The 61,664-nt window shown below is 33.4% G+C and overlaps 9 protein-coding genes across 11 annotated transcripts; 4 read left to right on the forward strand and 5 right to left on the reverse strand.

Moving 5' to 3' along the window:
• Positions 1 to 2,547: 2,547 nt before the first annotated feature.
• LOC114173249 (AT-hook motif nuclear-localized protein 26) lies at positions 2,548 to 4,162 on the forward strand. Its single transcript, XM_028057518.1, has one exon. It carries the CDS (start codon positions 2,913 to 2,915, stop codon positions 3,804 to 3,806), a length of 894 nt encoding a protein of 297 aa, XP_027913319.1. The 5' UTR covers positions 2,548 to 2,912; the 3' UTR covers positions 3,807 to 4,162.
• A 3,638-nt stretch (positions 4,163 to 7,800) lies between these two features.
• On the reverse strand, positions 7,801 to 17,572 carry LOC114173248 (kinesin-like protein KIN-UA). 2 transcript variants are annotated; one of them, XM_028057516.1, is made up of 19 exons: positions 17,028 to 17,572; positions 16,585 to 16,685; positions 16,331 to 16,453; positions 15,739 to 15,924; positions 15,428 to 15,649; positions 15,170 to 15,326; positions 14,577 to 14,726; positions 13,976 to 14,064; positions 13,549 to 13,752; positions 13,209 to 13,322; positions 12,661 to 12,792; positions 12,426 to 12,557; positions 11,410 to 11,554; positions 11,205 to 11,297; positions 10,569 to 10,694; positions 10,339 to 10,464; positions 9,428 to 9,580; positions 8,498 to 8,626; positions 7,801 to 8,409 (listed from the first exon to the last, which is right to left on the reverse strand). In XM_028057516.1, the coding sequence occupies exons 1-19, from the start codon at positions 17,152 to 17,154 to the stop codon at positions 8,252 to 8,254; spliced, it is 2,667 nt and encodes an 888-aa protein (XP_027913317.1). In that variant the 5' UTR covers positions 17,155 to 17,572; the 3' UTR covers positions 7,801 to 8,251. The 2 variants fall into 2 exon arrangements, with proteins under 2 accessions (XP_027913317.1, XP_027913318.1); XM_028057517.1 differs by having other exon boundaries at positions 9,437 to 9,580; positions 17,028 to 17,571.
• Positions 17,573 to 25,458: 7,886 nt separating this feature from the next.
• On the reverse strand, positions 25,459 to 27,603 carry LOC114174094 (ycf49-like protein). Its single transcript, XM_028058846.1, has 4 exons — positions 27,231 to 27,603; positions 27,026 to 27,104; positions 26,861 to 26,929; positions 25,459 to 25,812 (listed from the first exon to the last, which is right to left on the reverse strand). The coding sequence occupies exons 1-4, from the start codon at positions 27,485 to 27,487 to the stop codon at positions 25,717 to 25,719; spliced, it is 501 nt and encodes a 166-aa protein (XP_027914647.1). The 5' UTR covers positions 27,488 to 27,603; the 3' UTR covers positions 25,459 to 25,716.
• Positions 27,604 to 29,675: 2,072 nt separating this feature from the next.
• On the reverse strand, positions 29,676 to 34,105 carry LOC114174093 (probable sodium/metabolite cotransporter BASS5, chloroplastic). The gene is made up of 8 exons (XM_028058845.1): positions 33,820 to 34,105; positions 33,599 to 33,699; positions 32,006 to 32,133; positions 31,639 to 31,832; positions 31,314 to 31,566; positions 30,978 to 31,231; positions 30,815 to 30,897; positions 29,676 to 30,083 (listed from the first exon to the last, which is right to left on the reverse strand). Exons 1-8 carry the CDS (start codon positions 33,980 to 33,982, stop codon positions 30,000 to 30,002), a joined length of 1,260 nt encoding a protein of 419 aa, XP_027914646.1. The 5' UTR covers positions 33,983 to 34,105; the 3' UTR covers positions 29,676 to 29,999.
• Positions 34,106 to 36,156: 2,051 nt separating this feature from the next.
• Positions 36,157 to 38,986, forward strand: LOC114169130. The gene is made up of 4 exons (XM_028054172.1): positions 36,157 to 36,581; positions 36,949 to 37,185; positions 37,287 to 37,504; positions 38,355 to 38,986. The coding sequence occupies exons 1-4, from the start codon at positions 36,339 to 36,341 to the stop codon at positions 38,533 to 38,535; spliced, it is 879 nt and encodes a 292-aa protein (XP_027909973.1). The 5' UTR covers positions 36,157 to 36,338; the 3' UTR covers positions 38,536 to 38,986.
• Positions 38,987 to 44,162: 5,176 nt separating this feature from the next.
• On the forward strand, positions 44,163 to 44,926 carry LOC114174634. Its single transcript, XM_028059461.1, has 3 exons — positions 44,163 to 44,393; positions 44,500 to 44,691; positions 44,762 to 44,926. Exons 1-3 carry the CDS (start codon positions 44,163 to 44,165, stop codon positions 44,924 to 44,926), a joined length of 588 nt encoding a protein of 195 aa, XP_027915262.1.
• Positions 44,927 to 45,685: 759 nt separating this feature from the next.
• On the reverse strand, positions 45,686 to 47,089 carry LOC114174635 (protein MAIN-LIKE 1-like). Its single transcript, XM_028059462.1, has 3 exons — positions 46,802 to 47,089; positions 46,111 to 46,725; positions 45,686 to 45,982 (listed from the first exon to the last, which is right to left on the reverse strand). Exons 1-3 carry the CDS (start codon positions 47,087 to 47,089, stop codon positions 45,686 to 45,688), a joined length of 1,200 nt encoding a protein of 399 aa, XP_027915263.1.
• A 4,769-nt stretch (positions 47,090 to 51,858) lies between these two features.
• On the forward strand, positions 51,859 to 55,867 carry LOC114172822 (probable LRR receptor-like serine/threonine-protein kinase At1g12460). Its single transcript, XM_028057076.1, has 2 exons — positions 51,859 to 53,950; positions 54,037 to 55,867. Exons 1-2 carry the CDS (start codon positions 52,788 to 52,790, stop codon positions 55,529 to 55,531), a joined length of 2,658 nt encoding a protein of 885 aa, XP_027912877.1. The 5' UTR covers positions 51,859 to 52,787; the 3' UTR covers positions 55,532 to 55,867.
• Positions 55,868 to 56,372: 505 nt separating this feature from the next.
• Positions 56,373 to 59,887, reverse strand: LOC114172829 (probable aminotransferase ACS10). Of its 2 annotated transcripts, none has more exons than XM_028057083.1 (4): positions 58,974 to 59,327; positions 58,774 to 58,899; positions 58,521 to 58,681; positions 56,373 to 57,735 (listed from the first exon to the last, which is right to left on the reverse strand). In XM_028057083.1, exons 1-4 carry the CDS (start codon positions 59,325 to 59,327, stop codon positions 56,889 to 56,891), a joined length of 1,488 nt encoding a protein of 495 aa, XP_027912884.1. In that variant the 3' UTR covers positions 56,373 to 56,888. The 2 variants fall into 2 exon arrangements, with proteins under 2 accessions (XP_027912884.1, XP_027912885.1); XM_028057084.1 differs by having other exon boundaries at positions 56,868 to 57,675; positions 58,974 to 59,887.
• Between the last annotated feature and the right edge of the window lie 1,777 nt (positions 59,888 to 61,664).

The raw sequence follows: 61,664 nt of genomic DNA on the forward strand, positions 1-61,664 counted from the left end.
TCATAAAATAAAGAAAGTGAATAAAATATGCCATTGTCAAGAACATGATTTGTTAATTTATTGAATTGATTTGACATATATTACTAAAAAAATTAACTCTGTTACTTAACGTAGTTAACCTACATGTCTGTATTTTTTGTCCATACTCAATCCCTGTCTTTAAATAGAGATTAATTTTACACATGTGGGAGCAGCTATAGTATTATTTAAAGAAGTAAAAACCGTGGAGATTCTGCACAATTTCCTTCTCAAAGTTACTGATAGAAATTAGAGTAGTACTGCATAGTATAGTTAGATTATGCAGAAACCTTCGTGATAGTTGTGATTTGTAACGATGGAAGATTTCGACCAAAAATAATAAGACGATTTCGTATATAACTAATTAGATATAAATGTCAGAGGTTGAATTAGACTTTAATACATAGTAATGTAAACAGAAATAGTTAGTGGATTAAACTTGAATTTGCACTAAGAATCTGACAGGGAAGAAGGTAGGGGTCCAGCATCATGAGTTTGGTTAAAGAAAGGGTTTGGAGCCGACAAAGAGCATCTTTGGATGCATGGAATGAGTTTTTATTTACGCAGAATGACACCATATATACCTGTGACAACTTCTCAATTAATTCTCACCAGCTACCTCTTCTCTTTCATTCAGTTTTGTGTTTATTAATTCCTTTCAGTTTCAGATCACCAAATTCTCCGCCGCTTTTCACTGTTGTCTTCTCTATAATCCCGTGCCCTCCACCAACCTTACAACCTGTACAGTACCACCTTAAACCCTTCTGTTCAAATGTGTTTAGTTATAACATTTATGTTTTTTTTGTTTGTGTGAAGGTACGTAGGCATTAGTGGCTGCATGATTAAAAAGTGAAAGGAGAGAGTTATTATGTACATTATCTTTGTTTTGGTAAGACTCATGATTTGCTGGTAGTGGCAGTGCACCCAATGTTTCATGTCATGCATGTTAATCTCAGTTTTCAAGTAATAATTTAATGAAATACATTGCTTCCACTCTCCTTAAAGGTTTCAACTTAAGCCGCCGATTGTCCCAAAGTGTGGTGCATGTGGGTCACTACCTGTGCCCTCTTCCATTCTCAATCTCATCGCATTTTCAACAACATGCAACTCTTTCCCATCTCCTAAATCAATTTCCCAACTGCATCTATTCAATCATGTTACAACCAATACAAGTTAAGCATAAAAGTTCTTCGCTTAATATTTTAATCTAGTTCTGTTCTCTGCATCCTTAATAATTAACCCTTGTTATGTTTAGAAGTGGACAAGAAACATGATAGATTATATTATATAATTAATGACAGCAATTAAGGTAAAACACTGGAGTGATGACATGATTGAAATAAGAGTAAAAATAAAGTAGGAAGAGGCCACAGAGTAGACCCGAGAAAAACGGGGGAAGAGACACGCGTCATGCATGGAGGAGGTGGACCTAATGAACTACCTCAACCTTGATGTTGGACTTGGTTAAGATATATTCGATAAAGATGGGATTTTGCAGAAGAACCAAGTGGTGCATGTGGTGATTCATAGAAAATTGAAACACAAACAAACACCCTCAGACTCTGTGTGTGTGTGCATGACACTAGTCCAGTTAAGTTTTAATTGTGCCAGCTATGCTTTCATTAAAAAACTCAAATCTCCCACATATGACCGTAGTTCCCGTTTCTGATGTGGATGTTCTGCACAAACGACAAAGAAAACCTACTCAAACTTAATCACATCAATTTATTATTAATTCTTCTGTATTTTCATATCATCACCAAAACTAACACGAGGATATATATCTTAATCTTTTGATTTCCATTACTAGGACTTTTTGTATTAGTATAGTTGATTTTATATTAGGGTTTGTTTTTCTTCGACTCTCGTTTTATAATTTGATACGTTTAGTGATGCATAGAAAATTTACACATAATTGAATGATGTATGAAAACTTTTATACTAGCTAATTTGGGGATAATCTTTTCATAAATTTAGTAAAAGTTCAATCATAAAATAAGATAAAATGGTCTCGATTTGCACATGAAGAATTCTTCTATTGGTTGATGGGCTTCTAACTAATTGAGCATTATTTATGGTGTGTGCATGTCTTCACCAGATATATCTTCTTTTTAGATACGATAGAGTGTTTGATGTTGATTTAGTTGAGTTAGAAAAAGTGCCCTTAATAATTTAATTTGATATTACATATATTTTTTTAAAAATCCAAATTTTAGCCTGACAGATTACATGATATATATAATAAAAGGAGAGATGCCGAAAAAATATAGATATTAACTTATATCGAAGAATTTAGATATCATTCTTAAAGATAGTTTATATATATATATATATATATATATATATATATATATATATATATATGCTTTCTAATAAATATTTACATAATGTAATTCATATTTTACAATTTTAAAAATAAATATCGTTTAATTGTGTATGATAAATAAAGGTGATTGTAGAATAAGATGATTATAAAATAAAAACATTAAACATAAGTGTTGTGCATAGGTGGGGACCAGTCACCGCCCATAAGCTCAAACTCTAACCCAAACCTTTCATCTATCTTCTGAATCTAACCCTAACCCAACACAGCACAGCATTTGCTTCTTTTTTTCTTTCTTTTTCCTCCTCATTCTTTCAGACCAACTTCAATTTTCACGCTCTCCAATTTCACTCTCTCTTCCTTCCATAATACCTAACTAGTACTGTTTGGATAATTTCAAAACAAGCTCATCAAATTGAAGATTATTGTAACCTCGCTGCTTCAAATTTCATATCAGAATTCACCAATTCAATTCACCTTCTTCTCCTCATACATACCCACTCATCAGGTTCAGATATTCATCGCTACATATATATACAAATATAGAAATAGTTAGCAGAAAGGAGAAACAATGGATCACGCCCATTCTCTTCCAACTCCTTTCCACGCAGGAAGAGATCTGCACCTGCACCACCAACACCAGTTTCATTCCTTACAACAAAACAACGAAGACGAGCAAAGCGGAAGCAGCGGAGGCCTAAACCTCGCTCACAAAAGAGAACGCGAAGAAAACAACACCACCAACAGCAATAACAGTGAAGGAAAGGAAGGAGGAGGTGCCGGCTCCGGCGAAACCGAGATTTCAAGAAGACCACGCGGAAGACCCGCCGGATCCAAGAACAAGCCCAAACCCCCCATCATCATCACTCGCGACAGCGCCAACGCCCTCAAAACGCACGTCATGGAAGTCGCCGACGGCTGCGACATCGTCGACAGCGTCTCCACCTTCGCCCGCCGCCGCCAGAGAGGCGTTTGCATCATGAGCGGCACCGGAACCGTCACCAATGTTACTCTACGCCAACCTGCTTCTTCCGGCGCCGTCGTCACGCTCCACGGAAGGTTCGAGATCTTGTCCCTCGCCGGATCCTTCCTCCCGCCTCCGGCGCCTCCCGCCGCTACCGGCTTGACGATATACCTGGCTGGAGGACAAGGGCAGGTAGTAGGAGGTAGCGTGGTCGGCGCACTCATTGCTTCGGGGCCTGTGGTTATCATGTCAGCTTCGTTCAGCAACGCTGCGTATGAGAGACTTCCGTTGGAAGATGAAGACCCTTCGATGCCGCTTCAGGGAGGTTCGATTGGGTCACCCGGCGGTGGCGGCGGCGTGGGACAAGCGCAAACGCCTCAGCAGCTTCTGGGGGATTCTACTGCTCCTCTCTTTCACGGTTTGAATCCGAATCTTCTGAATTCCGTTCAGATACCTACGGAAACGTTCTGGGCAACGGGTCCGGGTCGCTCTCCTTACTGACATGTAACAGTAACAGTAACAGTGTGGATGGTTGGTGTAAGTGAAACGCTATCTATCAATCGCTGTTGCCTGGTTGATTTCCTTGATTAATGCCTTTTGTTTTTAGCTTTTTTGGTGGGTCGGGTACGTACGTAGCAAGAGATTCACCAAACTGTCGTGTTACCAAAAGCTAGGGAATAGTGATCCTAAGTTGAACCAACGTGCCATTCAGGTTCCATTCGATCGCTTCTTTCGCAGTATTTGTTTGTCGTTTCGATTATTACTTAGGTATATGTTCACGTGTATTTCAGACTGTAATTAAATTCATGGATGGATATGCATCATCATTGCCTACTTTTATTCTATTTATGGAAAAACAAAATGGGTGAATCAATTTACTTCCATATCTATCATCGCCTTCAACCTGAAAAAGTAGTACAAGTGTTAGTGTTACTTAAGCTTACTCACTAGGAAGTGGTACTGTAGTACGATGAACGAACACAAATCACAATAAAGTAGAACATGAAGACATATCTGGACCGATTATCGAGTTCTAGTTCTACTACATGTCGTGTCTTGAATCGAACACTTAGTGTTTGAAGACTCGCATTTACAGTTGTTATTCATTGAACCATTGCAATATTCCTCCTTCTCGTTTTTCTGTGGTGGTTATTATATCAGCGCAGCATGAAGCAGGTTTAGCAACCAAAGAACAATGGTTTTGGGTATCTCGCATTTCTCAACTCAAGGTAACGGTCCTTCTTTTGTTTTCAGTTTGATGTTTTGGTTAATATGTTAATATATATGTATATATATATATATTATACTGTGGTGGATTTAGTGAACAGTGATAGTGGATTCTTGAGGAAGCACGAGCATATGCATATGATCTTATAGTTAAGTTATTCAAATTCTAATTAATAGTCGGACTTTAATATCCTTTAAAAACTAAAGAAAATGTTGTAATTGTCTTGTTTGAATATAAATGTAGTAGTCTTCTTCGAATGAAAACAAAAAAAACAAAAACAAAGATTTAATATAAGATAATAAGTGCTAGTTAACTAAACCATTCTTATCTCTCATTCATATACTATTCTAGGAAATTTTAAAATTATTTAAAAGGTGAATTTCTTATAGCGATTTCGAGCATGATGGTTTCATATATCATAAATATCTTTTCATAGTAAATTTGCTTCTAAGAAAAACACTTCTTTAGGTTGTTATAATGCTCATTCGCATATAGAAAGAGAAAAGATTATTATATTGATGTTTTTTTATGTTAGAGACTACTATGGTACATAGGATAGTTAGTAGAAGATAAAGATGAAAGTTTGGCAACTGGATTGACACATGCAGTGTCTGATGAGAGCTGTTTTTCGAGGCATATTTTCATTAACCAAGACAACAACCTTTTATATATATATATATATATATATATATATATATATATATATATATATATATATATATATATATATATATATATATATATATAACATGTCTTCTCCCTCACACTCTCTATAAACAATAATACACATACATAGTAATTTTATGTATATTTATTTTACACTTTTTATTTTTTATCTCTTTTTTTTATCACATTATACATCCTATCAATATATCAATTTTATTCTCTTTCTCTCTCCTATATATATATATATATATATATATATATATATATATATATATATATATATATAGTAAGTGTTAGATGAATTTTTTTAATGTAAAAAAATGATTTTTGAAATTTGATGCACCTAAAGTGGCTTCTCTACTTTAGAAGAGGCTGGGCGGTCTAATCTAAACCAATTATTTGTCCTTGTTGAGTTGTGTTGCTCCTCTTGAAGTCTACATCCAAATCATACCCATCCTTCATCTTTCTACTCCTCTTAAAAGACCTTTTTCTCTTTAAGGAAAGAAACACACAAACTTTTTTTCTTTTTTGGCTGTTTTCTTAGTTGTTTTAGGACATTGTTTCAATTTTTTGTTGAGAAGTGACTTACCCTCTCTTTATTTCTGCATAAATAGAAAAAAGATAAACAAAATGGAAATATTATTTTTTTAAGCATTTGTTGAAAAAGTATAGGAGAAGGAACTTACGACAACATATTTCTTTTTTAAGTTGACCCGGATGAACATTCATTTTTTATATTTTAATTTCTTAAAAAGATAATAAGTAATTTATTCAAAGAAAAAAAATTACAAGAGTAAAAGTAATCGTGCGTTTTAAAATGACTTAATAAAATTACTTTATATAATCCATTCTAAATATAAGTGCATGCATGTGTTTTTGTACAGTAAAAATTTATTACAATATAAATGATTTGTACTGAATATGATTTTTATTATATAATTTTTTTTGTTATAAATAATTATTTAATTCAAAAAATAGTTATTAAAAAGATAAAATTAAAAATATTTTTTTATTATATGTAGTTATTTGAATTAATAAAAGTGATACTAATGGATAAAATTAAAAAAGAAAATGTAAACACTAAAAAATAATCTCTTTATATAATATTATGTATAGATAATAATAATAATAATAACAATAATAAATATAATTAAAATTTTACCATTTTATTACAGATAATTTTTTGTATTTTGTAGATAGTTTTTTTATTATAGATAGTTTTATTCTAATTTTTAAAGATGATTAAATTAAAAAAAAAAACAATCATTTAAAGAGTTAAATCGGTAAAATTAATTTAAAGAGAAACGTTAGTTAAAAAGTAAATAGAAAACAAAATGTGGAGTATGGATAGTATAGATAACTTTATTTGTAAAAATGATATCATATTCAAACAAAATAAATTAATTATTAGAAATAAAATAAGTAAAAGTTAATGTAAATAATACAGAAGTATTAATTTAACAGTGCCTGGGTGTCAGAATTCATCTATAGGGATCTATTAATTATTGCATCCCTAACTACTAATAGATGGTAACCCCGTAGAAGGACCAATCAACTAGTTGTTCTTAATGGGGACAAGAAAGAAAAGAAACTGCCTCTGACTTTGATTTTCTTTTTTTCCTTCTTCTATAGTTAACCATTTTAAAACTTGTAATAACCTCACAGGAAAATAAATTAATAAAAAATAATAATAACTACGTGAAATCTGGCTCACTTTCCGCATTAGATTGATAAAATTTATCACGGGCCTTCAGTTTTTTTTTTTTTTTTCTGATCCGTTTTTCAATGCATAGGGATGCACATACATGCCTGCATAAAATAAGCCTGTTTTTCACGTAAAATATCATGTAAAGACAAAATAATGTGCACGAACCAAGTTCTGCATATCATAGGTTATATAGCAAGCAATTAATTTGAAAAGGATGTTTCTTTACAAAGGGTTGCATTTTGGTCTGATTGATAATTTTTCTCCCAACATTGACAGTAACATTATAATTATTATAACTTATACTAAGGTTAAGTACCAGCTGTCATACTAGACATGCTATTGTTGCACCTCACAGTACCTGTTAAGACATTAGTCTATCATTACTAATTAAAAGTTTTAATCTTTGTGCATGCATTTTATTTCAATCATAATATTATGCCTGCATAATTAAATTTTAAATTTTGGCAGGACCAATCAAATTCAGATGCAAACGCTTATATAGAGTGAATAAATATGGTGTCCAGATAAGAATCTGATGAAATGCAGGCACAATCCAAGTCAGGCAACATTATCCAATAACATGCCAAATTATACTCATTTCTGCAGGAACGAACTTTATCCACTTGAGTTTTTTTTACTTATTTCAGAAACATTATATCAGACAGATTCTATTAATGAAAGGGATATACAACATTTTATTGCAGTATAAAGTTTTGGGAAAATGTCAGATTATAAAAGAAAGAGTATTAAATGAAAATTTATTAAATGTCAAAGCATGGGGTGTAATTTCCCATAATAGTATTGTCTAAAAGACTACTTTTTCATTATCTTTATAGTTCCAGATATGTGAGTGAGGCGCACATGCCTTTATGTCATACCAACCCAAGTCGATCTAAATTATTAAAGGCAATAACTATATAATACATTGAATTTCACAGCTTGGTAGGGACTATCGTTATGAAAAAATAAATGTTCACGGGTCTACTCTCTCTTAACAAACAGAACTATGTTAAAACAATTCAAATCATCACACTAATAAACTAATGTTCCTATGAATGACAACGAGCTATTGCATGAAAGAAATTCAAAACTGTCACTACCCTCACCTCTATTTATTTATTTAATATACAAATCAATTTACATCCCCGTGCTGGACCCGAAAACCACACATTGTCTTGATTAAATTATGGCCATTCATTGATGGATCAATCACAAACAAGAACTTACGCTTGTTAAGAATTTCAGCTAGAACACTGAACAAAGCCTTCCTGCCTGAATACTTACAGAGTATTGTTTGTCTTCGGATCTTTCAGCCCACTTTGGATTACTCTGCAGAATTCTACATTAATTCACCCGCAAACGCCTCATTTCAGCTTGGAAAGTGGGGCTGGAGAGTAGAGTTCGATGTGCAAGAGTCTTTATGTCTTCTCTTGAACAGTCACGGGAGATACGAACCAGTTCCCACAATGCACCCCCACTAATCATGTCTCTCGCATTTATTTCTGGAATGCATCAATCAGAGGCTTTTACGGCCGTACCCTAGAGAAAGTTTAGTTTCTAGTTGAGAGATAGAGTTTACTTAGTACTTACCATGTTGTGCTAAGTGACAGAGTGCAAGCTCAATATGACGCCTAACTGATGAGGCTTCGTTGTTTGCATTTTGCACTATCCATGGAAGGGCACCATCCTCGATGAGGAAAGATCTTCCGCTCTTTGTCCCTATACAATGTGGCAAAACTTTAAATCAGGCAATAATAGAAACTCGATGGAGACATCTGTATCATTTTAGTTTGCTGCATGTTATTATTTACTCTCTTTCCACTTTTTATGTATAGATTCTGTTAGAGGATTATTTTTAATTTAGTTCTATTAAATGATCTAGAGTCAAATTGTTGTTTTTTTTTTAAGTCGGGGTGAATTGGATTCAAAACGCTTATAAAGATACCTACATTATTTACCAAAAAATTCTCACCGCAGTGATATTCAAATTCACATCCTTATTAGATAAGAAATTGATACTTACCAAATTACCAACTAGACCAACCTTTGTTGGTGGAGTCAAATGTTTTAAATATCTACTGTTAGTTATTTTTCATTTGCTGTTCAGTTTGTGATTGTGGAATATTTTTAGGACCGTCATTTTAGTGGGTTGTTATTAGGCTTTACAGCTGTTTTGTCTGTGAAGGTTGAAAAAGGTTGTAGTGGTGTTCTCAGTGAATAGATGCAGTCCAACTTTCGTTTTTCTTTTCATTTTACAGAGAGCAAAAACTCTTTCCTTTCTTGTTCAATTTAACAATTTCCTTATTTTTAGAATTTTTCAAATTTCCTCATTTCTCTTGTAATAACTCCCTAACATGCATATATTGCGATCAGCATTGTAAAAGTTTGATCGTCTGAGATAATACTGTTTTAATATTTCTAGATGGTATCAGAACACCTAATGTAGGAATATCTGCTACCATTTCAATGAACATATTGATGTTATTACAATAAAAATACGTGACTTAGCAAGCTGCTTACATAGGTTACCTTGACTAGATGCTCTTGACTCGCACTTCGCAAAATTTGCTATTCCACGAGCAACTTGAGCATGCACATCAGGATGTCTGCATCTGACCATTCCCAGCAGTGCCTTGATACCGCCTTCGCTCCTTAGTTTTGTTTGTAGTTTATCTAGGTGCAGGGACACCAAAAATATTAGTGACGGCAGGTTATTTTGTTTCAAGAGAATTAATTTGACACATGATGCCTAGGACTAGAATTACTACCAGTCTCCACAGATAAACTATCTTTAGTAACTCCAGAACAGCCTCATGAAATCCCCCATAAAGTGATTTTGTAACATTTTCAAAAAAGGCCAGATATATATTTTCTATCTTTTCTTCACTCTTCAGCATGAAATTTTTCAGGGCATTCACTAGGCATAACCAGAGCAAAAATATTATAGACGACAAGCAACTTGATTTTAAAAACAGATGAACTTAACACCATGATCAGTATCTAGACAAAGATGACACCAAACACCTTATTCACGCAGCTTAACTTTCAAAGGTTTAGTTTGACAGAGATTCTAATTATTGAAATACATTTGTTCAACAGATGGCTTCATACATTCATACTCCATTCAAAACCAGGATTATTAACTAAGGAAAGGAAAACTTTTACTAGAAGTTACCAACAATGAAGTATGGTTGTATATATAGGTAGAATAAACAAATGATTCACTCCATATTTTGTTTTATTACTCATCCAAAAGAGAAAAGATGGAAACATGGAGTAAAGCAGGAGGCTAAACAAATTTGATGTCCGAGATTCCTATCCTAAACCTCACCAGAGCAGAAGGATCTTTCGTAAGTAATGAGTATGTGAGATTGAATGCAATCACAGACAATTAAAAACAAATTAAAAATAGAATAAGATCAGAAGTTTACCATTGCCACAAAGATTAGCAATGGCTCCAGCAACCATTCGAAGGGTTTGAGGATCTTCAGCATTGGCTGCAGTCATTGAGAGCAAACTAATGCCCCCTTGGACCATAATGAGTTCTTGGTTGGCTTCTGTTGAGACAGAATAAATGAGCAGAGACCGGGAAAAAGATAGTTAATAAATAAAATTATTTCATAAAAATGCTATATGAAAAGAAAAGGAAACTCAAGTTTACCATTCATTGCCAAATTTGCAATTGCACCTGCAGCAACTCTATGAATGGTCTCATCTTGTGAGCTCTTGAGCAGGTTAAGTAAGGATGTGAGTCCTCCTGCTTCCACAATCTTCCCTTGATTTGTTTCTGCAATATCAAGTTGGATAGATGTTAGGGCCAATGGGCCTTACAGTTTGTTCAGAAAGACCTCATAAACATTTACACTAAAAGAAAAGAAGAAAGAAAAAAACTTTTCAGTTAGCTAAAATTAGATTATGCAGAAATTACTTACATTCTAAAATCTGATTCTTAATTTATGCACAAATTAATTTTAATATATGAAAAAAAAATCGTTTTCTTATTTTCTTCAGTTGTAAGGAGTTGCTTTCGTCACTTAAATCAGTTCATTAATAAACCAAGCCAAATTTAAGATATGTATCAAAGTAGGAATAAGGAAAATAAGATTTAATATGATTTTGCAGTGATATTTGTTTTTAACAAATATTTCAAAATACAAAACTTTAACTTTCTCCACAGATTCATTGACTCCAAAAGCAAATAATTTACAAGTCATACCGATTATTTTTTCCTTCTCTTTTCATTCATTTGCATGAGGAGGAAATTAAAAAGAAAAAAAGAAAAAGCTGGTAAAACAACCTTCAGCAGCTAGATTTGCTACAACTTTCACAGCATGGATTCGCACATCAGCATCTTCAGCTTCAAGCAAAGACAAAATTTTCTGCAATCCCACTGTAAAAATATTTATTTTATCAGGAAGAAATAAATCCAAAATTGATACAACAATCTATTACGGAATGTAAGTCAAGTCATCAAAATAAGCATATATTCTAATTATTACTACCTTGCTCAAACAGCTTGGCTATTGAGGGCTTCTCTCCATTTCCTGAAGCTTGTTGTTGTTGCTGTTGCTGCTTAACTTGAGCAGTGAGAGAATTAGGACCACCTGTTTCTTTTTCAAACCCACCTCTGTCAAAGTGTCGTCTTGTCTGTAGGTTAAATGCCAATTAGATCAACCAAATGCGATTCCATCACAGGATCATATATGAAGATTCATGGGCAGTGACATAATGATAAAAAAAGGGCAATGAACAAGAAGGTTGGTTTACTTATATTTGCACCTAATGTTTTTCACCTAGTTACATTCATATTTTAGTATCAACTTTTGAAATATCAATGCAAATGTTTCCAGTACATAGCTATCGAAAAGACACAAACAGTTTGTTCATGGCTTCTTTAATTGTCCATAAATCAAATTAATAGTCTTCCAAAAGTCGAAAATGGACATAAATCATGACTAGTGACATATAAGGAAACTAACTATTTTAGCTTTCACTATAGCCGTAAGCTGAGTGCCTGAAGATGCCATTGCATCCCCTCGGCAAAAGTATGATTTCCAAGAAAAACATTGACATAGAAAAAGGCAATAAACACTCGATTGAAATAGTCATATCAAGATCAAGCTGAACTGAAGATATTAAACAGTACCGTAATTTAATAATTTCTCTTTGTGCTAACCAAATGAAATTGGCATATTTTAGATCATAGTAGTTGTGCTTCAGTAGCTGGATTTCAAATAAAATCCTGTGAACTAATTTCTTCCTCTTTAAATTTAGGTTTTTTCAGTACAGAAGAAAAAAATATTTGGGAATGATATCAGATATTTCTTTGTGAATCAAAATGAATAACCATGGAAAATAACTGCAAATTGAATAATTAGTTAAATTCAAGAAAATCTTCACATTGAAAACAATTAGAGGGAAGCACATATACTGTAAAAATGGTTTTCATTTTATGAGACACCTGGGCTAGGCAAAAGCCAAATAACTGAGGCTTTTTTACACTTTTGATATAGCTTACCTCATCAGCTTCAAGTCTTAACTGCAACAAATGACTTTGTAATATTGCTATTTCTCCTTCAAGTTTCTTTGTTTGATGTTCCTTATCTTCTAACATGTTGTGAAGTTTTAAGATCTCAGACTTTCCTGATGCCTATTTCAATTAACATTTTTGTGTAAAATTAATCCAGATACCAACAAGGGGAAAAAAAGACATGCAAATGAAAAATATAAATATTGGAGGCACAAAAGCAAACCTCTGACTTCTTTAGTTCCGCCACTTGACTTTTAATATTATTTAATTCCCCTTCAGCAGCTTTTCTTAGATGAGTCTCTTTCTGAAGCATTTTTTTCAAATCAGCCAGTTCCTCAAGAGACACTCTGGGAATCTAGGAAAAGATAATTCTAGTGAGCCCCAAAGGTATTGAAGAAAATCCCCCATTTGCTAAGTGGGCAAACTATTTCTTATGGAGCTATTATCAGTTGTTTTCAAATACACAAATTGCAATTTATTTTTGGATCCATAGGAATCTTTCAAGTCCTTAAATCTAAGAGAAAAAAATGCCCCAAGTATCACTTAAGTAAAATATTCATATCATAAAATCGCAGGGAAAAATCATTAAATTAACAAGTTTGGCTACAGAAGTTCTTATCCAGCTTTTACTTTACATGATACTTTTCCTCCTAGCATATTTGTCCTACTTTTATGTTTTCTAGAGAAGTTGTCCTCTACTATGCAGATCTTAGTAATTTTATCTATTGCGTAATAAGCTTAAGACAAATATAGTATAATAAAAACCACTACCTCTCCACTAGATTTCATATGAAGTTCCTCATTCTTTCGCTGATTCATAACTAACTGTTCTTCAAGCTTCTTAATTGATTCCATATAGTCCTTCTGATATTTTGATCTTTCCTTCTGAAAAAGGAAAACGAGTATCAGTACATTTAACCAGGAAGTCATCAACATCAAATCAACCATATATTTTCCCAATATGGGCATATAATCTCAAAGGACTGGTTATCTGATACTAGGGGTTCACTGTACCAGAAACTCCGTAATTCGTTAAACCATGTTTGAGAAAATGTTTCATACAAACTGCAATACGAGTAACAGAGATATATAAAGATGATATGGAACCAACCTCCATTAAATCCACATAGTTTCTTTCAGCATCAGATATTCGTTGTTGTGCTTCAGTGGCTAACCTTTCAACCTCATCTTCAAATGCCTTCTGCTGCCTTTCGTGTTCCACAATGAGTTTATCTAATTCGATGTCTAACCTCCTAGATAAGCTTTTGTAATCAAATTCCTCCTTCAACTTTACCATGTTTTCCACCTTCATAGCCTACAAGAGGCACAAATGTCAGCATTTTCATAGTACTTACAAGACACCCACTCATGCCTATTCTATGCAATATTCTCAAATATAACTCAGGAGAGCTTAAAAATTTTCACAGAACAGGAGGTCAAGACAGCCAACAAAAAGAGCACATGGCATTTCAGCAGCTATAATAATCTTAAAAGTAAGAGACGAAAAAAGAAAGTACACTACTGAATTTGGAACCCACCCTCTGTCCAAACATTATAGTACTGGAAGTCTCTCCCCTATGTCGTGGAGATGGACCAATAGTAATAACTAGTGAAGTTCTTGCTGTACCTGTTAAACTTTTAGATGTCAGGAAAATACAGATGTGGTTCAAAAATATTAAATATGATTGACAACTTTAACAAAATATGGATCACATAATATCTGTAATCTAGAATGGAACAATTTATCTATGAAATTTTTGGACCCGAGATTTCCCTCTAATATCCATGGTGCTTCAAAAGAGGTGACTTCTGAGAAATGATACACAAACTCATTTTAAAGATTTATCTACAGTGTACACATACAAGCATTAACAGTTTAATTGTCAGACTACTACAACCCCCAAATTGTCCCAAGCTTCACCACATGTTCTCTACATGAAAATTGAATATATATACCAGAATAATTCTTTAATTATTGGGCCTCATTTTCATTCCCACATGCAGAAACATGTGACAGATCCAGGATACCAGTGTGTTTTTACCAGTCACCATCAACTACACAGCATGACATAATTGAGAACTTGCTGCTATATAGTAATAGTAATAAAGAAAATAAACAAAATACTCGCTGCATCTTACCTCCAAATGAATCACGTAATAATCTAGTAAGCTTTGAGTCACGAAATGGCACATGTGCACTATTCTCTGCAAGTGCGTTAATACACTTCCCCAATGCACTCAAGGACAGATTGATAGATTTAGCTTCTTCTAATGTATGTCCTTCACTTCCTATTAAGTCAACAAAAAACGAAACGATCTAATTAAAAGTAGCATGCATAGATGTTGTACCACGAAAAACAATCCTGATTGCATGAATAATAGGTCTCTAACATCTAGTGATTTGAGCAGGCGTAGTTCTTAAATATGTCGTTGTTTTACTTTTGACTACTTGTCATATTTTCTCTCTAAATTCCAAGCAGAAACAGAACAGAAAATCTTTTCATCTTGGATAATCAATATTTACCTTGAGTGTGAATTACATCCATCAGCACTTTGAACAATTTCAGATTGTTTCAAAGCATTTGTGTATATCAACATGTATACAATGTAAAGGAAAAAAACGGGAGACAAATATGGATTGTTTCCTGAAAGTAAAGCCTTGATAATTTGAAGCCACTAAAAGCAGATGAATTTGGAGACATCACAAAATCCACTTTATTAAATGTACAAACCTGACTTGTCAATTCGCTCTGAACCAGCAAGATCAACAACGACCAATTTGCCTTTCCGAACAAGAGATGGCTTTATTGATTTAACCATGTGTTGATGATTGCCATTTTCACTTGAAAGAGCACCATCTCTTCCTTTCACGGATCTCTTTACATGAACCTATAGGATTAAAGTTATATTCAACCCTCCAACAAAATTAAAAATACAAATATTGAAAAGTGAACACGAGCACCATCAACAAGATATGCAAATTGATTTACCATCAAAATAGCATGACTTCTAGAAGATTCTGTATTCAATTTTGTATTTGCAGCAAAGCGGTGAGCCTCTCCTAACCTTAATAGTTCTACAAAACTCTGCTGGTCTCGAATGTCAACAAGGCTAGCACCAGGTAATGAAACATCACCGGTTTTGGGATCCTCTACGATGGCTATGTTATCATTAGCCGGGTCAAGCAGATCTTGTATGGTCTCCATATAAAGCTGAACAATGAAATTAAGAAACATCATACATCAAAGACATTGACACTAAACTAGAAAGTTATACCAAAATCCTTTTCACTGCAAAGTACCTGTAAATAAGAGACTGAGACTGAATCAGTTTCTAGAGAAATATCTGCAAGAATATCCTCCATGGCCCGCACCATTATTCCACGTGCAGCATTGTCTTCCTCTCCAAGCCGTCCAAGTGTATAAGTCTTACCAGTACCAGTTTGCCCATACGCCATAATTGTCCCATTGTAGCCATCCAGTACACTCTGCCAAAAGGTCAAAGTTAGGCATGTAATACAAGGAAGTTCCAGAAAGTTGCTCAAATTCATATTTGTTATGATAAACACTCTTCCCCATTTCCCTGTGACAAGACACATGCACCAAAATAAATGTAAAGATTGATTCTTGAGGAAATCAATAATGAGGAGCCCAAGAAAGTAGGAAAATCCTAAGCAAGAAGTTGCATGGTTAACTCAAAAAACTTCACTCAAACCAGTTTTTAATTGCAGAATACGAAAATGTACATATTCCGATCAGTTATACACAAAGCAAAGCAATTAAATTTCTACCATAGACACTGAAACGACTTGTTCTTGCACCCTCACACATCAATGGACCTGATCATCAAATGACTAGAGTTTGAACGCAAACCACTGTTGCATGAATACCCACCTCCACAACAGGCCTGGCCACAACTTCATAAACACGTTTTTGTGAGGAAAATTCGGTTAGCACCTCATCAAACTCATAGGTATCTGCATCCCAATTGTTTTTCCGAAGTTTCAACCTCTTGAGCTGCAAATAAACCAGACAAAGAAGTACGATTTAAAATGCAACAGCCGCACAAGGAGACGAACAGCAACGACAAGATAGTTCTCAAACAAACAACAAGATTTCAACTAAGTCACGGAAAATATTTACCATACCTCCGGCTGCAGTTCCACACAATCAGCGAAGTCAGCATCCGCCACCGATTCCTCTGCGTTCCGTGGCCGCAACCTAACAGCCACTCTAACTCTTCCAGGAACTTCACAACAAGCATAATTTGCACGTTGATGTCAGGACCAAACCAAAGTGCGAACAACAACGACAACATTACTTGTAATTAAGCTTCAGTAAACTGTATCCCGTATGTTCACAAAGTTGTTTATGCATTTCTCTAACCAAATTAACGGATCGGAAAGAATTGTCCTCCAGAAGCAGAAAAACATTCACTCCTAACTAAGAATCGGAACATGTCATGCAATCACGGAATAAAAGCATAACTGACAATCATCGATCACAAATAGAAAATGCACAGAGAATACAAGAAAAAGGGAAAAACACGAAAGGAAAATCTCAAAGAGAGACACGGAAAGAGAGAGGTCACCAGCAGCGTGGTCCTTGCCGGTGCTGTTACGGCGTTGCGCAGGCTTTGACTTGACGTGGGGTTTGAGAGAGGTTCTGTGAGAGTGCGTTCCATTCCTGTGACTGTTACCACCCTGAGAGGTGGCCATTTCTGTTTGAAAAAATTCTCAAGAGAAGAAGAGGGTTTGGTATGTGTTGGTCATTAAAAGAAACAAAAATATGGCTATTATTGTGCTCTTTCTAGCATTGCACTGCATCAATGGCGAGAGATGTGACTCCCAGAATAAATTCTGCCTCTATTTTGACTTCCTATTTGTTCATTACCGCCATCAAAATTAACAAAGCTCCTTCCTTTCCCTGGTCCCATTTTCTCTCTTCTTCCTAATTTTTCAGATGATTTCTCCAAAGTACCAATTCACCCTTTCTCATTTCAAATTAAAGCTCCCTAAACATGGGCAGAATCGAAATCAAACTTAATTTGCTTTTCTTTCATTAGAAAAGGAGGTGTCACCTCACACCCGCAATGAATCTTAAGCCGGCAGCATTCACTTTCTTTCAACTCTCCCAACCGCTCTATTCACTTTCTAATCAAGATTACTGTTATTTTTATTATACCAATTATCTCCATCGTAATTTCTTTATTTCAAACTAGTGTAAACACAGGCGCTATCGCGCCTGTGTGTACGCATTTTTTGAATTATATTAATAATTGATGATATTGTAATGTTATTAATTTAATAAACAAAATAAAAGTATATTTATAAAAAATAAAATAAAATGTACGGAGAAAATAAGAGAAAAATAACTGTTGATGAATAGTAAGAGAAAAAAAGAAAAAGGAGATAAGTAAATAATTTTATAAAAACTTGTAAAAGTAACCGTTAATTTTTAAAAATTTAATAAATAATTAAATTATAAAGGGTAAAGTTGGAATTATGAAATGTGGACACAAAAGAGGGAATCCCCTTTATATATAGTTATAGATACACTAATGTTCGGCACTTTGTTGAATTAAAAAAAAAAAACTAATGTTACCGTTTTTAATAGTTTATTTTTAGAAAGAATTGTGTATTGTGTGACATTTCCAAGATGAGTTTTTTGTCCATTTCGCATGGAAACACTGTCACACTTGCAATTGCTCAACGTCACATATAACATGTCCGTCCAAAATCGAAGAACATTGGTGTTTTCTGGAATTGAATATTGTTTGAAGGCTCAAACCGAGTCAAACATTAAAGTTAAAAAACACCTTAATTCTTCAAACAATGTTTTCTTCATTTTCTTAAAACTTACGAGTAATACACTTACTTTTTTTTTTAGCGATCTCTGCCATTAATTTAATTTTATGCAAAGCCAATACTGAATCTAGCTTTGATACTTATAATTGAATTTATGAGGTTATTTTTTGAGTACTATGTATACAAATGATGTGATAAAAAGCATTTATGGGAAATGTAAAGATTTGAGAAATTTGTAAAGAAGAGTGGCATGGAGAGGCAAAGAGGGACTGAAGACTACGCAGTTGTCACAAAAAGAGAGAACAAGTGAATAAAGATAAATCCCTTTAAATCTATATGTGTAGATTCAAATTCAACAATCTATGGAGGGAGAAAGAACCTCCATTAAGCTTTCAAAATATATAATATATGCAACTTTTATGTGTCATACACTTTTTTGCTTTTTCTATGTTCTGCACTTTCACAGTGTTCTTCATTACAAACTTATGGTTTCATTAATTAAGTGTGATTTAAATTTGGAAACTTTGCATTAGGAGAGGAGTTTCCAGAATTTTTCTGCAAAAATGAAAGAAATGTGATTACAAAGTTAGTCTCTTGGAAAAAGTTAAAGTTGTGTCTTACAAAATATAATCTTACAACTATTTCGCATGTTTAATAATAAATCATTTGACTTCGAATTGTTTTAAAGCATCAATGTAATACAAATGTGATATTTGAAAGATTATTTTAGGGACATTTAAAAGCTGTGTTTAATGGCTCTTAATTTTGAATGACCAATTAAATAAAAGCTTTAAGAATATATTTAATTAATCATTTCACCTGACTTATAATGTATATGATTAAATTCATAAGTGTTTGACCGTAATATAAGTGTTTAATAAACAGCTTTTTTCATTAACTTGTGATATTTTTTTCAGATTCTACATAAAGTAATGTTTTAAAGTTATAACTTATAATGATTCTATTTAACATAACTATAACTGAAAAACTAGTTAATAGTTCAAAACTTAAGTTACAAGCTTTTAGTTGAATTAAATGCATTTGATAAAAGTTGTCAAATGCATGTGAAAACTTATAACGTAAAACTTTAGTTTCTTTCAATTTAATAAATATTTATAAAAAATTTATATTTTATTCCTTTCATTTCTATATATATTTATGACAAAGTTACAAGTTAACGATAAAACTACACAACTATTTTTTAGTTGGAATTTACAAAAGCTATATTAACTTACTAAATGTTTGATAATACAGGCATTTGAAATAGTTGTAAACTTATTTAGCTGACTTAAAAGCTTCTTTTATCTGATTAAAGAGTTTGTTTTACAATGGAAAAATTCGATTTGGGATTTGACATTTTTTTTTTGTGGATCTCTCCTTGCACTGCCTCATAAAATTTATTAATTTGATTATCTTCACTTCAACGGTAAAATTCAACTTGAGATCTTAATTTCTTTTTAATTTTCATTTTATATTATTTCCCTTCATACAAAAACTTTCATTCTAATAACTTTAAAACGTTCTTTATCTGTTAAGAAACTTCAACTGTTATTTTTTTATCCTTGCCATTTTATTAAAATTTCCCTGTTACTTTTCTGGTGATCAAATTTGTTACTCTCGACTTTCATCAAATAACATTTTTTATAAAATAAATTCATTTCTTTGAGGTGATAAATCGTTTAAAGTAAACAAAATATAAGAAAAGTATTGTTTTAGAGTACATCAACTTTCAAATTATCACAAAAAGGTTAAATGTCTCGTTTATAGTTATTAGCTACTTTAATAACTTATTTTATCAAATACTTGAAAAGAGTGATTGAATAAGGAGTTTTAAAAGTAGAAATTTATTTTTAAGTGAATTTAAAATATCATGTGTCAAAATTACTTGTTTAAATATTAAATTCAAATGATTTCGAAATAATAATTTTTTGACAGATTCTTTTTAAATCAGATAAAAACTCTCTTTATTTCTTTTTGGGTATTTCTTTAGTCATCCTTCAATGTTATTTATTTGGAATTTTTCTTTCTATTTTGCTCTTACTTCCCATTCTATATCCTCCTTAGTATAGAATTTGACATCTGAAGTGAGGGAGTCACTTTTTTTTTTCTTTGGACACAGTATAATATAATAACAAACAATCAATATATTAAAAATGTCAATCATTAATTTTCTCAAGGATATATGGAATTTATTATCTCCCTTGTCTTTCTTTTTACACATCTCTCTCCCTTTCCTCTCTCAATACAAAAACTTTTAATTGTAATATTTCACGGTAACAATTTAGTTTTCATTAACAGGGATTTTTTTCTAATAACTATTAAACTTTTATTTGTTGGGAATAGTTCAAGTGTGAGTCAAAAAGTTCTATATAAGATAAAATAGACAAAGTTAAACACTATATAAAAATAAAGACTCATGATACCATTGTCTTAAAGTTTTGGAGTTAAAGTGGTGTCAAAGGACTTTATATGTGTAAGACTAATGTCATATAACCATATATAGAACCACAGTTTCTCAATGAGTATAACCATAAACCATATATAACCATATATGAAAGAATATATAAATCCATCCTTATTAACTAGTCAATATTTAACCGCTTGTGTATTTTCATTCAATATACTAAACCTTCACCTCGTAGCAAAGTGAGAAACTCCTACACAAATACATAATTAAACGATCTTAATATATATTTCAATATAACAAGCATATAATAATAGTATTAAAGTAAAATTATCCTACTGTAAATCCTTACATATAAGTGGGAGTTCTGTATCGTATAAAAAACCTAGTTAGGTATATACATGTAGTGACTTACTCAATGGTTTACCTCGCATGAAATGAATATGTTGTGACAAAAATAGAAAGAATGTATATGAAAAGATGATGATATGTTACATCATAATATATTTATATATATCTCACCTACCAAAGCTTACCAAGGACAAGTATGATTCAACATATACAAGTAATACCAATATTCAATGACCTTTCTCAACATAAAATCCAATATTGTTGAAGTCACACCAACAACTAAACTCATTATTATTATAAAAGGATTACTTCAACCATAATAATTAGGACAATAATAATTGAAGCGAACTCATACCACAAAAGATACATATTATGATATAACACGATGAAAGAAGAAAAACGAGAGTGTTGGTGTTTATATTATCAAGGTTTAACAAACTATCTGAAATGTATCATGTAGTATCAATTATCCTATGATGGAGGTCAAGTAGGTCGAGTCACAGTTAAACTGTAATGTTCTAATTGTTTTGCTCTTAAATAAAAAAAGTTATGTCTTCACTAATAGCTATAACTTTTAATTTAGTAGTAAACAATTCTTTTATTTCGTTTTGGTTATTGACCTCAAAATGAATTCAAATAGTATATCTATTGTCTCATTAGGGTAATGTGTTTAAGATATTATAGAATCTTTGGAGTTGTGTGAACAATGCCTTTACCAAGAAGGACGTAACACACGAAGAGATGGTCCTAGGTGGCTAGTTTGGGCAGTGAGATATGTCTAAGATAAAGGCATAAAGTGGACCTAATGCTTTATCTTTTTCTTAGTTCCAAAGGGTAAGAAACTTAGTGTGATGTAGATTTCAAGAAAGAAGAGAGAGACGAGGGTGTGCTCCACCATTGCAGGCCATATGAATTCACACTTTCTTCTTCCACGATCAAGACTCATCAAAAAACACTTTCAAAAGTTTAGCATTGAGAGTGATGAGAGTTGTCCCAACCTAATCATGGTTCAAAATGTTATATTTTCTCATCACCTATCCATTTTCAAAATGTTAAATTCCACTCTCAAACTCCAACCATGTCATTATTGATTTTCACGTGAATATTTATCAAAAATCTCACATTTGAACAAACAAAAATAGAAAATTATTATATTAAGTGAGTTGTTACAGAATCTCTGTGTATTTCTTTTGGTAGTTGTGTTATGTGAAAATTTGTAAGTTTTGTAAGAAAAATCCACTACAAGAAAATAGATATTTAACCTTAACTATAGATCAACGTTAAGAAGCAAAAATCAATACTAAATAATTAATAGCTCACTTTTAAAGTTGACTCTAAGTAGTGTTGACACTAATTCATTATTAATTTTTAAAATGATTTTTTTTAATTAAAATAGTTCAGCCAAGTCAATTTTATTTTAAAATTTAGAAGGTAAATATATATTTTCTTATAAATATTGCATGCATATATAAAAGTTATATGAAAATGTTTGCGGTTTTTTCTTTATTTCAGAAAAATTACGTTTGTGTAACAATATTTTTATTGAGTATTATAGATGTAGATTTTGGTGTTATTTATAAATGTAGATTTTGAGGTACCAAATGTTAAATTTATGGTGTGTTCTTTTATGTGGATGTATTATTTTATTTTTACTAAAAGAGATTATTTTCATATGATGTTATTTTCTGGTGCTATCTAATAATTGTAAGTCATCCCTTCATTATCAACTTTTTCTTTATGTACTTTCTGCATCTCCGTATTTTTTCTAATATTTTCTTTTTTTCATTTTACGTTCTATTTCTTCTATTTCTTTTCTTTACTTATTTTCTCTCTTTCTCTCTCTCTTTTCCCTGTTTATATTCCTTTTTGAGTTGATCTTTGGACATTCATACAAATTGTGGAGAATTCATATAAATCACTGAAAATTCTAAGTGTGGAGTTGAGCGTCCCAGATTGAACATAGACGAAAGGAACAAAGAATACAAAAAAATATCTATTTTTTTTAATTCACTTTTAATTCATTATTTTAATTATCCTTCAATTATTTATTTTAATTTTTTTAAAATAATATAATATAATAATGATGAAAGTGATGGATTAAAAACGAATTAAAAAAAATTGGTTAAAATATTATTATTCTAAAAACAAATTCACAACCTAGACTTTCACAAAGTTAACCCAAAGTATACTTTCCTCTTTTGTATTGTTTATTTTTTTCTACTCACTGATTTTTATTTATTTTCTATTTTGCTTATACCACTTATCACATTTATTATTATTTTTAGTTATTATATTCTGTTTCCTTCTTTTGTTTTGTTTTTCTCTCCGAAGCCCACACGGAAAGAGAGTTTGAAAATGTAGTCAGTGGAGGATTGCAAAATTTGGTAAGTGGGTGGAGAAACCCCACACCATTTAACACTTTTCCAACAATGTATCATCAAATACTTCAGCTTCTATTTGGATCATTAATTATTAGATTTATATGCGCAATCAATGAGAACGCGGAGGCATTAAATTTGCAGGTTGAAAGAGAGGAAAAGCCAAAAAGAGATTAAGAGAATAAATGGCACGTTCTTGATTGAATAGCAAGATGGTGTAAGAAATGAAGTGGTTGGTCACAATAGGCATAGGCATGAGCAATTAAGAAGAGCATGGATGTTGTATGAATCAGAAACTTGAGAATGGATGGCAACATGAAGAAGTTGCTTTGTTTCGAAAAGGACATCGATCATGGCAACTTTAGATTCAGAGTTATTACGACAAGCCATGAAGTCTCTCATCAACCACATCGATGGCAAAGAGTCTCGGAAGAGATAAGATGAACAGGTTTTGTAACTCGAAAAGAAGTAGGGCACGTGAAGAATCACATAGCTAATTATGGAATGGACCACAACTTCAAATCATTTATGCATGTGCCTCAATTTCAGGACACTATTCATCATAAAAGAATTGCTCACTTCTCAACTACTGTCCATCTCTGAATATTAGGGAGGATTCTTTTCAAATTTGGATCAGACTCAACTTTTTACTTTTTTTTTTTTTTAAGAAGTGGACTTTAAGTCTAATTCAATCTTACAAAATCGACGTGTAAGGTAATGTTTGTACCCACTTATATCTTATGAAATCGTCTTATCTCTAGTTAATTTGGGATCTCCAACACACCTCCCCATCTCGAGGCATATGCATCTCGAGTATAAGATTGGATATTAATAGGTAATATGAAGCGGCCTAATAGTGAGTGACATGATAGGTACAACAAATAACAAATCATCTTCCAATAGCAGATGGTATTAACAGGACAAATAAACAATAAATCTCGTTAGGAGAAGTTCAAACTTAAAGGCTCTAATACTATATTAAGAAGTCAATTTTAAACATAATTTAACTTTACAAAATTGACTTGTAAGATGATGTTTACACACACTTATATATTATAAAAATGTCTTATTTTTAGTTAATTTAGAATTTCTAAAATCTTTGATAAAAACCACACTCCCTTCCTAAATATACTTGAACTGAATTTTAATTTGTTGAAAATAAAGTGTGAATATAAATCTCATATTTTATAAAAATAAAAAAGTTGAGTTTCAATGGGAAGATGAAAAACGTGGTATCAATATATATGATGTGAACTCATAATACAATTTACATATAAACAAACCCTAATTAACACCCTGTTACCTTCAAAACAAAGATATATAGTACAACTTTTTGGTCATACCATTTATTGCTCAATTAAATCATTGCCCAGGACAGTTAGATTGCCGTAAATTAAGCAGAAAACATCATATAAATGAGTTTGAAGGATTAAAACGAAATTATGGTCCCTTGAAATCCTTGAGGATAAACATGCAGTACTTTTCCCTGACTAATCAATTTAGGGGGAGATATTACCATTTAAAAAAACTGTTAATAAAATTTTGATCACAGATCATTTTAAGCATAATTAACTTACCCTACTTAATACTTTCCCTAAACTCAAATATAAAGAAAGAAGTGATATGTTTGGTACACTTAAATATAAACTAAAGAAAGATAAACATGTCACTTTGTGATAGCTAACGTGACATTTTCTAAATGATGTTAACACCACACCCTTATTGAAACAGATTAATTTACGCATTTCAAAATCGGATGTTCCGATTCTTCAAGATATGTAAAAAATGAAGGTTTGAATATTGATATATGTATTCTTTAAATGATACTAAAAATAGGTACAAGTTTGAAAATGAGAAACGTTACATGATAGTTATACTAAAATGTCACTCACATAGGTCTGACTAAGTTTGTAAATATTTTTTTTAAACCGCAAACGTGAATACATACTATCCTATAACATAATACTCATTGTTGTCTCTAGCTCCCAACAAAATTTAAAACTTTTCATCGATTTTTCTTCTTCAAAGTATTATCTTAAACGGTTCAAAAGTCATTCAAAGTTGAACTGTGACTTCTTCAGGTAAGGGAAACTTGCATAAAATTAATGAACCAATTACTGTGCATAAAATTCAGAAAGAATGATCATCTCCTAGCATGTTTATCTTACAAATCAGGATATATGGATTCTGTCTGTCATTAAATATTTCCTTTATGAGAGCGAACTCTTCTCACATTCTTCCAGATCAAGGACAATTTACCAATGAGCAGAAGAAGCCTTAGACTTTCATTCAAAGTTATATACATGGTTCCAGATACCAAAGTACATACAATTCAAAGTTCTAGGAGCCTTGGGATGATTTGTATATCCGATATGCAGCTATGCACATTGTAGCATTTCCTATAACAGTCAGTGCCGCTTGAAGAGCCACCAATACCTGCACCAATCCATTAGAGAACCCCAATCATTTCACATCTTCAGCATGTTACAAAATCGATTACATTTTATTACATGTATAGGAAGTTTCACCTTAACTAAAAATAAGGTCAATTTATAGTATATATAGTGTAAATTTCACCTTACAAACCAGTTTTGTAAGGTTGAATTAGACTTAAAATCTATTTTTTATTTCTTATTGTAATTCAACAAGACAGTTTTCTCAACAGGGTCAGTCTCACATAGAGCGCAACATGTAATGCATCAGCATTATTTCACAGAACAACTCAGTAATCCGAAATGTTTAGTTTTCTGTATTCTGCTAGACATGGATGGTGGTGGTAATAAATTGGTACATGCATCTAGTTTATTCACAGAGAAAAAACAAAGTTAAGTAACTAGTAATATCGAATACTACATCATCGCACACAGAATTCTCTCACTTTGTCTCTATTCTTTACTCTTTCCACAAGTTGAGTATTCTGCTTTTACTAACTAGATGGAGAGAAAATTGACATTTCAAATCAACTATAGGACTCCACCGCTGTTCTGTCACTTACTTCTTACTTTTCAGAGACCTTTCTTTAAAGTGTAATCTATTTATACTTTCAATTTAATGCAGGTCCTTTTTCAGCTTCTAGATTTTAAAAAGAGAAAACTAATTTCACAGTGCTGTGATGAATTGAATTAGATTTCAGTTTATAAAACAGAATGATAAGTTAACAAGGTGGCAAAGCTTGGTTGGGCTAGACAAAAAGAGTTGGCAACCTCTACCTAGGTCCTCACTCCCCCAAATTCAATCTTGGCCTGCCCCCAACAGAGAGAGAGAGAGAGAGAAGATATTTAATGTTTTCATAAGTTGGTTATTCCTAGACAACAAAATGCTTTTGAGGATATTGGTTTTACCTGATTTATAATCTAAATGTTGAGTAGCCAAAGTTTGTGCAGTCTAATGATGAGAAGAATGAATGAGATAAAATAAAACACAATAGAGTGAGATGGAACAGATAGTAGTTTAGTTCTGCATCAAAGATGAAAAGCCCTATTACCTCAAGGGACTCAGAGTTATAAAAGAAATGCCATGTGCATGCACAAAAAGCTCCACCAAGTAGAGGTACCTACAACAATAAAGAAGTATGAGATGCAGGAATAGCAAATGATGGTAGAAATTAGGGAAGAAAAAATTGGAGAGTGAAGAAACTGAGGTCACTCACCATACCCCAAGAAAGGCCCTTCCAAGCAGGGTATCTAGATTTGTGCCCATATTGCCACACCAAAGCCATGGCTATAATCCTTCATAATTGGATACAAAAACAAGGAATGAAGAGAGTAAGTGTAGGAAAATGCATGCTTCATGGGGTAATTTTGATGTGATTATAACGCTAAAGCCAATTGAAACGATGGAGAAAGTAAAGTGACCATTCAGCGACACTGGAAACGTGAATGGCCCATGTGGGCAGTGAGAGGGCATTGGGAGGTTCCTGAAGTTGCAGTTGCAGAGATGCAGCTGGTTCGACGAAGCTGAGGAAGTGGAACAGACCCAGTCCCAGGAAACCCGTTTTCAATTTGGTTTGAATTTCGTACTTTACGGTTCCAATTCCACTGTCGCTCACTCTTGGCAGTGGAATTTTGGAAGTGCAAAATGGTTTTGCCAAGTACAACGTTGCCGCCGCCATGGTCGGACTTGGAGACTGTAACTGCTTCTTCAAATGTTGCAGCTTGGTTTTCGTTCCACCCTGGTTCGGATAACACTCTTTCTCCTTCTTTCATTTAGTTTGCGTAAAATAAGGAATTAGAGCGTTATTTTATAATTTGAAAATAAATAATAGATCTTCAGAATTTTAAAGACTAGTTTAATAACTAGATATATTTTTTATCTGGCCAGTGGAAAACTTAATATTTTTAACTATTTCCAAGCCAACTTTTTATTTTATAAATTATCAATCATTCTGATTTCATTTTACTGGGCCTAATAAATAATGCAAAAATATTAATAAAATATATTCTAATATTTTAATTTGGATTACGTATTTATATTTCATAAGTATCTATATTAATTTATAATTTTTTATATAATAATTTTAATATATATATGATTTTAATTTAGATTTATACAATAATAATTATATATTTATCATATTTTAAATATTACTAAACAATTTTTAATATATATATTATAAAATATATTGTATTTTATTTTGTTCAAAATAAAGATTACTTGTCGTATACATTTTATTTGACAATATTCAATGATTTTTAAATTTCCATATAAAACATTTAAGGCATATCTTTAGCTTTCTAGTTAAAGGATGATAAGAGCAGCTAAAAAAAACATATGAAGATATCAGTGCCACATTTTCATAATAAAACATATAAAGATGATGGATCAAATAAAAAATGTATATATTATTTTGAACTATATAATTCAAAATATGAATTTTAACTAAAGTTTTTCATAAATAACTTCAAAACCAAGGGCAAACTTACTATTGTTAGAAATGTTGAAAAACAAAAATCATTTCAAGTTTTACAGAACTGATTTTCAACAATGGAGAGGAGGCTCAAAAATGCAGTTTTGAGAGCTTCAAAGGATATAAATCAGAAGGACAATATAGGTATTTCAAAAGAATAGGGGTGTATAAAACATTAAGCGGGTGAAGAAAGTAATGACCAAATTTCTATTGTATGCCATGGGAGCTGCAAGTCTGGAAGTTTCTTCTCCACACCTCCATAAATTTATTCCTGCAGTCCAATACATTTTTGTATTTTAAATTGTTTAATTCAAAATGTAATTTTTGTATTCTGAAATATATAATTTAGAAAAAAAAAAAATTCAAAATATATTTTTAATATTCCTAAAGAACACAATTTACGATATATTTATATTTTGAATTATATAATCTAAAATGCATATTTTAGAAGTGCCAATTATGGAGGTACAGAAAGAAATTACTCAACTCTTCTGGTCTTGAACCAGCCAAATCAGAACAAGAAAAAATCCCATAAAGACATAATTGGAGACTGCAGGTAAAGTTATTTTGCAATAAAATATTTTCTTACAGCACTGTACATCAAGCAAAAGAAAAGAGACATGAAACTTATATATATATATATATATATATATATATATATATATATATATATATATATATATATATATATATATATATATATATATATCACTGAAGAGCCTGAAATTTTTTTAAGCAAGAATAGTTTTTAAAAGTTAAAAAAAAGAAAATAGTTTCTGAAAATACAATTGGTTAGTTTTATTAGTCTAAGAAATCAAAGAAATATATAACTTAAGTGATTAACATATAGTAAAGGATTAAAATCATGATAAGTAGTTAAAGTTCAGAAATTTATATAAAATAGTTGAAAATTTTTAAAATTACTTGAAATATTTTAGTTTTACTTTTACTACTGATGTGACAAAGCAACCTAAGATAGAATGGTTTCGACATAACTGAACTTGAAATGTAACAGAAAGGACAAAATACAGAAACTGCAGGAGAGGCAAAGCCAGTATAGGATCTTCGAAGGATTTACTCTTAGCAAGAGCCAGAGAAAGCAGGCTACTTTGCATTTTTGCAATTGGATGTACAAATAAGTCACTTAAGTAAAGTGCTACAACTGCATCTCATGGATGCATATGGTTAAAATTTGTACCTATCTCAAGGGAAATTGCTCGTAGTTGTGGCAGTTTCCACAACCGTTATTTCGGCCTAGTATGTAGGGAACTATAAATGTGTTATTTAGGATCAGCGAAGGCAGTTTTTTAGTATGTTTATTTACTTTCCTGGGAATTATTTGCTTGGGATTCTTGCATTTATTATTTCCAGCAACCCTATCTTTGGAGTTATGTTTTTTGAAAGGTGTCCGTTACCGAACCAGTTGAGTAGGTTGCAGGTAACGAACTTCAAACATCAATTATACATTTATTAAATCTAATGGCAACAATGCTTGAGGAGGATCTGAGTTATGTAAGACAGGACCTTGGTTAAATAAATATTAAATGACAGAAGTTACTGAAGACCTGGATGTTATTGATCATGAAGTTGCATCTTAATTTGAGATTCCTGAAGTCTAAAACAATCAGGCCCCTGTTGATGAATACATGTGATATTATCACTGTGACTGTCATCGGTCCCTCCTGGGAAGCTGAACTGATGCTCGCTTCAATACCTTTCAAGAGCTGTGCTTTGTCTCACTTTTTCCTCTTCTGGTCCAAATGAGGACAAGACCAAATCCCATCAAAGACATAATTGAAGTCTGCAAGCAAATTTAGCAACTTATATTGCAATTCAATGATAATTTTTTAACAGCACTACACTCACTTCTCTAGGAAAACTTACTAGTCGTGCAATAATATGTTATTCAAGAGAATTACATACACAAACTTGGCAGTTTTATTTGTATTTTATTTAGGAAAAGCTAGAAAAAGGTTACAACGTATTCCAGACAGTAAACGAAGAACACGGGCAAGTTCCCTCTGAGTAACTTCTCTAATACACAATACACTGGCATAAGCCCCCAAAGCGAGTCTTACTCTGTGGATCACACTCAAAATACAATCCTCTCACTTGATGCACAAACTGACCATATACAGAAAAACAAGCATACATAACTATAAAACGGATATTAAACGCAAAACTGCCCAATAGTTATTAAAAGCATAAAAAAACTACCTTTCTGTTCACGTTAATGTCCTCTCAATATAAACAAGTGGATACAAATGCATTATATTATGTTGAAAAAAGCAAAGGGTTGCATTTTTCAAAACATGAAAGCTATCGGCTGTGTTGCTATAAGTATGCAGGGAAGGCATTTAAATCATATATCATTCTATTCATCTTTTTAGAGACTTAAAATCATGTATCATTGAGGTAAACACATACGTACACACAGAATGAAAGTTACATGTAACAGGAAAGAGACACAAGGAGGATTTGTATTACTAGACATATGATAATAGTTGAAGTTTAACTGGCGGAGAAACTTACAGAAATTGCTGGAGGAATAGCCACTACTGGATCTTCAAAGAATTTATTAGCGAGTGCCAGGGCTAGCAGGCTACTTTGCATTCCTGCCATTACATAAATGAAGTTATTGAAGTAAACATGGTTTTACAGGCATTTTATGTCTGAAAATTGAGAAACGTTGTACCTGTCTCGTAGGAAATTGTTCGTTGCAGTGCCTTTGCATCAAGAGAATCACGGAAGACAAATCCACTGAGGAAATAACCAGCTATGAAAGATGACAAATGAAAAGCAACAACAAGAAACAAGATAGCGACTCCCAAGGAGGATTTCATAGTCTCAACATTAAAGGCAAGTGGTGCTCCAGCACAGATAGCCGCCACCAATACTGACAGAGGAGGCAAAAATGGTCGAATTACATTACAGATACGAGGAAAGAATCTGTAAAAATGAATGGGTGAGAAGATGACGCCTTTAAAAAAAAAGACACTGATGTTAACATATTCTGAGATCATGGTATTACCGATTTAGAAGCAGGCCAACTGCAATAGGTACCACCACAATCTGTGTAATGCTATACACCATTCCTTTTACGTCTATAGGCAATTTCTTCCCAATGAGCAACAGTAATAAGAGTGGCGTGACAAAAACCGCTGAAGCAGTGGACAGTGATGTCATAACTATGCTTAGAGGTGCCATATGTGGATCCGTCAGGAAAGTAGCATAACTTGAAAGCTGGGCACCACTAACACAAGCCACCAAGACAATTCCAGCACCTGATTCATTTTACAGCCAATAATTAGAGCATCCTAGTAGCACCTTTTATTGTTAAGAGACAGCAACCTCACCTACTGTTGTTGGTAAGCCTAAAGCAGTTACTGCAATCAGGCAAAACAGATATCCAAGAAGAGGCTTCACAAAAAACTGGCCAAAATAACCAGTGGCAATTTCTGCTGGCCTCTTAAATGCCTCAATGAAGTCATTTTCATTTGAATTAACCCCAACTGCAAACATCAAAAAACCTAGCGCAGGTGCATAGTATCTGCAAGAATATTTGCAGTTTAAACTTTGAAGAGATGCAGCATGAAATTCTATATCAGGGATAATTGTTGTTCCTTCATTAACTGCAAATCATCTGACTATATGAATTTGCAAAATTGCAACTACTCGGACAACAATCTTGTTATCTATCAATTCATCAGAACGTCTACAGACCTGCTGGTAAACCACGTTAAAGAACGTGGGTAGATTAGAGCAAGCAGTATGCTAGCAATGAGTACATGAGGCAGATATGAATTTGATTGCTTCAGAATGTCCAGAATAGAAATTGAATTTTGCTCCACCTGAGAAAAAAGAAAAAGAAAATAACCAAAAACGAAGATGCCATTTTTCATTTTCATTTGATTACATGCATGAGAGAAGCCTGCATGGTGCATATGCATATCTGCAAATACAGGAAAGAAGTCTGAATGCTCTGAATCTTGATGGAAAAGGTAGAAAGAAAAAAGATTGCAAAATGTACTACAACTAATATTTCAGCAGATTTTTCATCATGTGCATAGACATATAAAAATGTGTGCATAAGAAATATCAGAGAGATACTCTTTTCAACACACTTTATTATTGAGAAAATTGTATGTGAGCATTATTAAATACGAAGTGGAACACAGATGAATTTCACAAAATCACTAGCATTAGAAAAAAAAAAAAAAAAAACTGATTTTGTAAAAGTATTGATCAGGAGGGAAATACTTTAACAGATGAAACAAAGAAGAACTGCATCACAAAATATCATGTAAATGGTTAAGGATGGCAATCATGCATCATGTAAATGGTTAAGGATGGCAATCATGCATCATTCCAATTTTCAAATAATACATTCACTCTTTTTATATCACGATTATCCTTCGGCCATTCTCTGAGCTAAAAGATTTCATGCAAGTAGCTTAGTGGACAAATAGAGGTCTTAGCTGTGGCATTATAGAATAGAAATTATTGGTAGCTCTAGGCTATGATGAGGCCATGCTTGATTTATTGGGGTTAAAACTATGTTTCTGGACTATAACGAGTCCTAACTCCTAATTAAGTGTCTGCTAACCATCTTTTATTAGGAAAAACACACAAGAGGTCGGCATCAATATCAATTAATTGTGATGGTCGTGTTTTGAAAATGATTTAGATCCTCTCCTCTTTGAAGTTACACAGAGGATCCTGTGCAACAACTTTACAATTTATTAATCTAACAGTTAAAAAAAAACAGCAAAAACAATGAAAAATAATTAATCAGTTCTCAAACCATGTGAATTTAGCATTTTTATTAATTCTGCGAAAAAATAGTTACAAAATGTTAACTTTAGCTACAAAGAAGGAATAAAATCACACAATTTCCAGAATTGAAAGACCGAATTCATCTATTTAAAAGTACAATTACCAAAAACAAGTATGAAACAAAAGGTTAGAAATAAAACATACTTTAACCATGAAAGAATAGTGCCTGGTTTAGGGAAATAAAGAATTAATTAGTTTTTATTGTATATTAAGTTAAAAAATGCCGCAACTGCAACGCTTAAAATTTATGAACGGAAGAGGAGTTTTAAAAATGGGGAAAAACTTAAAAACAGAGATGTTTTTTGTGCTTTCCCTAATTAGAATTGAGGTCAAATTACTCTGACTGGAAAAGACCTGCAGCTGTGCTGTGTCTTTTACAAAAACAGCTCAAACATTTGTAAGTTAAGTCAGTCACGAGTGAAATGCTTGTACCAAATTTTGGTTTCATTATTGGAATGGTTGTAGGAACAATAAAAATACCTGGGTGGGAGCAGAGGTTTGACTCTGCGAGGGATCGGGTGGGAGGGAATCCGATGAGTCGAGCGATGCACAGTTTAGGCTCGGAATGTTGGAATTCCGGTCTACAGAAACAGAACAACGGAGAGATGAAGCAGAACAGTAAGTAGTACTATGAAAAGGATTATTGTATTTGAAGAGAAAAAATAATAGATGCAAAGAGAGAGAGTAGTAGAGTAAATTACATGGGAATGGTGAATTGAAGCGAATGGAGATTGGAGAAGAGATGTTATTGTTGGTGGAGAGCATAATTGGGGATTTGGGTTTGGAAAGACGGAAGAGAGAGAGACGCAGGGAATGAATGTTGTGAAACTGCTTCGCTGCACCTGAAATCATGGCAGTGTTCATTTTCCTGTGATGATGCTGAAGTTTTGAAACTGCTTCACTACACCTGATTCTACTGAATATTTCTTTCTCCTGTTCCTTTCAATGTCTCACCACCACACTGATACTTTTCTCAACTTATGTTAATATTTTTTGCAAAACAAAACATGCAGTGCCCAATTGAACATGCGTTGACCGTCACTTTAGTCTATTCGACAGTTAGATTTTTGAACAATGATTATTTTATTATTAAATTTTGATAATTTTTTATTTAGATGACATTTTTTAAATAATTATTAATTTTTTATTTTCTTATTTTCAATATTCTAAAATTGTTTTAGAAGATGTCACATTGTATTATAAAAATAAATAAAATTTAGTAATAAAAAAATATTTTTCAAATAGAAAATAGTTTATTGCGTTTATCCACATCTCAAAACTATTAATTGCTTTTTATCAGTTTTATTCTGTTCTTCTTTGGTTTTTAATTAACTTTTGTTTATGCATTTATTTCGAAGTATAAATGGAAAACAGACAAAATAAAAAATGTATAACTACTTTATTAGAAAAAACAAAATTACTATATTTTTTGGTTTTTACATAAAAATATATAAACACACAAGAAAATTTATTAATCTAATGAGTAAGATTAGATTTATTAAAATTTATTCTATTTTCTAAAGCATATTTTTAAAATTAATCAATTTGAGTTATTTATTTCTTTATTTCTTATATAAAAAAATATTTCAAACTAACTTAAAATAAATAATATTAAAAAATCTTGTAATACAAAACATTAAGTTGTATATCCAAGCATTAAATATTGTATAAACTATGTCAAATGTATAGATCTTTATTTTTAGAAATTAACTTTTATATTGTGATGTTGATTTTTAAGTGTGAAATAATTACATTTTGTAAAGATGTGAAATGTAATAGCTTAACTAGAGTTATGTAAGAGCTTCACCAGAGTTTTTCTTTTTTCTTTTTTCATCACATATTAGTTAGGTTAAAAATACTTTTTTTATTCTAATTTTTGTCGTTCAACTCAATCTTAATTTTGATTTTGTGTTCAAATAGGTTTTAATTTTTGTCAATTTTATTTAATTATATTATTTTGTGCGTTTAAATCATTAACGGTTATGAAGAGAGAGTGACTTTCAGATGTCACTTCGTGAATTTTTTTAATTTTTTTTAATTTTTTAAATGTCCATGTGTCAATCAAACATTGTGTCATATGTTAGAGTCAAAGTTGTCTCTATATTTGTTATTTTTGTTTAATTTATTCCCAATTTTTGTTAAAAATTACCAATTTTGTCCTTGTCGAATATGAGACCAAATTTATTTTTTATATAAAAATCATAATAACATGAATTTTAATATATTATATAAATTTATTTATTTAGAAATGTGAATTTTAATATAAAAATTAAATTTGGTTTCAATTTAGGGAGAGACAAAATTGGTTCATGTTAACAAAAATTGGGACTAAATTGAATAAAAATCACAAATATAGGGACCAAATTGAATATAAAACATTGATTTTGACATGTGTCATGCTGGATTGACACGTGGATATTTTAAAAAATTAAAAAAAAATTAAAAAAACTACAAAATGACATATGACGATCACTATTTATGAACGTTAATGATTTAAAATATAATAAATAATATTAAAATAGAAAACATACGTAAAATTAGATATCTTTATTTTGTATCATTCATAAATTAAAATATATTAATGAGTAAAATTAAACTATAAAATAAGTTGATGAATGAGATCTTATATATAAGATAATGATATTTTAACCTACTTTTTTTACCCATTTTTAATTTATTATTTAATCATCATTAAATTATCTATTTTGATTCTTTTTAATAATGTAATGTTATGATCATATGGTGATTGAAGTGTGAGTTAAAAATAAATAAATAAATTAAAATTAAAATATCATTATCCTTTTATATATATATATATATATATATATATCAAATATATTTATTTAATTTAAAGTATAAAAGCAATAAGCACTAAAACAACCAACCGGTGAAAAACAAACTAATTAGTTATTGTGGTCGAAAACAACAAAAGAAAAGAAAGCAGACAGTGAGGTCCACATGGTCAAACGGCAGCGTTTCTGTGGCACTTGATTTGATTATATTAATATAGATATTATGACAATATTATTACTATTTTTGTGATCTTCTTCCATCCGCACCTCCCTTCATTTTGTGGGGAGTTAGCGATTGCAGTTTGTGTTGTGCTCAATCCAAACCGTTACTGGGCCCCACAAATCGCTGAGACTGCGTTTCGTTTCATTTCCGGTGGCGTTGAAGCCACCGTTGACACCGTCGAACCATCCGAGCCTTTCAAATTCCAATGACATATTTGGACGAGGATGGTATTAACGTCGACGGTGATCACACGAAGGACGTGATGCGTAATCACGGCGGAGGAGAATACGTCAAATTGAGATGGGACCCCCAATCGGAGGCCACAATCACCATCGACCGGAAAGGCTCGGGTCTATGGTATTGGGTCAAATCGGGGCTCTGTTTCCTATGTCTGGGCTTCGTCGCTCTCCTTGCTGTCAAATGGGTTGTCCCATTCTTCTTAGAAAAGGTTTCATCTCATTCTTCCTTTCAAATGCCTTATGCTCTTCTTCTTCTTCTTCTTTTGTTCTTTCTATGCAATGCGATTTCAATCTTCACATCATTTGTAAATTGTACATGCAAGTGTTTTTGGTGATGATCTTTTATCAGAATTGGAATTCCTTCTTGCTAATCTACATAAAACAAGTTTGTCATAACGATAAATTTAAGGTATATAAAATCTCAATTCTGCGGGGGGAGAACGTGTTGGTAATCTAAGGAATATAGACGAAACTTATTTTGAAAAGAGAATATCATCGCAAACATATTTTGTACTTGTAAATGACAATATTGAATGTTGAAACCCCTATCTCATGATACACTGCTTTTATTTTCAGGCGATTATTCCGATGATAAATTGGGGGACCAACAAATTCACTTCTCCGGAGCTAGCAGTTATGGTGTTTGCTTCTATAGCGCTATTCCCTACCCTAGTTATGCCATCCTCGCCTTCTATGTGGGTGGCTGGGATGACATTTGGTTATTGCTTCGGATTCTTGATAATTATTTCTGCAGCAGCAATCGGGGTATCACTTCCTTTCTTGATCGGTTCAATCTTCCATCATAAAATTGAGGTACATATGTTGTGACTTTAGTTTAAGTTGATATCTATCTTCATGCGTTTGCCCCACATGTGCTAATTAATTAGGACCCGACGTTCCATGATTATGTGTAGGAGTGGTTAGAAAAGTATCCAAAGAAAGCTTCTCTGCTAAGATGTGCTGGAGAGGGAAATTGGTTTCATCAATTTCGGGCAGTTGCTTTAATCAGGGTTTCTCCATTTCCATACATACTGTACAACTATTGTTCCGTGGCAACCCGTGTGAAGTATTGGCCTTACTTGATCGGATCCTTGGTAGGGATGGTGCCAGAAATATTTGTTTCAATCTATACGTAGGGTCTTCCTTCCTCTCTCACTCTCTCTAGTGCTCACTTTATTTACTACTTTGTTTTTATTAGGCCTGGCCATTTTCGTACTGGTTTACTTCTTGAATATCTAATAATTGTGAGTAGATGTAGAAGTTGCCATGTGCATTAGAAAATATAGAAGATGCCCATACCATACTTTAGTAGTTGTATAATTGGTTCAGCTTACTCTGCCTCCCCCAATATATTTCTCCATAGTAATGATTATTTCTGAAAAAGATAAGTTCTTAGACCTTGACTCATATCGTTAGTTGATAATTGCTTCAATTAGGTGATATGATTTTAACACCTCATATGATTGAGATTCTCCAACATGCTTTACTATATATTTGTAACTCGGACCAAACTTAAGGATTGTTTGTTGTCTTCAAAGTTTGTTCATTGAACAGATTAATATACCAGTTGATTCATTTCCATTCATAAATGTTACACTGTCATCTTTGAAACATGTGCATCTTTTATTGTGTAAATGTTTCTCTGTCGTTATTATTTTATGATATTCTTTGAGCAGTGATGTGTTATTGGTGAATGTTATTGAGTATTTCCTCTTAAGCACTGCCCTCCCCTGGTCATCTGTGAAAATTCAAGTGCACTTGAACTGTTATTCCTTTGCTTGGCTTCATCTATCTCCATTAAAAAAATTTATCAGCTAATAGTAGTGATGATTGCCCTTAACTGATACTTTCATGGTTGCATTTTGCCATGTATTATATGTCGTTAGCCATTTCAAATGTTGATTTGTATATACTGTTTACAAAGATAGGAATTAAGAACTAATGATGCGGAATATGATTAAATTCATTGTCTTCTACTGCAGGGGAATCTTGATACAAACATTAGCGAATGCTAGACATCATCATCACACTCTTTCTGCTCCGGAAATTATCGTCAATGTTGTTGGCTTATGTGTAACAGTTGGTACAATAATCTTTTTCACCGTCTATGCTAAGAGGAAACTCAAGGAGTTACGAAAAGTGGATGATCTGCTCTTGAAATAATCTAGTAGGCTTACATTATCTTATACTGGCACATATTGATGATGCACACGCACAGTCGAGTGAGGTTTAATTCATTAAGTAGCCTCATCATCTATGGGAGTGTTTAAGGTCAATTTTTTAGAGGCTCGCCGCAGAACAAGATAACACGGCTAACATCACCATTGCACTATTAGCATGTTTGGATCTACATCTTGAATGTGATATAAAAAAACTATCCACATTCTAAATGCAATTTTCTCATTCTCAATGGATTTCCAAACATGCTGTGTGTATTAAAGAAATGAAATTCCAACTTTTGGAGTGGTTGTTTTTAATTCACCAAGTTTTGTCCGTGTAAGTCATCAAGTATATCGTTGTTGACTAGTCCTCTTCATCTTCTCATTTTTCTTCCAACCTTTTATTATGATGGAAAGCACAATAACCAATAATACATAAATGTTGCATATTTCAATGGCTTGTTTGTTCCACCCCTACCCACACTTCACTCAACGATTCTGAATTATTTTAGACTTGCTTGTTATGAAAACAATATTTGCCTCACATTATTTTCATCGATCCTTGAAGAGAGAAGGAAAATAACCAAAGTAGTTAGTTAGCTTTCAATAGCTGTGAAGATAACTATACAAATAAAAGAAGTGATATAATGAGGTCTACCTTAAGTTTTTCTTTGGTCAGTGAAAATAAAGTACATCAGTAAAAATAAAAATAAGGAAGTTTGATTGAAGAGAATTAAAAATATACATATTCTAAAGAAATGAGATTCACCTGTATTTACTATTTTATTTGTTAAATACTTGTATTCATCATTTCGTCCTTTTTCTTTATTTTATTTTATTATCACTTAAACACATTTAACTTTTACCTTATTTTTCATTTTTTTATATTTACCATCTATTTTATTTCTTTCCTTTATCCAATATAAACTTTTCATGTAATTTCAAAATCAAAACTACGACCCGGGAGAAATGAGTTTGTGTGAGCCATGAATATCTTTTCGTACTCCTTAATGCTCGACGATTTTAGATTCTTCCGTGTACTATATTTTGGGTTTAATGAACTGGATTCAGCTAAATTTTAATTGAATTTATTACATTTCTGCGTACGATTCACATGGGATTCGTTCATTTCCCTGAATTTGACAAGTTATATTAATGTTTCCTGTTTTTTTCCAGCTACATACTTGTCCACTAATGATCTCATATCTTCACTGGTTTGTCGTATAGGTGTAACTATCACATTCACACCTTTTTCTCATTAGTTGTAAAATGTAAACAATCTACTAAAGAAATTCAATGGTTGACAATAAGATCTCAGTTGTTATACACCTCGTATTTGTTGTGGAATCATGCAATAGGTTTGGTTTGCAACGGTTATCTTTGGTATGTACTATAGGTACATGATTTTGAACTCCACACATTCCTTGATATGGTCTTCACTTTGGTTGCTTCTCTCAGGTTGACAAAACGGTCAATTTAATCCGTAAAAAATTGGATCAAATTGTAAAACAGATTAGGGGCCTTCTCCCTGCACCTCCAAGAGTTCTTCTGTACCCTCAAAATTGATGCTTATGCCCTTATTTAATATACCGTGAGAATGGGTGAAAGTGGGTAGGGATGCAGTAAATTTCATTTACTGCGTCAACGTCCCTGCACCCCCAAAACGTTACTATTAGTATTCCTTTTACTCCCGTTTCTTCTCCATCCCGGTGTCTGCTTTCATTAAAATTTTGCTCAGTTTCATTGTGGTTCGTGGTCCTGAGAGCTTTAATTTTTCTGTCCTTCATTGGTTCATTGTCTCTGGTGGTGGTCCCTCTTCTGGTTTGTATGACTTTCATTTATTTTTTTTAAGGAATGTTGTTTATTCTCTCAGTGTCTTAAGTTTGCATTGTGGTTATTCTTATTGAAGGTTGGTTCTTTGAAGGAAGGTGGTTATGAGTAACTGCGTTATCTTCTCTCCAAGTGGTACTTCCGTCAATCCAGGTTAGCTTCATACCACCTTAAGTTCTTTCTGTTTGCTTGTGATGTGAAACGGAATTTCCGTTTGATAAACTGTATAACGAAATCTTTTATGGAACAGATTCTGTAATGCGTTTCAAACTTTTACCAAACGGAATACAAAAGCTGTTTCACGATAAAAGTCAAAATGTATGAGAAACGGAATACAGATTCCATTTCAAAATGTTATGAAACGGATTCTGTAATCCGTTTCATTAAAAAAATTGCAATTTTTTTTATGAAACGGAATACAGAATCTGTTTCATAACATTTTGAAACGGAATCTGTATTCCATTTCATAAAAAAATTGCAATTTTTTTAAAACGGAATACAGAAGTCGTTTCAAAACGTTATGAAACGGATTCTGTAATCCGTTTCATAAAAAAAATTGCAATTTTTTTATAAAACGGATTACAGAATCCGTTTCATAACGTTTTGAAACGGAATCTGTATTCCGTTTCCCATAAATTGTGATTTTCCCATCCATTACAAAATTACACCCCACCTCATTACTTTTAAATCTCCCACCTCATTACTTTTAAACCTTACTTTGTGGTATATATATATATATGTTCATGACTCATGTTCGTAGGTGGTTGTGGGGATGCTGTAAGTCACCTAATTTAAGAATACATTTGTTTTTGGTGTTTTAATTCAATGAAGGCATAAGCCTAATGCGTTTGTTAGATGATAAATGAGAGTTGATAAGGAATCCGTTTCACAATTTTATGAAACGAAAAGTGTATGCCGTTTTCCATAAATTATGATTTTTTCGCTTACACCCCATTCATAAAAAAATAACACCCTCACCCCATTACTTTTAAACCTTACTTTTAAACATTAGTGGTAAATAAACCTTGCATCATAATCTCTTCAAAATTGCACCCACACACCCACACCCCATTTCTTTCTTCTAGATTCCATTTCCAGTTCCGACAACAATGTGCAAAGAAAAGAAGTCGTGAATAAGATTGGTGGCATGCATGTACGTGTTGTCCTCGTCTTAGAAATAGAATTGAATCACTTATTTCGTTCAAATTTCCGCTCCTTATTTGCATGGATGTTTTGTCCGACAGACGAAACACTTGAACATCAAATAGAAACCAAAATTTTGTTTTTCCAAACGGATTACATAATCCATTTCTTAAAGATGTGAAACGGAATTTGTAATCCGTTTCACCAAGTTGCCTGTCCTTTTTGTCAAACGAGTTTTTGGATCCGTTTCATATGTTTGTGAAACGGAATAGGTATTCTGTTTCATACTTGGATTTTGTGTGTTGGTGTGTATATTGTGTTATTGGTGAATTTTTAATGTGAGTGAATGTATACCGTGTGATTGGTGAATTTTCTAACGTAAATCATGCAATCAGTTATGAATATCAGCATGCAATTAGTTTTCAATTTTTGATACGTGTTGCATTCACTCGTTTTCTGTGATACGTGTTGCAATCTTTATGCATTTATGTGGTTACCCTCAATGGGTTATTTACGTATTAATTTTTTTTTATTATAGTTCATTATGGAAGATCATCATTTTAGTTATTTGAGTTTCTTGGATTCTCAACTAAATTGTAGTCTCATGTCAGAGTTTTCTGATTTTGTTCATGATATCTGCGAACAAGATTATACATCTCATTTTACAACCGATGATATTTTCTCAACACGTGAAGATTTAATTAAATGGGTTAGAGGGGTTGCTTATAATCTTGGATTTGTCGTTATTATTCTAAGATCGGATAAATATAATGGACAACCAGGAAGAAAGACCCATGTATTATTAGGTTGTGAAAGAGGTGGAAAATATAGAAAATACAAGTGTGATGCAGAACCGAGTTTATCTGGGACAAGAAAATGTGATTGTCCCTTTAGATTGAGAGGGAGACCCATCTCTCAAGGGGAGGGATGGGTGTTGAACGTAAAATGTGGTTACCATAATCACGATGTCTCTTCTACTCTAGTTGGTCACCCCTATGCGGGTAGGTTCAAGTCTACTGAACAGTCGTTGCTTGTTGATATGACCAAAAGTCAAGTAAAACCTGCAAATATACTTCTCACTCTCAAAGAAAAAGATGATTGTAATGTTACAACTCTGAAGCAAGTGTATAATGCAAGATATAGGTACAAACGTTCAATAAGAGGTTCAAGAACTGAGTTACAACAGTTAATGTTGATGTTGGAACGTGATCACTACATCCATTTTAGTAGAAGTCTTGATGAATCTGATGTGGTTAGCGATTTGTTATGGACCCATCCTGATACTGTGAAGTTGTTAAATTCATTCAATATTGTGTTCTTAATGGATAGTACCTATAAAACCAACAAATATCGGTTGCCATTACTTTAGATTGTTGGTGTGACCTCAACAGGATTAACTTTCTCAGCCGCTTTTGCATTTTTATCTAGTGAAAAGCAAAATAATTTCATTTGGGCTCTTGAAAGGCTAAGAGGTATGTTTATGACGTCCGAGGGTGGTCCACAAGTCATTGTAACTGATAGGGATCTTGCTCTAATGAATGTTGTTGGCATTGTGTTCCCTGAGTGTTATCATCTTCTATGTTGTTTCCACATTCAAAAAAATGTGCAGGCAAAGTGCAAAATGTTAGTAAATTCTGTTGATGCATGGGATGTTGTATTGCAAGCCTGGGAGAATGTCATGGACTGTGAAGATGAATTAAAGTTGAACGAGTGTGTTCATCGTCTTGAGCTTGTTTGCCAGCCATGGCTTGTATTCTTTGAATATGTTAACGACTCGTGGATCATTCCTTATAAGAATTTCTTTGTGAAGGCATGGACGAACAAAGTTATGCATTTGGGGAATACAACATCAAACAGGTATATTTGCATTTTGCTATTAATTAAATTTTTTTATTAATGGTTTATATGATTTCCTTGTATAAATTGTACTAGGGTTGAGTCTGCTCACTGGAGTCTGAAGAAAGTTCTTGGAAGTAGTATGGGAGACCTTTGTTCGTGTTGGGATGGAATTCACAACGTTATTATCTTGCAACACAACGAAATTAAGGCGTCTTTTGAAAGAAGTATAAATCTGATCAGTGACTCTTACAAGGCATTGAGTTATAGAAGATTAGTGGAAAATATTTCTAGATGTGCCTTAGAACTCCTTGCTCCAGAGTTGGAAAAAGTAAAGAAGATTGGATTCGATAGTAGTCGTTGTGGCTACATTCTCAGACAAACTTATGGTCTACTATGTGCGTGTGAATTAGCACGATATGATCCTGGGATGATTCCTATCCAAGAAGTTCATGTCATGTGGACTAGGTTGAGCTTCTCAAATGTGTCGTCTTCACAATCCGAAGGGCAATTATCTATTCAGAGGGAGGTTGGTCTACTGCTTAATCTTTTCAAAGAAGTTGATATTGCAGAAAAAGTGACCATAAAACATAAATTACTTGACATAGTTTGCCCTTCCATGACATCGATGTTACCACCACCGAGTAAGTTAAGACGAAAGGTGCAGCCAAGAGTCATAGATCAAAGAAGTTAACCAAACGTGATCCCTCATATTTTGAGCATGTGGACGCCTTCATTGAGTCCTCAAGACAAGACACATGTGTTGCAAAAACAAAAAACAACCTGAAGAGCAAACATGTAATTGAAGAGAAAGTAATACCCATGCTAGAACAGTTCAATCCTGTTTTTCATCCTTATATACTCGATGTTGTCGATGTTGTGGCGGACGATCATTGTGGATATAGATGCATTGCTGCATTGTTGGGTATGGGCGAGGAGTCGTGGCCTCTAATCAGACATGATCTATACAAAGAACTTAGTCAATGGCGAGATGAATATGCAACATTAGTTGGAGGCTATGATCGTCTGGAAGAACTGAGAAAGTCTTTGCTAGTTTAATCACCATCAGGGGTATAACTTCTACACACCAATGTTGAAATTTTTGTATTAAAAGTTTTTTATGATTTTGTATTATTATAATCTAATTAATTATATACAGGCTAATCGAGACAAGTGGATGACTATACCAGACATGGGGTATGCGATTGCTAATCGGTATAATGTAATCCTCGTGTGCTTGTCATCAGTTCAGAATTTGACGATATTCCCACTTCGTACATCCCCACCTATTTCGCAAAGTCAACATCGACTAATTTGTATCGGACATGTTTACAGTTCTCATTTTGTGCAGGTATATATGTTTATATATATTATTTTTATGAAGAACTTTATTTCTCTATTGACTAATTGCGTATTTACAGGTTCGTCTACAGGAAGGTTGTCCATTACCGACAGTGGATATCATATCATCTAGCAATTGTTACCCAAAGGCAAAAGGGTGGGCATCATTTTATAGAGATAGGATGCAAGCATTCCTAGATTTACACGTAGTGGATCGTAGTTATGTAGATCTCATGGAAGACTGATATTTGTTCATTGTATTAAGTATTTGACTATTGTAGTTTGTAATTATTTTACCAATATATAAAATTCTAACTCCTTTGGCCTAGGGACGGATATATTTTGGCCTCATTGCTAACATTAAATAACTTAATATAAAATACCATATATATATGAAATATCTTAATATAAAATCCAATAGAAATGTAAATTCTAACATCAAATACAAATAAATAGTAAATCGACTATCCAGACGTAGATGGTCGTCGATCTCGAACTCTACGTCCTCCTCTACTCTCTTCCTCTTCAACGCCATCTCGAGCCATCTGCAATAACTCATGAGTGCGATCCCAAGCAAATGTGCCCTCAGTAACGTCTTTACAGTCTATCATCCGCTGAAGACCGCCTACAATGCGTTTCACGAGACCCTGTGATAATAACAAGTTAATGTCAAACATTAAAAGTTACTAATAATATGAACAACTAAATTTATAACATACCAATAAACCACTGGAAGATGATGACGTCCTCTGAACTGTTATGTCATCTGGCAAATTCCGACGAAGTCGGGGCACAATCACAAGGCTAGGTCGGTCCGCCTCAGCTCCACGTAAAATGTATGGATGGGAGACTCTCCTAAACCATTGCAAATATCCCTCTGCACATGAAAAAGGAGTTGGTGCTTGGACCACTTGATGTACAACAAACTGCTTGTGATTTTTCCACCGATCATCAATAGCCTCAAAGCCCATCATGGGAAGCGAACTAGGCAATCGTGGAATAGGCTACATGAAGCCAAATTGTCGCAACACACGCTCGGGAAGATGACGGTGTACGAGGGTACCAACCCTCAGGAAGCCATAAAACATGCCATGTGTTACAAGTTTTCGAGCAGCTCTATGTGCTACATATGGGTTCCAAATCATCCCATCATATGTCAAGCCATCCAACTGGACTCTAACATCAGCTATAGCGGAAATGGCGCGTCCAGTGACATAACGTAGAGCACGGGGTTCGGTCTCCACATATGTATCCCGTACTTGCTTCCTTCCCAATGTAGGGAAGTGCTCGTATATCCAAGCCTATTCAAATAATATTTCATTTAACCATTGTCATATAAAACTAAAAACAAGTAAAATAAAGAATAAAATGTTATATAAATGGGTACCTACAGAAGAGGTAGATATCCAGCTAATTGCTTTGTATTTACAAAGATGGCATCTCCTAGCTGCTCATATAAGTGGACAAGAGCAGCAACTCTCCAACCATATCTACGACATGTGGAGAGATCTCTAAATAATTCGAGATAATGTGTACGAACATAGGTGGTGCTTTTGTTAGCAAATATCGTGCACCCTACAAGGTGCAAAAGATATGCACGTGCAACAAACTCCCATAGCTCGTTTTCACAATAGTTGTCATACCACTCTCTCAACCAGCTAAGTCGGACCTGTGCACCCCGACTTTGATTCAGCTCCACACAAGCCATGGCCCGGTCAACACCAAGAAGTGTCGTCAAAATCTCAACAGAATCTTCATATTCAAGATTTTTAGTAGAGCAAAAGTTTCCACTGATGGAAAGATGGAGAAGTGACCATACGTCATCCAAAGTGATGGTCATCTCACCAATGGGTAGATGAAAAGTATTAGTCTCGGGATGCCATCTCTCCACGAAACCCAATACTAAACCAAGATCGATATATTCATATAAAATATCGCACAAAGGCGATAATCCAGAAGCTAACACAAAAGGTGCAACAGAAGGGTGAGGACGTCCTAATTTCTTCACCTTTTTAATATGGGAGACCACTTTCACAGCTCGATCCTAACAAAAGAAACAAAAAAGAATAAAAATACTTAACAACAACAAAATTAAACCTATATAAAAACTTCTTACTGACCTGACCATCCCATATCATGCGTGCAACATGATCCTCGTACCGGGCCAATAAAGATGTATCATATGGACCACCAAGAAATCCTCCACCATCGTTATCAATCCCCTGCTCGTCCTCCTGAGGAACGTCGGAAACCTCATTCTCAACAATATCATCCTCAACAACATTAGTCTCATGCTGACCCCTTCTACGAGCCAAAGCTGTCGGTCTCTTCCGTGCACCACCCTGTCTGGAAGTCTCGGGTGCATCATTTGAACCACGTCTAGATAAATTTTCTCGTGTCCTAACCATATCTATAATAAAATAAAATACAAATTAATAAATAAAAAAGACTCGCCCTCATCTTTCCTTTTTTTTTTTCTCGTAAAAACAATAACTCTAAGTGCAAGTTCAATTTCACAAATTCAAGACAGATCACAATCAAATTAATTACATGAAACGAATTTAAATAAAAAACATTAAACGCAAGAAGTAAATCAGATGCTAAAACAGATTTCACACTAAGTTGAAAACCAAAAAACACAGCCAAAACGGATTCCTGGTTCCGTTTCGGGAAACGGCTTCCACAATCCGTTTCACCTAAATTAAAAAAAGGAAACGGGAAACGGATTCCACAATCTGTTTCCTTAAAAAAAAAAAAACAGGAAACGGATTCCACAATCCGTTTCCTTAAAAAAAAAAACTAACGGGAAACGGATTCCACAATCCGTTTCCTAAAAAAAAAAAAAACCAAATGGGAAACGGATTCCACAATCCGTTTCCTTTAAAAAAAAACCACGAAACGGATTTTGTATTCCGTTTAGGCTTCTGGGAAACGGATTACACATTCCGTTTCCTTAAAAAAACATAGAACCCACGCCTGTTCGTGTGGAAAACCCTTCGTGTCGTGGAAAACCTTCCTGTAAAATATTGAAACCAGTATCTTCTAATCTACTGCTAAAAATAAATAAATCAATTAAAATATAAATACACACATGCACACATTGTACTAATATTAAAAAACCAGTACTTCAAAAATGGAGAAGGGGCGCGAAAGGATGCTGCGGAGGCTGGGGAGAACAACAGTGTGGAGGAGAAAAGGATGCTGCGGAGGCCGGGGAAAACAACTGTGGAAGCGTGGGAGAAGAGGGAGAGGAGGGAGAAGGAGGATGAAGAGTGTGTGGAGGTGTGGAGGCTGTGTGCACGAGAAGAGGGAGAAGGAGGATGAAGAGTGTGTGGAGGTGTGGAGGCTGTGTGCACGAGAAGAGGGAGAAGGAGGATGAAGAGTGTATGGAGGTGTGGAGGCTATGTGCACGAGAAGAGGGAGAAGGAGGATGAAGAATGTGTGGAGGTGTGGAGGTTGTGTGCACAACGTCAGATTGCACCTAGGTCAAAGATTCCAAGGGTGTAAGCCGCAGGGAATCTGCTTTATTGGGGTGCGTTTTGGGTGCAGGGGTTTTGGGGGTGCAGTGCGGTGAGGGGTGCAGGGGTTTTGGGGGTGCAGTGCGGTGAAAGAGATAAAAGAGATAGTAACTGATTTTTTTACCATGGGCAAACATGAAAATAAAGTAGGTTTTGGGGGTACAGGAGATATTATTGGAGGTGCAGGGAGAAGCCCCCAACAGATTATGAATCGTAATTGTCCTGTTACGGGATGGGCCAACGGGTGACACGCTGGCGGGTTGGCCAATCAATTATTTTTTTGATTTTTAATTTTTTAAATTTGTTTATATATATATATATATATATATATATATATATATATATATTATAAATGAATATTTAAAGCATATTTAATCATATAAATATTTTCCAAGCTTTTAATTGATTAATCAATATTTTTAATTGAATAAATTAAAATAATTATTATATTTACATGTTAAATTACTCTATTATAACTAATAATTAGAACTTAGTTTGTAAGTGTTAATGATTTAAATTATAATAGTATTGTATATTTACATCTTTACAAAAATATAACATAGAAAATTTCATCTTTTCAATTATTTTTAATTTAAAAAAAAAGACTAATGAGTGGATTGACGCGCCTTTGGCTTGCTTGGCGGGTTGGGCTAAAATGAGTTGACGAACTGGCCCATCAAGCCCAACCCACTTTGTCACCCATAATATGAACTGACAATATCAAATTTAATTATTTCATTTCATTATAATAACAATTTTGTTAATTGTTGTTATCTTCCTAAACTTTTAATGTTCACTTGAAGTGTTGTCGTTTTATTTTTTCTTACGACTAACTAGTACCGGTCACCTCTTTATCACTTTCTAGAGCTTTTCGACATGTTCAAACATCTTCTCTACTAAAAGGATACCTACAAACTATGACATCCTAAGTCAAATATGTTCTTATAAGAATAAATATAATAATAAATTGAATGAATAATCATAAGTCAAATATATTCTTCCAACAACAATTAATACAATAATAAATTGAGTGAATAATCATAAGTCAAATGTATTCTTACAACAGCAATAAAATAAATACAACAATAAATTAAGTCAATAGTCATATCTCATTAATAATGTTTTTATAATGATTTAAATTGTCTATCTTTGGTTTATAGTTAGTATGATCTTTCTTATTAATTTGAAATTATATAAACAAGGAAATTAAGTGTTTAGAAAATTATGTATAATATGATATTTTGGATGAGATAATCAGATATAATATCTTTTATTTGTTTATCGTTAGAAAGTGAATTTTAAGTCTAACTTTCACACGATTTTCAATACACTTTTTTACACCGAGGTATATTTATATCGTGCATGAGAGTAAACATTAATGAGTGATCTGATAATTGATGGAACAATAGACCTAACAGGCATTGTTAGGATAAACTTTAACCACGAGTATGATACAATTTTAAAAAGTAAACTTTAAGTTCAACTCAATTCTACAAAATCAATTTGTAAGGTGAAGTTTACACTTATTTATATATTGTATCCTGATCTTATCACTGATAATATGATATTTCGAACATTTATACTTTTATATATATATATATATATATATATATATATATATATGTATATGAATGTCTGAAACAACCTATGCAGTTTATAATGTTGTGGTGTGAGGTATGTTCATTTGTCCGCAGTTTGAGATTGAGTGCGGCACAACTCAACAGAGCAATTTGTGTTTGTTCTCCTTGGTTGTATTTAGTGTTTGTTCATTCATAAAAAACCTCAGAACTCAGAATGACGCTTATTGAATATGTTACTCTACTTAAACTTAAAGTGTCCTTTAACAATTGTCTTAACGTGCATCCACTGTTTCACAAGACTAAAAACACAGCTGCAGATTCGAATTCCATTGCAAAACGAAATGGTGTGTCTGACGTGGATTCCATAAATCACATTGAATTGTTCATGTCACTTGGCCCTCTCATTTGTTTTCTTTTGGGGGACATGGCTCAATACTTTCTCAGATGCTTGATCATCTTCAACATAACACACCCACACAGGTATAATTCTTAGATTAATTTCTCTCTTCTAAGTTTAAGAATTTAATTTATGGAATGTTGAATTCAACAAGAAATTAGAGGTTCCATAAGTATAACTTTTCAAAAGAGGTAGAAGGATCCAAAGATTAGGAGGACCCCAGGACCACGATTTTTTTTTTTTTTTATTATTATTATTATTATTATTGATGCTTTTTTACATAAAAAAGGCATTGAATTAAATGCATTTTCAAACCATGGCCCCATTGAAACCTACCTTTTGGAGATGGTGATTTATGCTTACATGGTATGTGATTTGCAAAAGTTGGTCTTTTTAACCGTTGATTAAGTAAGAAAAATCACCCTTTTACTTATAAAAGGAAAAGAAGAACAGAAGTGAAGAGATTCTTGTCCCTCTCTATGCTCAAATGCTAAAAGACAAATTTGAACAAAAGGGAATAACGTTTTAGAGAAGGACTTTTCAGACCCTTGAAATACGTAATAAAAGAAATAAATAATAAAACGTTTACTACACTTAATGGGAAGGACCCCAACCTTTTTTCTATTTCAATCGGACGCTCACAATCACCTATCACCACAAGTAAATGCCACGTGTCAAGAATCGGATTGTTTATGTATTTTTTTCTACTTTGCCTTTACCTTCAAGTATTGGATAGAATATTGTGGAAATAATTTATAGTTTTGAAGACATCCAGTAAAACAAAAAGACAAAATAATAATATTCATTAAAAATATAAAAAATGCTGTAACTATCAAGTTATAATATTCATTAAAATGTAATAATCCTTTTTCATAACTGTGAGCTTCGTGATATTTGGACCACTATAAGTTTTTTTTTCTTTTTTTTTTAATTTATCCTTCCAAACCTCAAGTATATGTTTAGATACATACATTGATGTATGTTTTACACACACACACACACACATATATATATATATATATATATATATATATATATATATATATATATATATAGCAAATTCAATAGAATTGTGAGAATGAAGAGCAGAGGGTGGAAAAGTTATCTTTTGTGTACATACAAGCAGATACTCACTAGTATTTCTATACATATATTTTTTAATTTTGAATAAAATTTGTTAAAAATGAATACTTAAAATATAATTTTTGATAAAATTTTAATTTTTAAAAGTTTTATTTAAATCAAATTATTCAAAAAATAAACGATCTTCCCAAAAATAAAATTTAAATAATTTATCTCAAAATATAAATTTTAAAAAATTAATCTTCTATAAAATAATTTCAGTATCACATATCTAAATAAAAAAAATAAAGAAACATAAATTCAAATTCTAAATAATTTTTTTGTAATTAATATATTCTTTTAATAATTTTATTTTAACTGTTAAATTTAAAAATAATTAATATTTATCATCTCAGGAATCATGATAGTTATACTTATCCGAATCCGTTACAAAAGTTGTAGAATATTATAAAAAAGTTGTTTATAAAACATAATAGATTATATATATATATATATATATATATTATTTTTTTATTTTTGAAAGTTGTAAGTAAATGGAGACAATGGAGATGATTAAGTCATGAACTGCTAATTACGACGAATTCCAATGAAAAGTGTCGCTAAGGAAACGGATAGATAGAATAAAGCAAGGAGGGCCATGAAATGGTACTACAGACAAACAAACACACTCCTTAACTCTTTTATTTTCCACTCTCATCTTCTTCTTCCTTCAACTTTTCTTTCATTTTCCCCAATGTTTCTACCACATTACCCATCTCCTCTTGCATATTAAATGGGATGGTGTTGCTGATAACGATGTGGGAGGTGGTGGCTTGGTTGGTAGGGAAGAATAAATGCCGGTTAAGAGAAGCAGGCCCTACACAACAACACAAGACATGGTGCTGAGATTAGTAGCAGTAACTCCTCAAGCTCACAGACACAGATTGGGTTTTCATTGTTGAAGTCTAGAGAGAGAAACAGGGTCTCTCCCACTCTCTCATGCACGTGCTTCAACCTTCATTTGGTGGCAATCTCTGAATTTATACATCACACCCTATTAAAAGAACTTTATTTAATTCCCTCCCACTGTCTCACCTGCTTCCTTTCCAGCAAAGGTACAGCCACCATTTCCACCTTCTTCATTTCATCACATTTACTCTTCTCTCTCTCTTCCTCTCCAAAAGCACCCATTTTTATGTCACCCCACAATGAACAACCATTAAAAAACACGGAACGCGGCATGGGCATTGTTGAATCTTTGTTCTTGGTGCTTATACGGAGAACCATGAAGGATAAAGCAGTGAGAGATTAAACGGGTACTGTGTTTTATTCTCTTTTTTCTTTTTGGGTTTGTTTCTCTCTCTCCTGCAATTCTAGTCTTCTGAATGAGAATGCTTCCCGTCGGTGATGATCGTGATGTTTTGTTTCTTATTGAACCGAGTTTACGATTACCTGAAACGTTGTAGCTGAGGAAGTAACACCTCAGAATTCGAATCTGGTTCGGTTGTGACAGCTATGGTGTCAAAGGGATGATCACATTGTTTCGAGCATGAGAAGACACCGTGCTATTCATCTCTCTCATGCTCTACTGTGCACCGTTTTTTGTTGTCTTGTGACAGCTTCTGCAGTGACTGAGAAGGAAATTTTGCTTGAATTCAAAGGTAACATCACGGACGATCCACGCGCCAGCTTGAGTTCGTGGGTTTCAAGTGGGAACCCGTGCAACGATTACAAAGGTGTTTCGTGTAACTCTGAAGGGTTTGTGGAGAGAATCGTGCTATGGAACACTAGCTTGGGAGGGGTGTTATCCTCGTCGCTTTCGGGGTTGAAGAGGTTGAGGATATTGACGTTGTTCGGAAACCGTCTCTCGGGTGGTATTCCAGAAGGTTATGGTGATCTTCACTCACTGTGGAAGATCAATTTGAGTTCCAATGCTTTATCTGGTTCGATCCCTGAATTCATTGGTGATTTGCCTAGCATTCGGTTTCTAGATTTATCCAAGAATGGCTTCACTGGGGAGATACCTTCGGCTTTGTTTCGGTACTGCTACAAAACAAAGTTCGTTTCTCTTTCTCATAACAACCTCGCCGGTTCAATTCCTGCCTCCTTGGTGAACTGCTTTAACCTTGAAGGGTTTGATTTCTCCTTCAACAACCTTAGTGGGGTTGTCCCTTCTGGGCTTTGTGGCATTCCAAGGTTGTCTTATGTGTCGCTGAGAAACAATGCCTTGTCAGGGAGCGTGCAGGAGCTCGTTTCCTCATGCCAGAGTCTGGAACATTTGGATTTTGGAAGTAATAGGTTCACTGATTTGGCACCGTTCAGTGTCCTTGGAATGCAAAATCTTACCTATCTCAATTTATCGTATAATGGGTTTGGAGGACATATTCCTGAGATCAGTGCCTGTAGTGGTAGATTGCAAATCTTGGATGCTTCAGGGAATTTTTTGGATGGCGAGATTCCCTCCGGCATAACAAAATGCAAGAGCCTAAAGCTCTTGGCGTTGGAATTGAATAGGCTGGAGGGGAATATCCCAGTGGATATTCAGGAACTGCGGGGACTAATTGTTATCAAATTGGGTAATAATTCCATTGGTGGAATGATCCCCAAGGGCTTTGGTAGCGTCGAGCTTCTTGAATTGCTGGATTTGCACAATCTGAACCTTGCTGGCCAAATTCCTGAGGATATAAGCAATTGCAAGTTTCTTCTTGGGCTGTGAGTTTTATATCTTTCTCTAACTGCTCTGCATTATGTTAAACCCTCTGAATAAAATCTCAGTTCATTCTTTTATGTCGCTGCAGGGACCTTTCTGGTAATAAATTACAAGGTGAGATTCCTCAGACTCTTTACAACTTGACAAACCTGGAATCCCTTAATCTACATCATAACCAGCTTGATGGAAGCATCCCCCCAAGCCTAGGAAACCTATTAAGGATTCAATACCTAGATCTGTCACATAATTCACTTTCTGGTCCAATCCCCACTTCCCTTGGGAACTTAAATAACTTGACACATTTTGATCTCTCATTCAATAATCTGTCTGGTTTCATTCCTGAGATTGCAAACATACAGCGTTTTGGTGCATCTGCATTTTCCAATAATCCTTTTCTCTGTGGTCGTCCTTTGGACACCCCTTGCTTGGTAAACGGAGCTACATCGCCTTCATCTCCCGGGAAGGCTAAAGTTCTGAGCACCTCAGCAATCGTTGCAATTGTTGCTGCAGCTGTAATTCTCACTGGGGTTTGTTTGGTGACCATCATGAATATGGCGGCGCGTGGAAGAAAAAAAGAGGATGATCAGATTATGATTGTTGAGAGCACCCCTCTTGGGTCAACAGAATCAAATCTTATAATTGGAAAGCTGGTCCTCTTCAGCAAGAGTTTACCATCAAAATATGAAGATTGGGAGGCAGGTACCAAAGCATTGCTTGATAAAGAGTCTTTGATAGGTGGTGGATCAATTGGTACAGTCTACCGAACTGATTTTGAAGGCGGGATCTCAATTGCAGTGAAGAAGCTGGAGACTATGGGAAGGATTAGAAACCAGGAGGAATTTGAGCATGAAATTGGGCGACTAGGCAATCTTCAACACCCTAATTTAGTTTCTTTTCAAGGTTATTATTGGTCCTCTTCAATGCATTTGATTCTATCAGAGTTTGTCCCAAATGGGAATCTCTATGATAATCTACATGGGTTGGGCTATGCTGGAACCAGCACTAGTAGAGGAAATAGGGAATTATATTGGTCTAGAAGGTTTCAAATTGCAGTGGGAACTGCCAGAGCCCTTGCTTATCTCCACCATGACTGTAGACCTCCAATTCTTCATCTCAACATTAAATCCTCTAACATACTCCTAGATGACAAGTATGAAGCTAAGTTGTCTGATTATGGATTAGGAAAGTTGCTTCCCATTTTGGATAATTATGGTCTGACCAAATTCCACAATGCTGTGGGATATGTTGCACCAGAGTTGGCTCAAGGGCTGAGGCAGAGTGAGAAATGCGATGTTTACAGTTTTGGAGTTATTCTTTTGGAGCTGGTTACAGGGAGGAAGCCTGTGGAAAGTCCAACCACAAATGAGGTGGTGGTCTTGTGTGAATATGTAAGAGGTTCGTTAGAGACTAGCTCAGCTTCAGATTGCTTTGACAGAAATTTACTGGGCTTTACTGAGAACGAATTGATTCAGGTTATGAGATTGGGACTAATTTGTACTTCGGAGGATCCTTTAAGGAGACCAAGCATGGCTGAGGTTGTCCAGGTCCTTGAATCCATTAGAAATGGATTAGATTCCCATTAATCAGTTAGAGCTTTTCCATGCAGTGCAGCTCAGAACTGAAGTGATTGCTTAATTTGTTAAATTCTTCATGGACAGAAGGTATCAGATTTAGGCATTTAGCCATATACATGGAAGGAGATTTGGATCAGGATCGACTGTGTATGCAAGGTGGCAAGGGATAAGGATGTTACTTTGGCATTCAAAACGTAGAAAAGACGAAGGATAAAAATTCTTTTGTATTCTTTTTTATATTGCCATTATTTTTTTCATAAATTTGTAACTTCTGCAAATAAGGGCATTTGTTTATTCCATTACTTCTCGTGCTTTCAAGGAGGAAACAAAAAGTCTTGTTATTCATTTCCTACTAATTCTGTTTCGGCTTCGGTAACATGTGATGAGGGATAAACCACTGTATGTGAAAATGTGGAAGATCACACATATCGTTTAAGGATATGACTAAAACAGTATATATCCTACTGCAAACAAACTTCATCTTACAGTTATATGACTTTTTCTAGTCTTTATCTTTTCTTTCTGCCTCTGCCTTTTCTCCCCTTGAACAAATGCATGTCTGTCATTACCATAAACAAATTGTTTTTCTTTGTATGAAGATCATGTCTAGTGGCTCAGATCGTAACACTACGATGCCTTATAAAATGTGCAGTCTTCTTATTTCATCATGGACAAAGCAAACAAAACTACTTTTGCTTAAGTTCTCTGCTGAAGTTGTTGTCAACATTAGATCTGATCCGTCTTTTTGAAGAGGAGCTCACCTGACTGATAAAACGACTTCAAGGAGGATTGAATTATGACTACATCAGCTTCCAAGAAGGATATTTTATTAAAGTCTGCCCTTAGAAAATTTCAATTATCACATCAAATATTAGATATACAGTAGGACTTTCGTACTAAAATTTACAAAAAAGAAAAAAAAATGTGATTCTCTATTATAAGTTTACAGAAAAAATAAAACAAATGTAAAAAATGAAGGTGAAGAATACAAAAAATATAAAACTACTGTCATGCCCATAAGTTCATAACCAGAGGAGTTTCTATCTTTTCTTTCTTTTCACACTCTCCTCTCATTGCAGGCTGAGCACTCTCCTTTGATTGCACGTGAAACCAAATTTGAAGACATCAGAAATCATCTACCAGGTTCTGACTACACATTGAAACATTATAGTCTTGAAGCATAGGTTTTTAAAATTACAATTTACAACCTATCGTTTTGAAGCAACTCCATTGCATAACATGATGTCCTCCAACTCCCCTTGGTGATTGATTATTCCTACGAGGATGATGCTGGGTTCTCCAAAAGAATAAAGAATCAATAAAACAACTAAATTTGCGGAACTAATTGACAGCACATAAACTATTTTCACTTTCTGGAGTCGGAAATTCTCCAAATCCGTTCCATCACTACAGAAACATCCTTTTCAGTTGATGTAGCAAAACAAAAACGAAACCATCCAGGTTCAATACAGTGACATGAGGAACCCGGGGTAACATTGATCTTAACAACATTCAACAATCTATCCCACAGCTCAAGCTCCCCCTTTTCACTGTAAGACCGAATCAACCTGCTCATGTCAGCCCAGCAGCAAAAACCACCACTGCTCCTAGTGCACTCAATTCCCAACTGCTTCAAACCTGTGACGAATATATTATACATTTTTCGCAACCTCAATCTGTTAACCTCAATAAACTTTTGCACAAAACTTGTATCTGAAAGCATGGAGATAAGCAATCTTTGAGTTGGGACAGAAACAGTGGAGAACCTTGCCAATTTGCTAGAAGCAGCTACAACATTGTCATTATAGGAGTAGATAGCACCCGCCTTCAAACCTGGAATAGAAAGCTCATTGGATAAATCAAACACTATATGAACTCTGTCTCGGTCATGATCTTCTGCCTCCATTATTTCTGCCATGCTCACAAATTCTTCACTACCATAAGAAGATCCTGCAAACATTTCATTGGAGATTATATGAATGTTCTTCTCTCTAGCAAAGTCCAAAAGATCCAACAGTGTTTCCCGATTCAACAATTTGCCAGCAGGATCTGACGGGTTGGTTATTATAATTCCACGAACTTTTTGACCACGCATCTTTGCCTGATTGAAGGTTCTCTCAAGTGAATTTATACTTAAATTGAAGTCATCAGCGCTGCGACAGGGAACAGGTACTATCTCAGCTCCAGTGCGCCATTTTAAAACCTCGTCAAAACTGCATATTGTGTTTAAAAGTGAAAAATAATACATACACAATTTCTTCGTAATTTTATTTAACTCATCAATCATTTATATTTATTATTATATTATAATATAATTGTCAAACAATTATTTAATTTTTAATCTATTATTTTCCTTTAAATGTAAAGTTAAAAGGATAATGATAGAGGTATACTTTTCTTTGATACCTATTCAACAATTTCTATTTCTTTTTATCTTTTTAATCTTATCAGAATATATATTTTATAGCATCTTTAAGATGATAATATGATATCATTTTCATCAACAAAGAAAATTTAAATATGAATATGACGAAAAAGTTTGTTAATTAAGGTTGTTGGTTAATTAATATAGTAGTACGTCTCATTCTGCAATCTATTACTTTTTCTTTTATTCTTTTTCTTTTTTGATGTGCATCAACTTTTGGGATCCACATGAAATATTTTCCTCTTTTCTAAAAGAAAAGAAAAACGCTGTACATAATGGCTTTTAATTAAGGTACACAAGCAATTTTGTAGCATATAAAAGTAAAAATATTGTGGTAAAACGCTATTACACTCCCAATTTAAACCCTGTTAAGGTTTGAAAAACTGCCCATAAATCATAGATTATGACCACAAATATCTTTTTAGAAGAGTTTCGGCAACTCCAGTGCGGTGACATAGGCCATTATTTATACTATCATGACATGGATCAGGACAAAACTGCCCCTGTAGCTCCAACTTAAAACCTTTTCTGCAACATAAAATAGGAATTGGGAGATTGGGAAGTGATTGTTACCCGGGGCTAAGTGGCGTGGGAACAAGAAATGCATTTCCGTTATCTGCCAGGCAAAAGCCCAGAATCTCAATGGCAGAGGAAGCACCTGCAGTCAGTACCATTCGCGAAGTGTTGAAGAAAATCGGCTTTTCCAAAACTTGAGACATGAAACCAGCCACAGCCTGCAGGGTTATAGGATCAACATAGATTGTTTGTTCATCCAACCTTCTCATCAACAATCCCTTCATCACATAAAAAAACAGACAAGAATTACCACTTTGAGCTCCATCAATCCATCGAAAGGTTGGTAGGGAACAATCCTAGAAATGGTGAGAGGTGTCCCCAATATAGCAGCGCTTCCGTTGCAGTGAACCCAATCTTGAATTAAATCAAGAGATAGCTACAAGCAGCGACAGATAACAGAGTGAATTACAGTTCAATTGCGAAAAGAAGAGAAGAGAAGAAGTCACTCACGGTGTTTTGGTGCAAAGAAAGTTGAATAACACCATCGGGATTATGAGTTTGGTGGTAGGGATCATCGGCCACCTTGTTGAAACCTAGATGGAAAGAAGAGTTAGCAGCGGTTATGGAATTGGCGCGAGGGGACACGTAAGCAGAGGCAGAGGCGTTCCTTGCAGCGAAAGAGAGAGAGCGGTGGAAGGTGGTGGAATCGTCCTTATGGTTGTGGGAGGGTGGTGGTTGGTGGTGACGTGTCTTGGTTTTGAAGAAGAGTTGAAGAAAGTAGAAGAGGGCACAAGGAATAACAGAACCCCAGAAAAGACCACCTGTGCCTTGAACAACCCCTTGTAGAGGCACTATCACTCTCATCTCTCTCCTGCTATTCCTCTAAAACCATTTCTCTGTTATGTTACTGACGCAATCAAATCTAGATGGAAGCCAATGCAATACGAAACAAACTCTTCTTCTTGTTTCTTGTTAGTAGCGTGTGGACACTGAACTCAACACAAACATAATCAATTGAAAATACTCTAATCTCTTTCTTTCGGATATTCTCAGCGCCAAAATAGCCTCACAAATTTCTCCCTCTTTTTACCCTATCACCTCTATTTTTAAACTCCCATCATTTTTTTTCCACAAACTCTCTGTATCTTTCCGTGGAATGAATAGAAATAATCACCAATGCATTTCCTTTTACCGTAACTAAAATGGATGAAATGAAATTTTAAACCAGTTTTCACAATTGATGGTGTGGCCAATCGGTTTATGCACCGTTCAATTTGTTTGGTTGATTAGAGAGATAGATTAGGGAGTTGCGACGTAGGGCAAAGAGTTTATCATGAGTGGTGAGAAGAACAATGTGCGAAATGAACGGCAGATATGAAACGCAAATGTGAAGTAAAGAAACAAAAAGATAGTGTCTGGGCCACAAAATGACATCGCTCACGCACAAACGATGAAATGATTCAGGTAGGAGAGGAGAAGCAGACAAAACATCATTGAGTGGAGGAATAAGCTCTGCAAATCCTAAAACTCGTAATCTCAGACACATTTCAATTTTATATGAAATCTTCTAACTACGATAAGGGACATTCAAGAGGAAAAGATTATAAAGTAAATACATAATATATAATATATCCATTCAAACTATCTGAAACTATCGATGCTTCCGTTGTTAAATTCATTGCTTCCAACATTTTTTTTTTCGAAATAGAGATAGTAGGAGTGTTGTTGATCATAGTTAAGATACAATCTTGTAATTTTCATGATAATAAGTTGATTTTAAGTCTAAAACAAATGTGTTAGATGAGATTTGTACGAGGAACTTCCTATACATCTCCTTGAATATATATATATATATATATATATATATATATATATATATATATATATATATATATATATTTTCATTCGTGAAACTAAATATTAATTAATGGTCCAATAAGAAATGATATAATATGTCTAATTAAGAATAAATTTTTATAAGATAAACTCTAATAATATATCTGATATCATATTAAGATGTAAATTTTTAAGTCTAACTTCATCTTACAAAACTAAATTGTAAAATAAGATTTGTAATCATTTATACACTGTCTTCATTAGTCCAAGTATGACTTCCACCCACTTGTATTCAATTTGTATTTGTAAGGATAAAAATGATGCACTAAATATTTAAAAATAAAATAAATTTGTATATGGAAATTAAATATTAAAACTATACTTGATTTTTGATTTAAGTATATTATTTTAATCCAAATGCACAACTCATTAGGCTTATAGAGTGAAGAAATATTATGAAAAGTATTATAAAAATTTGTTGTACTCTAATTACTCTTTCAACTTTTCCTTACACTAGGAGGTTAAAAAGAAACCTTTCATGTTAGAAAGCCATGATCGTTATCACATCATCCTTAAGATTTTCCATTTGTGCATAGAAATAGACGTGGACGTTTGCGGTTGAGGGTTGGATGAGAATCCAGTTGCGTGTAAACTTATTGCTAACTAACAAACAAACCATTCAAAATAGTGTCCGATATACCACACACTCTTTTTAGTATCAAAATATTAAATTAATTTTAGAGAATGGTATATGTATTTTAAATTATTAGATATAATTCTCCCTGATTATTTTATTTTAGATTGTTGACTTTTTTTTTAATAATAATTGCTTCAAAATATATATTAATGTTCAGTGTTAATTAATCAGCGGTATAAAATTTTAAATACTATGAAAATTAAACTTACAATTCTATTCAAATTATGAATATGTAACGCACTCAGGAAGTTAATGTAACGCACTCAGAAATTTACAATAATTGTAAATAACGTTCATTGCTATAAACTTTGGCATCTGAATCATAATTATTAATCAAAAACAATCTCGTTCGAAAAAATATTGACATAAAATCCAACTCTATTCATACATATATAAATCGTTTAATTTTTTATTTTATTTTTTGCAATTTCTGTTTTCAAATTTGATAAAATATTTTATTTTTTGTTTAAAAAAATAATTTTGCATTCATTTTTTTTTTATTTTGATCTAATTAAATCCAAGACATTGTTTTTTATACTTAAGATATCATCAAGAAATGACTTAATTCATTAAAACATAAAGTAACTAAATAAACATATAAAAATTATAAAATTGAAGACAGTGTAAATTACAATTTAACCTAAATAAACTTAAATATACTTATATAA

The sequence above is a fragment of the Vigna unguiculata genome, chromosome 2 (genome assembly GCF_004118075.2).
Source record: "Vigna unguiculata cultivar IT97K-499-35 chromosome 2, ASM411807v1, whole genome shotgun sequence".
Taxonomy (NCBI): domain Eukaryota; kingdom Viridiplantae; phylum Streptophyta; class Magnoliopsida; order Fabales; family Fabaceae; genus Vigna; species Vigna unguiculata.

Coding starts and splice junctions, on each gene's coding strand:
- LOC114172829 (XM_028057083.1), bottom strand. CDS start 59,327: ATGAGAGTGATAGTGCCTCTACAAGGGGTTGTTCAAGGCACAGGTGGT. Junction 58,900..58,973: donor TTTCTTTGCACCAAAACACC/GTGAGTGACTTC, acceptor CGCTGCTTGTAG/CTATCTCTTGATTTAATTCA. Junction 58,682..58,773: donor GATTGATGGAGCTCAAAGTG/GTAATTCTTGTC, acceptor ATAACCCTGCAG/GCTGTGGCTGGTTTCATGTC.
- LOC114174635 (XM_028059462.1), bottom strand. CDS start 47,089: ATGGTTAGGACACGAGAAAATTTATCTAGACGTGGTTCAAATGATGCA. Junction 46,726..46,801: donor GCATGATATGGGATGGTCAG/GTCAGTAAGAAG, acceptor TTCTTTTGTTAG/GATCGAGCTGTGAAAGTGGT. Junction 45,983..46,110: donor AGCTAGGAGATGCCATCTTT/GTAAATACAAAG, acceptor TTATTTGAATAG/GCTTGGATATACGAGCACTT.
- LOC114174634 (XM_028059461.1), top strand. CDS start 44,163: ATGCTAGAACAGTTCAATCCTGTTTTTCATCCTTATATACTCGATGTT. Junction 44,394..44,499: donor AACTGAGAAAGTCTTTGCTA/GTTTAATCACCA, acceptor AATTATATACAG/GCTAATCGAGACAAGTGGAT. Junction 44,692..44,761: donor ACAGTTCTCATTTTGTGCAG/GTATATATGTTT, acceptor GCGTATTTACAG/GTTCGTCTACAGGAAGGTTG.
- LOC114173249 (XM_028057518.1), top strand. CDS start 2,913: ATGGATCACGCCCATTCTCTTCCAACTCCTTTCCACGCAGGAAGAGAT.
- LOC114174094 (XM_028058846.1), bottom strand. CDS start 27,487: ATGGCGGCGGCAACGTTGTACTTGGCAAAACCATTTTGCACTTCCAAA. Junction 27,105..27,230: donor GTTTCCAGTGTCGCTGAATG/GTCACTTTACTT, acceptor CCAATTATGAAG/GATTATAGCCATGGCTTTGG. Junction 25,813..26,860: donor ATAACTCTGAGTCCCTTGAG/GTAATAGGGCTT, acceptor GGATTGGTGCAG/GTATTGGTGGCTCTTCAAGC.
- LOC114174093 (XM_028058845.1), bottom strand. CDS start 33,982: ATGAACACTGCCATGATTTCAGGTGCAGCGAAGCAGTTTCACAACATT. Junction 32,134..33,598: donor AAACCTCTGCTCCCACCCAG/GTATTTTTATTG, acceptor CTTTTTTCTCAG/GTGGAGCAAAATTCAATTTC. Junction 30,898..30,977: donor AACAATTTCCTACGAGACAG/GTACAACGTTTC, acceptor ATGTAATGGCAG/GAATGCAAAGTAGCCTGCTA.
- LOC114173248 (XM_028057516.1), bottom strand. CDS start 17,154: ATGGCCACCTCTCAGGGTGGTAACAGTCACAGGAATGGAACGCACTCT. Junction 15,327..15,427: donor GAAGTCATGCTATTTTGATG/GTAAATCAATTT, acceptor TTAATCCTATAG/GTTCATGTAAAGAGATCCGT. Junction 13,323..13,548: donor ACTATGTGGATTTAATGGAG/GTTGGTTCCATA, acceptor TTCCTTTTTCAG/AAGGAAAGATCAAAATATCA.
- LOC114169130 (XM_028054172.1), top strand. CDS start 36,339: ATGACATATTTGGACGAGGATGGTATTAACGTCGACGGTGATCACACG. Junction 36,582..36,948: donor TCCCATTCTTCTTAGAAAAG/GTTTCATCTCAT, acceptor TTTTATTTTCAG/GCGATTATTCCGATGATAAA. Junction 37,186..37,286: donor TCTTCCATCATAAAATTGAG/GTACATATGTTG, acceptor GATTATGTGTAG/GAGTGGTTAGAAAAGTATCC.
- LOC114172822 (XM_028057076.1), top strand. CDS start 52,788: ATGAGAAGACACCGTGCTATTCATCTCTCTCATGCTCTACTGTGCACC. Junction 53,951..54,036: donor TGCAAGTTTCTTCTTGGGCT/GTGAGTTTTATA, acceptor ATGTCGCTGCAG/GGACCTTTCTGGTAATAAAT.